Here is a 72,089-nt window from a genome sequence, read left to right as displayed (position 1 = left end):
AACCATTTGACTGTGGGTAGTATGGTGTGCTATGACGATGTAGAATGTGAAGCTCTTCACAAACTTCTGTGAGCAAGCCTTTCCTAAACCCTGGACCATTATCAGAAACAATCTCCAAAGGTGTGCCAAATCTGCAACAAATGTGAGTGTACACAAACTTGCTAATTGTCCTCTCATTCACTCTTGCCACACTTTGAGCTTCCACCCACCTAGTCATATAGTCTACAGCCACTAGAATGTAGAGTTTACCATTTTTTGTCCTAGGCAGAGGACCCATAGCATCAATGCCCCACTTTTCAAAGGGTCCATTTGCAAGCACTATTTGCCTCGGGCCATGCACCAACCTTCTATTTCCATTTATCTGACAATTGTGACAGCTTTTACACCAATGTTGAACATCCACATGCAAGCTTGGCCAAACATACCCCGCAAGCAAAATCTTCTTCATAGTTGATTCTTGGGAAAAATGACCACCACATGCCTCTTCATGCAAACCTTTTAGAATGGCTGGAATTTCCTCGATAGTTGGTACTCTTCTGCACACTTGATCCTTCCCTTTTTGATAGAGGGAGCCTTCTAGGAAGAGATAGAAACTTGCCTTCTTCATGAGTCTCCTCTTCTGAGCCTTCGTGAAGTCTTGTGGAAACTCACCCTCCAAAATGTAGCCGATAATGGGAGCCAATGACTCCAATCCCTGGTATCTCGGTTGCTTGACAGCTGCTGCCACCATGATGACCTGCACTTCTCTCTCAACACATGTAACTGCTTGTTGTGCAAGTAAATCGGCATCTTCATTTTGTTTCCTCGGAATATGATATAGTTGCACTTCTTCAAACTGATTAAACATCTTACGAATGGCATGAACTTTTGTCCTTAAGCTTTCATTCTTGCATGCCCAAATGCCTAAAATCTGTTTAACAATGAGAAGTGCATCTCCCTTTACCATGAGACGTTTTATCCCTTGGCCAATGCACATCTTCAAACCATGAAGTAGTGTGTCGTATTCTGCTTCATTGTTGCTAGTTGAACCTGGTAGATTGACCTTCTCTTTCATGACCACCTCTCCACTTGGGTTGAGCAACACTAGCCCTCCCCCTGCTTTTCCTGTGGCTCGTCGAAAAGCTCCATCAAAGAACAAGGTAAAAGCATTGGGAATACTTTTTGGTGGTGGCAATGGTAGGGTCTTTACTTGAGGCACCTTAATTTCCTTCTCATGTACCCTATAAGTGAGAATCCCTGCCAATTGTGCACGCACACTATCTTCTACCTTGAAAGAGTATTGGAACTCTTGCAACTCCATAATCCACTTTGAGATCCTAGTACTAAGATTCATTTGAGATGACACCCAAGGGAACAAATTTTCTGCAGTGAGAATTACAAAAGGTTTTGGTAGTAAGTAGGATCTAAACTTTCTCACCGCAAACATGAGAGAAAGCATCATGAGTTCTGCTTCTGTGTAGTCTCTCTCCAAAGCATTCATGACCCTACTAGCAAAGTAGATGGGTCGCATCCTTGTACTGTGGGGATCTTGTTGTAGCAACACAGCACCAATTGTTTCCCTTCCAACACTAGAGCTAACAAAGAATGTGTACTCCCAACAAGGAGGCATGAGTGTTGGTAGCTCTGACAAAATGACTTTAATGTTACAAAAATACTCTTCAAGCTCATCAGACCATGCAAATTCTACTTGTTGTGTCAACTTTTGCAAAGGATGAAGCAACTCCGAGGCTAAGTGAATGAAGCGTGACATATACTTCACCTTCTGAATGAAAGAGATGACCTCCTTAAGACTCTTCGGTGATGGGAGCTCAATAAGAGCCTTTGCCTTTGAAGGATCCACCTCAATGCCTTTATAGGAAACCTTGTGACCAAGCAAGATCACTTCATCCTCAGCTATGTGACACTTGTCGGGGTTGAGTTGACCTCCCATGTCATAGAGCTTCTTTAAACCTTCTTCTACCCTTTGTAGATGCAATGATTTTGAGCTATAAATGCAAAAATCATCAATAAAAACCCTAATGGACTTTCCAAAGAATGCTTGAAACACCATGTTCATGAAGCGTTGGAAAGTTGCAGGAGCATTTGTCAGGCCAAATGGCATGACTCTAAAAGCATAACAACCCCAAGGAGTGATAAAGGTTGTTTTCAATTGATCCTCCAATGCGATACCTATTTGAAAGTAACCCGAGTAGCCATCGCACACAGTGTACTTCTCATGACCAGCTACCTCATTTAGTATCTCATCCTGGAATGGGAGGGGAAAGTGATCTCTTTTTGTTGCCTCATTGAGTGGACGATAATCCACACACACCCTCCACTTGCCGTTTTTCTTAGGAGTGACAACAACGGGAGAGACCCACTCTGAATTCTCCACTGGATAAATGAAACCTGCTGCTAGAAGCTTTCTTACCTCCTTGAGTAGAGCCTGCTCCTTAATGACTCCTAGCCTTCGTAGCTTTTGAGCCTTAGGTGTGGCCTCTGGCTTCAACTCAATCTTGTGTTGAACAACATCTACTCCACGCACATCGGTGTAGTCTTTAGCAAAAAGCCTCGGAAATTTCCTTAGCACACATTTGAACTCCTCTCTTTCATCCTTTGTAAGTGTTGTAGACAACATACCTTCTAACATTCCTTCATCTTCCACCTTTTGGTTCTCTTGAGGACCTACCTCCTCCAAGCCTTGACAAGAGGTCTCTTGGTTGCTTGGCTTAAACCTTACCCCCATGACCTCGATGGAAGACTCCTCTTCAGTAATGCTGCCGCTACTTTCTTCTTCTGAAGTGCTATCGGTCCAACCTTCTTCCGTCTCACTTTGAGATGATTCTTCATGGAGCTCCTCTTGGCGTTGCTCCTTCATGTCAAAGACAACCTTCTTATGATTGTCATTCCTGCAAATTAATTTCCCACTCTCCCAATCCTGCAAAGCTCGCATTTCCATTAGCCATGGTCTTCCTAGGATAAATGGATAACCACTTCCCTTGGTCGACATAACATAAAAATCCACCGCTTTCTTAATGCCAAAGGCCTCTACAAAGACATTTTTACAAATGCCTACACACCTAGCCTTGCTATTGTTTGTCATTTTCACTTTGATTTCAGGTGTCTCATGGATGTGCATGCCTAGTCTTTGCATGAGTCCCTCTGTCATGATGCAAATTTGTGCACCCCCATCCACTAGACCTTTCCTAACCAATCTCCCTTTGATGTAACAGTCTAGCACCGGTGTAATGTCCTCATTCATTTCAGCTTATGCAATTTTTACAACAGGCACACTCTCTTTTACCTTTCTCCTAGTGCTAACTGCCCTTGTTAAATCCCTCCTAACTTGTGGACATAATGCAAGAAATTGAGGCCATGAAATATCAAGACCCTTACCTCTCATGTCTTCCAACAAGTTGTACGGAGCCATACCATGTCCAAGAGGGAAGTCTTGGAGGTTGATACGACGTCGAGTCCTCTTGGTTTCCTTGGTTTCCTTTGCCTTCTTGCCTTGTCCATGGTCACTCTGTGATGTGACTCCTTCTTTCTCTTTACCTTTTCGTCGGCCACGCTTAATGCCATTGGCTTCCATGTCAACCTCATTTGAATTTGTCACCTCTACCACATGCACATTTGGATCCGGCAAAGGTGGAACTCCTTCTACCCCTTGTGGAGGTGGTCTTGGTCCATTTGGCCTTTGTAGAAGCCTTGGTTGTTGACCAGCTCCTTCTCCTGCATTCATCACTGGGTAATTCAAGTTAGGTCTCCCTGGCTCTCCACGGGGCCAAGGACAATTCTACATCCCATGTCCAGACTCTCCGCAATTCCAACATTGTAAGACTCTCCTAGGTCGTGGGTCTCGCTCTTCAGACTTCTTTGCTTGTCCCTTTGGACCTACGGCTTGTGCAAGGTGAATTGACAGGCTGCTTAAGGATTCATTTAACTTCTCAATCACTTCAACCGTTACCTCAGGAAGCTCCTTAGATGTTGATGCTTGTGACTTACCTTTGGGTCTAAGACCTTCTATTGGAACCTCCCCCCTTAAGCACTTGAGTTTCCTATATTTCTCAGCAGCCCTAGTTTCAGCTGCATCAAAGGTAGCAGGTGCACCCGCTTCAACTTTTACCTTAAGGTCAGGAAAGAGTCCGGCTATGAACCTCTCCTTCTTTAGAAATTCTGCACCATCACCAGGGTTAGCAACATTTCGTATCCATAGAGCCCAAAGACGTAGGAACTCTTGCTTGTACAAGTAGTAGTCATCTAAGTCTTTTTGCTTATGAGAAACAATGTCTTGCCATAGCTTTTGAGTGTTTTGGGGATCAAAGAAGTATCTCTTGAAATGATTGACAACTTCCATGTAATTCTCTTTAACTTCCTCAGGCAAAGAGTCAAACCAAGTGCTAGCATCTTTCCTAAGGACTACCTCAAACATTTCTACACGTTCTTGATCAGTTACTATCCTCTTGATACGACAAGACATCTTGAAATTTGCCAAAAATAATTCTGCATCCTCTCCAGGCTCTCCAAAGAAAAGAGGATATCCAGACATTTGGCGTTGATTCTCCATTGAATTGATTTCAAAGTGACGCGTTTTGTTTTTTCTTTCTTTAAAAGATCTACACAATAATATTCTCTGAATTGCAATCTATTCTACAACAAAATAAAAATATTCACATCAAATGACCTATGATAATCAATGAGAGGTAGGATGACAGGGTTTGGTGACGCGAGAATTTCTCCTACTCTTTGGGCACCAAACATGAACACCATACGTTGTTGAAAATGGATTTTTCTACTAATTGCAATGTTTATTCTAATGTGTGGAGTGAAATGAAACGGGAAAACCTCTATTCTTGGGCCATTATCCATTGTCTATGCATGACCTTATGCTTAAAACAAAACAAAAATATAGACGTCCAAACTAAGGTCGTACCTAATGAGAGGCAAAATAAAAGGATTTACTGATGCGTTTATCTCTGCCAACCTAAGAGGACCTAAAATTCTACGAATTACACGTTGAAATTGCAACTTAGTACTAACAATTATGTGTACCTTTTGCCTTGCAATGGGAATGAAGGGATCATACAAATTCTCGTGATTCATGCAAGCTACTTGATTATGCTAAAGGTTGAGCCTACACAAAACATACACAAGCCTTTCCTCAGTGGGGACACCAAAATTGAGGCGGTCCGGGGCGGGCAACAAGAGAGGCGACCTCTAAACACCCCTCAAGGCTCCCGTGCTGCTCAATTGGGGCTGGGGCAACCACAAGCACAACACAACAACAAACCCACAGCCAAACCAAAACAAGATAGGGGCACCACCTAGTTATGGTATGCGAACTAGGATGCAAAAGAGATTTTGGCACAACCAAGAAGATGCACCACACAACACACACAAACAACCTCACACCAAGACACACATGAAATGGACCAGAGATAGCTACAGCAAAGGGAAGAGAGAGAGGGAAGGATCTTGCGTAATACCTTATTTGTGACTTGCAAATGGAGATGGTTCGTTATGATGCTATCGTAGAACTTGTATAAAACTCACTCAATGCTTAGTGATTGCTAAACATTGCCAAAACACACACACACTGTCTTAGGGTGTGGGAGACCTCTCACCACAATACCCTCTTACAATGGACACAAAACTGGCAATGAAAAACACACTAAAACACTTTCTAAAATCAAGATCAACCGATAAAAACTCAAAATACACAAGTCACCTTGAATTCACCAAACCGTATTGCACAAATGGAAGGACGAAGATTTGAACGTCGAATCACGCCTTTGAATGCACCAAACCTCAATTTATTGATGATAAAGGAGCATATACAATAGTGGTTTTGAGATTTGTGAAACTCACGCTCTCTCACTTGCAATGTGTAGCTTGAAAGCTTCTCTCACACCAAGAGTGAAGCTCACAAGTGGTTGCTACACCTAAGTCTCTCCTCGCGCATAGAGTGTTGGGGTGCTATGTGAGATGTTGGAGGTTGTTTTACAAGAAGGAGAGGGGCTTATTTATAGGTTGGAGACCCCATATTAAGATTATTGGAAATCCTAATTTACAAGCTAACAAATCAGGATTATGATTTTTTTGAATATCAAAACATTGCGGGCCTTCTTTGTCTGCTTGAGTCATGGGTGTGGGCTCAAAAGAGAGCATTATTGATGGTAGATAAGGTGAAAGTAAGTTTTAAGGAAGGGGAGAGAGAGAGAGAGAGAGAGAGAGAGAGAGAGAGAGAGTTACTATACATGTCTTGAGGTGAGGTGTCTTTTATGGTTAGGTCAATGCTATTTTGTGTTAGTATGTTAGTGGTTAGTGTTAGTAATCACTAGAAAGTTAATGTTACATTTACAATGGGTAGAATGAGGTGGATGGTTGAAGTAAGATGGTTGAATAAAGTGAGAAAATCCTTGTGATGGTGAAGCTTGAAGAAGTTTTGGACTTACTTGTGTAGGTTCTCAAAATGACTATCGACCTTCTTCTTCGTCTTCCCTTCTTTACGCCACCGCCGCCAAGGTTGATTATCGCGATGAAAATGGTAATTCCGTTGATGATATCTCTTGATTTGCAGAGGTTAATCATGGTACACATGCTGAATTTATGTATATATAAGGGGTAAGATGGAATTGTACTTTGGAAGTAATAGAGAGAGGCATAGAGATGGTGTATGTACATGGAGAGCTCATATGAGAGCTATGGGAGTAAGTGGGGAGGTTAATGGTGAAGAAAGTGAGAGAAACCATTGAAGGTGCAGGTTTGAGTGAGGGATTGAGAGAAATGTGTGTGTGTGTGTGTAGAAGTGTGGAAAGAGGTGAGAGAAGACTATGGGCTACTTGTGAAAAAAGTGGGCAGACTGGGGTCCACTCAAAAAATCATAGCTCACCGCTGGTAGCTCCAAAAATCATGAAAAAATTTGAGGTGATTATTCAGAGCGTGGGCTACATTTTCTCTTTTGACCACTGCTCCAAATTCGGAGTGGAGATAGGTGCCAAAATTCTCACCAAAAAGCCTGTTTTTATGCTTGCAAAAGTCTTTTAGTGGACCCCTCCTTTGTTGAATTTGTACAATGCATCCAAGAGTGAGCCCCTCCTTTGTCATATCATAATACAAAGCATCCAAGTTGCCCTTGACACATGCATGGAGGAGGATTATTGGTGAATAAAGAAATATATACATGGTGGGACTAGTGTATGGACTATTCATGGACTTTAGCTCAATGAGCACATGGTGTTAGAATAATGAGTAAAAATAATAATAAAAATATGGAGGAGTTATGGATATGGAAAGATATTGGAATCATATGATATGGTCCCTCTTTGAATTATTTTGGGTGAAAGAGGAAAAGGTATGCAAGTAAATAATATAATAAACTTGACCAATGAGTAGAAATCAATTTTTTGTTTTCACGAGGGTGAGGGTGAAAATGTGGGAGTGATTTGTATAAAGGAAAAATATAAGGTTAGAGTATGTACATATTGGCAAAAAATATACTTATGGTGTAAGAGGATGAAAGAAGGTGTACATATGTTTAATAAAACACACACCTAAGTAGAAATATTTAAATAAAATACCAAAATAATTATAAAAAATCCCTATATTTAGGCCATATATACAATGAAATATTTACACACAAAGAGGCCATAATATACTTTTATTTTTTATTTTTTTTATTTTTTTTGGCTCACCTAGCCCAGTGACTAGCTAGCTGAGGGTTTTTAAGAAGATATGGGAAAAGTCCCGTGACTCACGCACGCCTATGTACAGTGAAATGGTAGGGATAGCCACAGTGTTTGGGTGATTTTGGTAGGGTGAGGTAACTCACTGTTGCAATTACAAATAGCCGAAAAAACGGCTATCAGTGGCAGGTGATCAGAGTAGCTTAGTGTCCATCGAAGAGAGTGTAACTCAGACAAGGCTAGATCCACTAGCACCAATTATTGAGGAGGGTAGTGATATTGACACTTCATCCGATAAATCCTTCTTCACGATGGGTAGTCAATAGCTAGGAGGTTTCACCTATGAAGGACCAATGCCAAGAGGAAGCACCTCCCTAAATCCTTTGAATGATTCCAAATTCACCGTAATCTTCTTAGAAGGAACAAACTCGAGGGGAGCCCTAGTTTATTTTGACTATCAAGGACGCAAGTGTATTTGTATTGAAGAAAAGCCGGTTCAAAGACTGGAGATAATTCGAGTCTATGATGATGGAGATAGATTCCGAGACGAAAAGGGGAACCACTATCTGATAGTTAGTAACCCTGAGGATTACAATAGATATGGAGATAACGTGGCAAAATGAAAAATGGTTTCAGAAACTCAAGAACCGCCACCAAACATGGATCAACCTGGAGCGCTTTTTATGTATGATAAGAAAACAACCAGGGTCTCAACCCATTATGAGAATGTCGGAATTTACAAGCATGAAAGCGAGGGAACAGTCTCCTACTTTCGATGCAAAGAACCCTACCCAAACGAATTAAGCAAAGACAAGGTTCTTTACTTATTCTCTTATGAAATTTCTATGGGGAAGGATATCATTTTTGTTGACAGGTACGGGTGAGAATACAAACGTATTCTCCCAGAGGAGGTAGAAAAGGCAATAGTTCCAGAAGCATCAACATATGCCTCCGATGAAGTGCCAAGAGCCACCTACACCCCTAGCAAGTCGACAAATCCCTTTTCAAAAGATTATGACGCGACCTCACATTCTACCCGACAACAGACGCTCAATAATTAGAACCAACCAGCAACCCAATCATCATTGCAGACATAGGTTCGACAGAGTGCAACATTAGAACAGAACCAAAACCGAGATGGTTATCAAGCCGCACGAGGGCTAAGGGATTTACAAGAACCACCACTCTATTCACCGTATCAAGGCGAGAGTAAGCCAAAAATTCAAGGGTCAACAGAGCCTAGAAGACCACCCATAGAGCGAGTTCGAAGAGATGAACCATCTCTTGCAAGAACCGTTAGAAATTATGGCTTAGGAGCACCATTGGGAGAGGAACCAGCCCACTACTGAAGGCCAGAGGAGGTATATAGATTAGGACGAGGAGATCCAATGATGAGATTTGTAGACCATCGTAGAATTAGACCTTCTCAAGTGCAAAAATGGGTAAACAAGAAATACACGGGAAATAGAGATTATGTAGCAGCCTTTGTGCGTGTAATTAGAGCTGAAGAGGTGTTAGACTTCCCTACCCAATTTGCAGGGTTTGGACTAACCCTAGAGGATGACGCTACTACTTGGTTTGACTCTGTGGAGCGTAGAGACTTTGAGTCTATGGTGGAGGTGTTTGACGAGTTTATTGAGGAATTCTCACAAAGGGAGATAGCTCATAATACAGTCTCACAAATCCATAAATTCAAATAGAAAGACGAAGAATCTGTGCGAAAGGCAGCCCTACGACTAAAAAGATATGTTAAGTTCTGTCATGTGGAAGAACTGTCAAATCAGTCCAGACTTATGCTTATATTTATCCAAGGACTAAGGAATGCAGATCTCCAAAAGGACTTACATATGAAGAGGAGCACGACGTTAAATGAGTTAACTAAGGAGACTCTTTACCTTGTGGACAATTGTGCGGTCTACAAAGAGGGTGAATTCAAGGATCTCGACGATGATTCATCCTCACAACAAAGGGGAAGCAAGTCTTCTAAGACAACACCAAAAGGAGAAGTAGCTGTAAGCCATGAACAACTTGTAAAGGAAGTGCTAAAAAAAATTAACCTGTACGCCAAACCATAGGCTAAACAGCCAAAATGGTGTGCTATTGAACAAAAATGGACAAACCATGGGACGGAGGAATGTTATTATAACAAGGGATATGTGCGACAGAGACCTTATGCTCCCTAAGCTCAGGTAGCATCTCCTCAACTTCCACCGATGCCTAGGTATCAAGCAGGCAACCTACCAGGACCCATAAGTGTAGAAAGACCACAACCAGTGTTGGGGCAGCAACCACCCCTACCAGGATTACAACCAGTTGGCATAATATACACACCAACAATAACCGAACGACAAGAGAAGGCTTTGGTGCCTATGTATGCATATTACGAAGATCCCAATGAACATGCTGCAAATCTTGTCTATTATCCACCGGAAGAACCCTCAACGCCAGAACCATGGAGCATGATAGGAAGTGCAGGACCACCAACAATTGTACAGGCAACAAGAGAAGGAAGACATAGCTTGGATGAACGAATATTGTTGTTCATAGCCAACGGAGGCATGGGTGGGCAAAGACATGCATACCAACAAAGAGGAGCTCAAGGAGCACCTCAACAGCCTAAGGGACCTTGCTACAGGTGTGGTGGAGACCATTGGCTAAGAGATTTTCCTCATGATGAAATCATTAGAGTCAATGCATATTGCACCGAGTGTGGAGTTACTCATTTGATTCCGGATTGCCCTAAGAACCCGAGCAAAGGAGCAAAAACTACCTTGAACATGCTGGAAGCAGTGCCTTCTAGTGGAGGGTCAGAAAATGAGACAATAATACCTATTCAGGCAGTGACACGAGCCCAAGCTCAAAGAATGACGAACGAACCCATAATTGAAGAGCCAAAAACTGATGCCCCAAGTTCAGAAACGAAAAATCAGAGAAGCACTTGGAAAGCTAGAAAGGCGCGCATGAAAGCCAAGAGAGAACGAGAGCAAAAGGCTCTATCCGAGGAGTTAAAACACACAAAGGATATATTAGAGTGGTTAGAGGATCTAGCTAGCCTAAGCTCACACATTGCGGCAACCATAGCACCCAAGAAAATAGCAGAACCCAAAAGTGCAGGATCAGGAGGATCAGTGTTGGCAGAAAAGTTAAATGAGCAGTTAGATGCACTTCTAAAAGCTTACAAAGCCAGACTCAAAAAGAATCAAACCCAAGAGTAAAGATGGATGACTTATCCATATGCTGAAATAGAAAAACAGAGGTTGGAAATGTGTAGAAAGATGATTGAAACAGCTCAATCCTTGATAGAAAACCCGCTTGGTAAACCTGCAAGTTGGCATGAAGTACCAGCTCCAATCCCTATCAAACCAACTTTAGAGAAACAAGTAGAAACGAAAGAAAGACTCACGAATGCCTCTGAGTCTAGGAGAGAACCTATCATAGTGCCAAATACAACAGATGAGGCAAGTGAGGGGTTCCAACCTAAAACATTGGTAGAAATGGGTAAGGACTGTAACGGTCTAGATGACTTGTGGAAGCAAATTCGTGATGCCAACGAAGCTAACAGGGTGAGTTACCACATGAATAGCACGAGGAAAGAGAAAAATGAGATCTTGCCTTCTATTGAAGAATTTGAGGCAAGATCACAAATGAACTTTGATATTCATTCACAAAGGGGAGACCATGGATCAATTAGTTCGGGGCACAGCCAACCAGACTCACTAAAAACTCTACCCTCTTACCTAGGAGAGTATGAAACCAAGTCTGAGGTGAGAGCAATCCCATCTCAAAGACTTGCTTCTAACAAAGTGATAGATTCACAAGGGTTGATTGAGTTATTGTCCACTCCTGTGGCATGCACAATCACATTAGCCGAACTCCTAAGGTTAAAGCCAAACATGTGGACCACAGTTAACAAATGCTTAGAAAAAATTGGAGTGAAAGACCCCACCTCGAAGCTTCAATAAGGGATCAGAGAATTGGACAGGCCTCAACTAAACACTAAGCCAGTACCTTTAAACAAAGTTGGAGAATATTGCGAGGGAGAAGATGGAAACACTACGCTACCAGTAGAATTCCAAGGAGTAGTTTCCAAAGCTATTCTAGACAGTGGAGCAGGAGTCGCTATTGCCACCAAAGAAATCTGAAAAAAATGAGGAAAACCGGCTTTGAGAGCTACGAGAATGAAATTGCAATTAGTAGACGGGTTCATGGAAAAGCTTCTAGGACTCTTAGAAAAAGTAATTGTCACTTCGTGCGGAATCGAGTATGAGCATACATTTGCAATAGTCGATTTCGACAAAAAGAACAATTACGAGATCATCTTGGGAAGACCATTCATGCAACAATTAAAGATGGTCCAGGATTGGGGTTACGACCACATATACCTCAAACATAGCGAGACTACAACCAAAATTTACTTAAAAGACCATAGTCACAAAGATGTGAACCAAACACCTGTGGAAGAGTTTGATTCAGCTACACTAGTAGGGTCCGAACTCCCAGCATAGTTAGGGCAACTGAAAGAGCTATGGATGTGCGGAGCTTCACATTGTGGGAGCTTAAAAAGAGAGGAATGCGTCTTAAAAAGAGCGATTGAGGACAAGGATTATATTCCGGAACCTTTTTCTGAAGATTCCTTGGAACCTTTGGAATGGGAACACAACTAGAAACATTGGATGTTTGTACCATTACAGATAGTCCAACGACAATAAGGATGGTTATGATGTGCTACCCTATTACATGGTAAGTATTATACCAGGAGGAGATGAGATTGTAGAACCACCAGAACAAGAAGAGTTTTATGACTCCTCTGAGCATCTGGAGGTAAATAACGATGCAAATATTGAGTGTTCAAACAACTCAAGCGAGCGTGGGGAGAAAACAAAGAATATCAAGTTTTATGATTTTGCCCATCAACACCCTAGATGCTAGGAACGCTAGAGGAGAAAACGAGCAGAAAAGAAAATGAGAGAACCTGATGCCCAGGATAAAAGATAAAACTCACTATCTAAAGCAAAAGATTGTGTAAAAGATCAAATATCAGGAAGATTCTCGAGAGTGCGAAGGGAAGGAACGCAAGAGAGAATAAAACAAGTACGGAAAACTAAAACGGAAACAAAATCACAAAAATCACAAAACAAAACAAGAAACAAAAAAAGACCCAGAGTGGACCAAATTGGAGCGTAAAAAGAAATACCAAGAACTAAAACGGTCTTTACGAAAGGTATGGACTACTGAGGGAGAAAGTGAGGGTAAGGAGGAGTCAGAAAAAGGAATTATAAATGTACCATCACACTATCAAAAATTCACAATCCAGGACAGAAAAATCATAATGACACCACCAGTCAGGGAAAGAACAAATCAGGAATCTTACGATGGGTCGATGTGCGCTCCTTGCCGCACTGTCGAAGCAAGGGACTTGCCAATACACCGTATGCGAGCCACAAACGGCTCCAAGCACACAACAAGCCTAAACTAGCAAGCTCAAGAAAACAAAGGGTGTGTCACTCACCGCTCTACGCTCGCCTTCGTGGTGGATTCCTCGCCGCGATGAAGAAGAAGCTGCAGTCGTGCCGTTCTCAACCGCTTCGCCGCCGTCGTGCCTTCGTAATGCTCGATCGCACACACACTCTCCCTCTCTCTCTCTCTCTCACACACACACACACAAGGAGGTGAAGAAGAAGAAGATGGAGATGGAGCAAGAGCACTCTTCAATTGCACAAATGAGAGAATGAGTAAAAATTAGGTTTAGTTGGCTTTTATAGGAGCTCACCCCATTCACACTTGGGCGCCCATGCTTAACCAACTAATCCCTTGAATGTCCAAGTTAAAGTGCGCCTCTCATCGGCAATCACTCTACCTTTCCCTATTGGACCGACAAGCCCGGTACCTGACTCTAAATAATACAACGTTTATAGATCATAGGGTGTCCGTGTACCGTGAGGGTTAACAGTCGAAAAATGCAAAACGGATAGACCTCGCTGAACCAGGTGAAAAGCCTTAGCCGGTCTATATCGCAACTGATTTAGAGCCTGATGAAGGAGAACGGATAACACAGCTTCTCAAGAAGTATAAAGATGTGTTTGCATGGTCCTACAAAGACCTCAAAGGAGTTGATCCATCGATATGCCAACATACAATTCCTTTGAAATCAGATGCCAAACCTAGCAAACAGCGTCCTTATACATATAATGACACATTTGCTAAACGAATCAAAGAAGAGATTGATAAGCTGATGGATGCTGAATCCATCTATGAAATCGAACATACAGATTGGGTGTCACCCATTGTGGTAGTCCCCAAAAAGAACGAAAAGCTGCGAGTGTGTGTGAACCTCAAAAAGGTAAATGCAGCCACCATAAGGAATAATTATCCCTTGCCGATCGCAGAACATGTACTTGAGAGGGTGGCCGAAAAACGGGCTTATTCCTTTCTAGGTGGATTTTCAGGGTATAACTAATTGGCAATTGCAATAGAGGATCAACACAAAACAACGTTTGCCACAGAATGGAAAATTTATGCGTATCGAGTTATGCCTTTTGGATTAACTAATGCCCCAGCTACCTTTCAAAGGTTAATGACGCACGCGTTCAAAGAATACCTGAGATATTCTTAGAAATATACATGGATGATCTTTGTGTACACTCTCTTCTACGAGATGAACATATTGACCATTTACAAAGGGTATTTGAGAAGCGCAGAACATATCGAGTCTGTCTTAACCCAGAAAAGTGCATTTTTATGGTTAGGCAAGGCCGCATCTTAGGACACATTGTCTCAAGAACTGGCATAACCACTGACCTAGATAAAATCAAAGTCATAGTAGACCTGCCCATGCCTACTAATGCGAAGTAGGCATGGGCACATTGTCTCAAGAACTGGCATAACCACTGACCTAAATAAAATCAAAGTCATAGTAGACCTACCCATGCCTACTAATGCTAAGTAGGCATTGTCTCAAGAACTGGCATAACCACTGACCTAGATAAAATCAAAGTCATAGTAGACCTGCCCATGCCTACTAATGCGAAACAATGCAATCCTTCATGGGACACTGCAGATATCATCGAAGATTCATATATATGTATGCAGTCATCGCACAACTTCTGTATCGTTCGTTAGTCAGTTTCGACTAGACTGAGGAGTGTGAAACTTCATTCCAAAAGCTAAAGAAAAACCTTGTATCAACACCTGTACTTAAAGCACCAGACTGGGAAAAGATATTCTATGTTCACATTGATGCTTCTGAATATGAAATTGGGAGTATTCTGGCTCAACCTGGAGACGGAACAATGGATTTTCCAGTTTATTATGCAAGCCGACAGTTAAACAGTGCAGAAAAGAACTACACAACCACTGAAAGAGAGGGGTTAGGAATGATTTATGCTGTAAAGAAATTTCGGCATTATTTGCTCGCAAACAAATTTGTGTTCCTCACAGATCATCAAGCTCTTTTGTATCTGGTGAATAAACCATGCAATATCAGGAGAATTGTACGCTGGTTTATTATATTGCTAGAGTTTGATTTCGAAGTGGTAGTCAAAAAGGGTAAAACTCATCTACGGACAGATCATCTTTCAAGGCTGCATAACGGGGAAGCTCCTGAAGGAGTAGATGATGACATACCTGATGCGTATCTTTTCAATATTGAAATGATACCCAAATGGTCTCAGGAAATTTTTAGCATTCTTTCCTTTGGAGGTAGATTTGATGACAAGGAAGACGGACCCAAACAACAAACAATTCGGCAAACAAAAAACTTCCAGTTGATTGTAGGAGGGTTGTATAATCTAGGATCGAACCAAATTCTACGATTATATATAAATCCGGAGGAATTCGGGTGTTATCTTGAAGAAGCACACGTCCAGGATTGTGCATTTCATTGTTCAACAATAAAAACACACCAGAGATTGAAATAATTGGGGGTTTACTGGCCAACTATGTATACTGACACACATGCTTATGTTAACAATTGTACTATATATAGTGCCAAACGACCACTGGATCACGCAACATTGTTTCAGGTAAACATTGCACCTGCATGGAGTCAATATATCATTGATTTCTTAACTACAAGGACGTTTCCTGAAAACATCCCAAGAGCACGGAAAAGGGCTATAGAGCTGGAGGCTCGAGACTATAATTTAATTGGGAACCTACTCTATAAGAGAGGAAAGGACAATCAACTTAATTTGTGCAAGTGAAATTGAATACCTGCTGATTCTAGAACACGCACATGGTGGAATAAGTGGAGGCCATTTTTCAGGCGATAAAACAACAAAAATTATCTTAACAGTAGGAATATGGTGGCCTACATTGCATATGGATACTGAAGAGTTTGTAAAGCGTTGTGACGTATGTCAGCGCACCAAGGTGCCGATAAAGAGAGATGAGATGCCATTACGGCCAATGATGGGAGCAAGGACATTTGTAAAATGGCGCATTGATTTTGTGGGGCCTATTTCACCCCCTGCATATCGCACCCATACCCAATATATCATTGTGGCTACGCACTATCTCACAAAATGGGCGGAAGCCAAGGCAACACAAAAAGCAGATGCACGAACCACTGCACAATTTCTATATGAGAATGTCTTTGTACAATACGGTTTACCAATAGAAATTGTCAATGATCGAGGAACACATTTTCTTAATGAAGTGATTGAATATCTGCTAGAGGAATTCATAGTCATACATAGAAAATCTGCTCCATATCATCCACAGGCAAATGGACAAGGCCACAAATAAAACACTATGCACGGTTCTCACTAAAATTGTATCAGAGTCAAGAACGGATTGGGATCAACAGCTAGAGTCAACACTATAGGCATACAGGGTAGCTTACAAAACATCAATAGGAACAATGCCATACAACATGGTGTTTGGCCTAAATGCTATATTACCCATAGAGTTTTTAATTCCAACTCTACGAGTAGCGCAACGCTTAGAATGGACAGGGCATGAGCTCTCTTCAAGAATAGATGATCTTGAAAAGCTAGATGAACTTCGCTTACGAGCTGTAGCTTCGATCTATGCTAAAAAGAGAAGACAAAAATAGTTTTTTGACAAGCATGTGCGTACGAAGGAGATCAAAACAGGTGATTATGTACTTGTTTATACCTTGAAGCAACATGCCAAGAAACTTAAAAAGCGAGGGATGGGACCCTTTGTGATTCGTGACCTATCACAAAGCGGAGCTGTCAAGCTTGCTACATTAGCAGGAGAAGAAATGCGAAATTGGATTAGCGGGTGTCAATTAAAGAAATATCATTTACCACTAACACAGGATATGCTTCAACAAATACATCAAGAAAAACAATGGATGAAGGAGAAACAGAGGGTACGCGACGAGGTCCAAACAGAAGCAAAAGAACGCATTTAAAAAAGAAGGCTTCTACGACAACAACAATGTAGATCACCGTTGCGAATAAATGCTATTCGATTAACGAATTTTGATGAAAACACAGTGGAGCCAATAATTGCAGTCAAACTGGGTAGCAATCAAGTTGAATCGACGACATTGCTTGATTCTGGAGCTCAAGCAAATTTGATCTCTTACAGATTATACAAACAGCTCAAGCTCAAAGGTCAACTACATCCTACTCCACAAGTGCTGGAAAGTATTACATCACATTCGCTAAAAACAGTGGGGTGGATTATATTGCATGTACAAATACATCAATATATTTACCCACACAAGTTTTATGTGGTTGAGGATGAAAGCATACAACACCCCATGTTGTTGGGACAACCTTGGCAAAAAGAGTATAATGTGCAGATAGATTGGAATGCGGACGCAGTCAAAATTCAGCATGCACAAGAACAACAGGTGATAGCCTTTGCTCAGCAACCCAGGAAGAATCAGCTGCCAGCAATGCGATCATTGGACAAAGAACCAAAGGATGGGTGCCACTCAAGAACAACATGGCGAACAAACAAGGAACTGCCAACCATGTTCACTACAAATAGAAAACCAAACAGACCGCAGTGCCAAGATCAAGGTTAGCAACACGCAACAAACAAGTATGGGTGCGGAAGGATAGAGATGACATGGCAGACAAACAACAATACAACAGAAGCAGTCAACCGAAGCAAACAGTTCAATCAAAAACCAAGGAAATAAAACAAATATGGATCCCAAAGAAAATGCTCAGCAACAACTTAAATATGACTCGCATTTGGATCCCGAAACCGAAGCAACAGGAACTCCCTTCAGTACAAGAAACATCGGAAGGCACACAAACCCAACATAAGAAACTGGCCAACCAATTTATGTGGATGTCAATCAGCAACAAAACACTAACAACCGCGGAAGTAGCAATAAACCTACAAAAACCCACAAAGCAAAGCTACAAATGGAAAGCAAAAGAGACAAGGTCTACGGCCAATTCCGCCACGAAATTTCTCTCCAAGGAGACGACTGTGGCCATATCGACAGTAGCGGCAAACCACGTGACTTTTGCAAGACAAACGATCAAACAAAGAGCGGTAGTGTTACAATTGTTACTTGCAAAGAAAATCTGCCGACCAAATCAACAACAAACAAAAAAGCTCGACGACGAATGCCAATAAGCATATTGCTTATACCTTCCTCTTGCACAACATTAATTTTTCCATGCATTGATCGAGTATGCATCATATAGGGCCACATTACATGGCCAAGCATTAGCATGATTTTTCACCCATGCACGGGACATGCTCCGAGGCGATACCTTGTCGTCCGGGAGGACTTCGACTAGGCGGGGGGGAGGCATTCTCAAATGCGGACCCCATGGCAAAAAGAGCAAAAAAGGTCATGTTTTTCAACTATTTTAAGGGTTGTCGTTTGATTGCGAAATTTTCTGGACTAATCCAAGTACATATTCCCTTATACAGCATGAATAGACAAGTATAGGGGGCCAAACGCCAAATCAAGCCCCTAGGTCACTATGTATATAAGTAAAAATAGCTATTTTCGGGCAAAATATTGGTAAAACGGAGAAATCCGACTATAAAAATTGCATGTGAGTGTATATAGTGTTTTGCGGTGATATTTTTGATTTATTATGATTTTTGGGGATTTTTTGGGTTTAATTTGCTATTTTCCTTTTAATTTTACTAATTTTCGACAGAAAAAATTTAAAAATACAAAAAGCAGGTGAAAAACGGTCGTAATGAAAAACAAAAAATATGAGGATGATCAGTGACCATAGGACAACCTATGGTACAGTGGGGGTGCAATTATGTGAATGAAGCGAAAAGCGTGTTTTGACGAGATTTTGACCGAAACGTCAAATTTCTCGTAAACTGGGCAAATAGAGTCCAAATCAAGAAATTTTTGAGCTTAAACCGGATCTCGCAAGAAGTTGGGAGCACATGTCAAATTTCATGAAAAGTGATTCGGGGACCCCCATTATAAGAAATTTTCACTTCATTTTAAGCTCATTTCTACTATTGACTTTTGAGAGAGAGCTTCTGCCACCTAGAGCGAACGGGACTTCCAATAGCTCCTATGACGCGCACGACAACCCGACAGGCTCCAGACATGAGAGGTAAGCTCACCACCTTGAGCTTTTCGCGCATGTTTGTCGTTTTGTCGCGAAAGCTAGCGTAGGGTTCACACAGAAAGCGAGCAGTAGAGACCTACAAGTAGAAGTGACCACCTAACGGCTAACCGAAAAGCAATGACATTTCATCGGCGGCCTACCCTAGCATAAGAGACCACTTTTGGATGACCAAAGGTAGTAGAAAACCATCGGAAAAAATCCTAATTCCTAGAGCCCCGCAAGAGGCCACCAAATGGGAAATCGACGGAAAGACGCCCAAATGCTACCAAAACTCATGGGTAGGAGCATCTCAACATGCTCGACAAGTCTTTATAGCCACATGACCATACGGTGACCCGAAGCGGCACTAAACTTCAGAAACGGCATCAAACACACAAAGCGTCAAATAGCTCTCGCAGTCAAACCGCATGTTCGTTTGCCACCAAACTTCACGAGCGGCTTTCCTGGACCATCAACAACCAAGTCCTATGGTGGTAGACCACCACAAGTCATCAAAGACATGAAAACGCAACCACGGGTGCTTCTAGAGCGACAATTTGCCAAATGGAGCTCCGGTGAAGCCAAAGTCGACAAAAACCATATGGCAAGGATCCACAAGGGATCGGGAAGCTATGGAGACCAACATCAAGAAATTTCATCGTCGAAAAGCACTCTAAAAGTCAGAAAACGGCTCGGAGGCTCTGAAATCCACACAGGAAGTTTCTTTCTATCAATTTGACTTTTTTGTTGAAATAATGCTTAAAAGGGACTCAGGGGAACTCAGGGCAGGCACCAATAGAACCTCCAAGGAAAATTTCATTAGAAGACATCCTACGCAAGGCCATTGCTGGGCACCAACCCCAACATCTCTCATCACACAAAGCTTGTGAATAGCCTGTACATGCTAACCACCAAGTTTCATCACATTTGGACAAAAATTGACCTCATATGCACCAAAAAATGCAAAGTCAGGGCATAGAGGCAATAAGGGGCCATAAACCTACCAAAACTTGTCCAAATCACATGAAACTTGCACAATACCTTCATGAGCACATTGCCAAGCTATCTGTGTGTTCATATGTAAAAAATGATGAAATAGACATCCTACGCGTAGGATGTCTAAATGACATTTTTGGCCCCCAGCTTGCATTTTTCAGTTCCAGATCTCTTTATTACCCCTTCATGAGCTCATATATCAAGTTTCAAGCCATTCCCATCACATTTGGCCCCCAACACATCCAAGATGCAATTTTTGAGCCCAAAAACACTACACAGTCTTACCAACACTAATTCTTGTCCAAATCAAAATCCAAGAGCAAGGCCATGTTCCACATGCCAAGAGCTACCCACAGAACAAATCTCAAGCAATTTTGATGAAAAAGACATCCTATGCGTAGGATGTCTCCAGCATGATTTTGACCTACTGTGCAAGAAATGACCTCATGGGAGCCATTACCATGGTGCAAGAAGCTCATATATCAAATTTCAACCCATTTGAATATCATTTGCCACCTGTCGGGGACATCCTACCAAATTGTGAGCCTAAAGCCTGAATCTGTCCAAAAATGCAGCTTTTGATGCCCAAACCCAATTCCAATCATATAGCCATGTTGCATAGGCCAAGAGCCACCAGCCTGCCAAGTTTCACCAAAAACTGATGAAATAACCATAGGACGCGTAGAATGTCTAAATGATAAATTTTAGCTAGAAAGCCACTGTGAGCATATGCAGGGTTTCCCAAGTTCCTTTTAAGTTTTATTTTCAATTTTCAAATCATTTGGATAGTTAGAACTCAGTTTCTCAACTGATATGGAAAAAACGCTAACTTCATACTACTGAGTGCAACAGGATCTATGGCAGCCGCAAAATCACCGGCAAAGAAGAAGAGGATGACAATAAAAGACTACTTGGAAGAAGTAGAGGCCATTTGTCATCCCAGAAGGAACTCTGAAGCCAACCAGCACGTGGATTCAGGAGGATTTGCTAGAGTCAAATGATCCGAAGATCTACCAAGGCGTGTTCAAAGATACTGAAGGAAATGCAATAGAGCTACCCATGCTACCTCGGGAGATCAATGAGTTTGTCAGAAGCAAGATGGCAGAGTACCTGGAGAAGATAGATCTCCATAACTATTTTGAAGCTGTGCCGGCAAGAATCGACATCAAAAGAGTGTGGGAATTCGTAACTACAATCAAAGAAGATGGAGTGGCCAGAGTCACTGATCTGCAGGGCAAGCCAGATACTATGATTGTAATCACACAGAGAGTGGTGGCATCAGCACTAGACCTCTCCAACAAAGGGGATAGTGTAACCAAAAGAAGAGATGAAGTCAAGGTATACTCTGAAAAGAAGAGCAACTACACCTTTGAAGATATAGCAAACCCTAAAGTGGCGGTCATGAGCTAGCTCTACAACCAGTACTTCCATATGTGTACAAAGCGGCCACAGAAGTACTTTATGCTCCCTGGAGCCATTGCTACCACCTTCACCTGGGAAATGCAGAAGAGCAAGCCAAAGATGATCAATTATGCGGCTTATATCCATGACAACCTGGTAAAGATGGGCAACAAGAATCCCACTTACATTGTGCCAGGTGAACTGATAACAAAAGTGGTTTATGGGGCATTGCACGCCACGGGAAGATGGCCTGACCCTCCATCACAGAATGACTGGCTAAGGCTCAAAGAAGATAAAGAAGAGGAACCACCCAAAGCACCCAAGGTAGCAACACGTTTGAAGCGTCGGTTAGAGACCGTGCAAGAGACGCAGCCAGAGTTGAAGAAGGGAAATAAAGAAACTGTACAAGTTCCGATCAAAGAGACAAAATCATAGAAAGCGGCACGGCTAGAGCGGCTAATGGAAAGCTTCAAAGCTGAAAGAGCCCTCAAGGGAGATTTGAGCGAGCTATGGAAGCCATCATTAGAGGCCATGTTGGGGTCATCCCGAAGGCTGCACAGAGATAGGTTTGGTGATTACATCAAAAATTTTGAGATCCTGGATGCTACAACAGAAAACATCCCTAACATCCCATTTACAGAAGAAGAAGTGGATGAAGTACGACGGCAATTGCTAAAAGAGCAGGAAGGCCAGGAAAGAGAGCCGAAGACCAAGGCGGACCAGGACTTTAAGAAGAAGCCAGCAACTCCACCATCAAGCAGGGAGTCCAGCCCCCCATCATCACCACCTTCTCGTAGCCCTCCACAAACTCAACAAAAGGAGGAGGTAGATACATCTAATGAACAAGAAGATTCAAAGCAAGAAGAGACCAAAGGGGAAGAGCAGAAAGAAGAAACAAAGCCCAAAGATGAGCAGCCAGAGCCAGAGGAAATAAGGTTTAACACATTTCTTGATCTACTAGTTGCGGGGTATTCACGAGAAGAGGCAGCTACAGTGGCCTTTGAGTTAGCAAGCACACAGCCCAAGGAACAGAAGCAGAGCCTGTGGTTAGTGGAACTGAAAGAGATGGCCACTGATACAGTGGACCTACAGCCACCCACCAATGACTGGGACGTGGTGATGCACAAGCTAACCGGGCTCAAGGCAACATCATTAGCCAAGGAAAGTGAGATCGACAATCTCAAGCCAATGAAGTTCTGATCAAATCTGAAGTAGACACACTACAAAAACAGAGCCAAGAGCAGATAGAGAAACAAGCAGAGCTGCAAGCCAGTCTGGCCACGGTATTGCAAAGATGCCAGGAGATGGAACGAGAAAATCAGGCAGCAGCTCAAAGAGTGCAAGGAGCTGAAGAAGAATACAGAAAACTCAGCAAGTCATTGACAAATGCTGAGAGGGAAAGGGACAACCTAACCCTACAACTTGCTGAAGAATCCAAGGAAGTGGAAACACTGAGAAATGCCAAGGAAAAGGCAGAGTTAGAGAATGAGGCGAGCCAGGATGAGGTAACAGAGCTTAAAGACCAGATGAAAGTCAAAGATCAAACCATCCAACGGCTACGGGCATCTCCTGCCAGAGTCAGAGCTGCTAGCTCAACTCACACCACTTCAGAGACGAAGCTTTATGAAGAACAAATGAAGGAGCTCCAAAAGGAGTTAACCCTGGAGAAGCGGCAAAGACTGATGTTGGCTGAGGGCTCAGTGGTTATGCAAAACCGCATGGAAGAAGAAAATGCAGCCATGAAGAATGAGCTAGAAGCCATCAAGAGAAAGCTCGAGGAGGCGGAAAAGATAAACGCAGATCTAAACGACCTCCTTGTGAATATGGGAGAACAAGCTGAAGCAGAAAAAAAGACATTTCAGAAGCAAATAGAAGAGCTGAGAGGCCAGCAGCAAACAGAAGAGCAGTTTAGCACCAGGCCATCAGCCATGGAGGGAATAGACATGGAGAATGTGGCAGATCCATCGGACACCACCATGCAAGAGGAAATCCTTGTAGGACCCTCACAAGAGCCACAAGATCTGACACAAGAAGAAGAAGAGAAGCTGCAAAAGGCAATAGAAGCAGCAGTGAGAGAAACCGCCAAAGAAGCCTTGGAATAGGAGCAGAGGGTCTTTAAATTAGTGACTATTCAGAAGATAGATGCCAGCAACCTTCAGCGTGAATGGCTACAGCCCTCTCTCCCATATCCTCTACTGAAATATGAAGCTGCCACAATCAACAAGCGGATGAGAGAGGAGCCAACAGTGCCAATGTACAAAGCAGACATCTCCAAGCCTGAAGGGGTAAAGTTGATAGTCGACTCTCAACCTAGGTGGAGAAAGGCATGGCTGACAAAGTATCCACAGTATCTAATCCATCTGGTAGAGGCACCTAAATTCATAAGAGATAACCTAAGTTTCTGCCCTCTACCAAGGATGCGAACGTGGAAGGCCCATGAGCTATTGCAAAGAAGCCAACCTACTTGGCTAAATTACTCGAAGCTGCTAGGCTCGAAGGCAGGCGAGAGAATAAGTGAGCAATACATGGTGAAAACCCTAAAGAGCGCCATCAAATTGTTCACTGGCTCGCCTGACCTATCTTGCATTATGATGAGAAAGATTTGCAAAACACTTTTGGCAGTCTTCGAGACATTCAAACTAAGCCAGGCGACATACAATATCTTCTTCTTTCAAGATACATACAAATGTGCATACGATCTGTCTGGTCAGCCTTCCCACGAGGTGACACATGCATTGTATCAAAGGATCATGTTTTTGCCATCCTATCACCTCCAGGCCTTTGAAGAAACTTTCTACACCGGCTTCTTCACAATCAGCACAGATATATTCGGCCCGATGCTACTAGCTCAACATGCAAGATATGAGTCACTGCTCAAGATAAGAGAAAGCCTACGATGAAGAACTAGCTCAACAGCCATGTCGGAGACGACATGAACAAGGAGGGGGGGAGTGTTAGAAGCTAGACACACCCTACGGAAAATGACTGCTCAGTGGATTATTATTTTTTGTAATTATTCATTTATTGAGAAAACCCGACATTTCACCTTTGTAAATATTGGTGCTTACAAAAGTTTCCAAATTGTATCCCAGTTTTGACATTTAGATTGAGTAGATGGTTAAATTGGAACATTAGGGTTTGAGATTGTAAGGTATTTATACCACTTTTTAACCTTAATAAAAAACCTTTGTCATTTTTAAAAAGTTTTGAAGTCTGTGAGTGAGCGTACTGTGTACGAGAGAGAGTGAGAGCTTCCTCTTGACACTACGCGCGCACCGGTGGTCGGAATCGAGTGCGGAAAAGTGCAGCGTGTTGCCCCCGACGAGAGCTACGCGTCAATACCTACATTGCACGCTTACGGTCTGGTTTTGCGAGCTCGACCTACGAGCTTTATCTGGTGATTCGGTGAGCATACGTTGTCCGTTTTTGCATTGCAACATATCCACATGTTCGCATTGAGTAGAGCTACACATTAAGCACTTTAGTTTTCGGAAACGACGACCTGCAAATTTCGGCCAGACATCCTTCGTGATTTTGCACCTGGTGGTTTGGATTGGGATTTTGGTTCATACACCTTAGGGAGAGCTACCTATTGGTGTTAGTAGGGTCTCCTTAAAGTTCTGTGGTGTTTCGAGACTGTTTGATGGGTATTCGGCTCTAGAAAGTGTTGTAGGAAATCTCCTCTTATGCACTCTTGAAGGCTGTAGCTTAGACATTGGGTAGAGACCTCTGTAGGAATTAGTCGAGAGTCGGTCGAGTGTAGATTGACACCCTATGCTTGCTTCCACGCGCCTGCGGTTCGAGCTTCATCCTTTGCTGACAAATCTTGTTAGGTGAGTTCTCGTTGTGCTGGCGTCCGTCGCTGCATATCCCGCCAACAATGTGCAACTCTAACTTGGCAAGACAGCATTGGCACTATCAGATGTCCGTTGAGGCAAAATTTCATCTAGCTTGACCCCTCACCATACAGGTGGAAGCTGGCAAATACCAATAAAATATTCACTTGAACCCAAAAGGGATAGGAGCATCCAAGAAGCTAGAGCTACAATGAGATCAAAGAAACTATTGGTAACCTCAAGGCAGATAAATACTTAAATTACTGGCATTAACATTGATCTCTGTCTGTAGATGTTTGCAGATGATACTAATGCTCTGCTAAATGCTGATCTAGACTTGGTTGACTCCTTTGTGAATTGTCTCACCACATTCTTGCTTGCAAATGGATCACAAATTAATCACCACAAAACAGCTTTGAAGCATCAAATGGACATGTACCTACCTCAGTGGCTACTACACGTTGCAAGGTGATACCACATGGGCAAATTTTCAGACTTTTGGGTAATCCTATGGGGTTTAAGATTTCCATGGCTCAGACGTGGGAGTGGGTGTTGGACAAGTTTAGAAGAGAAGTCTTTATGTGGCAGGCTTTTCAACCTTCTCTTTCTTCAAGAACTTTTGTACTTGATCATTACTTACTGCCTACACTAATTTATTTCTTGTCTTGTTGCAAGCCTACTAAGGTACATCTAAATCAAGTGATCTCTCTATCTAGGAGACTCCTGTGGGGAGGATGAAAGGGCTTTCATAAAATCCCAAAAGTGACATGGAGCATTTGTTGTATGCACAAAACAAGAGGAGGACTAGGTGCTTTAATTGATCTGGAACATATGTTTGTGAAACTTGCAAGCAAATGGATAGCCAAAGCTGTCTCCAACACTCAATTTTGGGCTTGTTTACTGAAAAGAGATGTCCATAAATTCTACTTGTATAAGGCATGGTGAAACCTAAACTTATGCGAACTAACCACTTAGAAGATTAAACGTGCTAGCAGCTAGCTAACAGTGTCCATGTGGAGGTCATGGTGTGAGGTGCAAGAAGGCTTACACCTTCCTCAATCTATTGTCTTGTCTAACCTATTTCTTTTGTAGGGTGCATCTAGATAGGATGGATCCCAAAAATTTGGTAGAATCTTGTCCATCAAAGCACATAAATGCTATAAGGGAGGAATCTGAACATGGAAAGATCTCCAATCAAATGGTTTCGGGATGACTGTTAATCAACTTTCTAACTTTTATAATTTATCTGTTGGCTGCATATCTGAACTTGTGTGCAAAATTGAAGATATAAAGTCTTGCCTAAGGTAGAAGGCTGTTATCCACAGCAAGCAATTGACTCTTCAAGACTATGCTTGGAAGGCTTATTATAGCTTCTGTAATCTACCAAGCTTTGATGAAGCTCTCAAGAAAAGACTAAACAGATAATGGGAACTCAACATAAACTCTAAGTAATGGATCTATAGATTCAAATGTGTCTAGATTCTTCCCCCTCCAATCAAACACAATTTTCTGGCCTGGCTCATATTGCACTAAGGGGTTTGGACAGCTCAAAAAGCATTCAAGTTCAAGACATGAGATGGAAAATGCATAAGGTGCAAAGAAGATGAAGATATTGAGCATATCTTCATGGACTACCCACACAATCTCAAGAAATTGCTCTTCCTTCAGGCTGTTGCCAAGTAACTCACTCTCAACAGTTTATAGCCAAAGAGATTCTGTTAGGAGAATGTATCAAACAGGATATTCCATAAAATACTTATGGTAGGTGAAAATTCCATAGGATTGCTTTATATTCATGGTAACATGTCTCTTCTTCCTGCATGACAAGGGCCAAATCCTCTAGGAAAAGGTATACCCTTGTATGTTTGCAGAAGGTACATCTTAGGATCCCGTGATACAAGCACTTCTTAGTAATCACATGTACCATAGTATGCCCTACAACTACAACGGGTGCTTGTTAGGGGAGGTAAGCAAGGTATTGCATTCATATCTATGCATGATACTCATGCCTGAGCCAAGTCTCAGTACAGTTTGTGTTATGTATGTATCAATGCATGTACCACATGCATGGCATGCTGGTGGCTTGCAAGATGCAAGTACAAGCCACCTTGGAGTATTGGATACATCTTGTATCTATTTACTCATGTAACGAGCAAGGCTTGTTTAACATGCAATTAGGCTATGAGCCATGTTTTTTATGAGGAGGCAAGCTATGAGTTTCTTTCTTGTAACTTTACTTGTTTCACTTTAGTGTTGGGTTTCAAGAGCAGTTACGCAAGTTATGCACAAGGTTGCAAGTGTTGTGTACATATAGTTGTTATCATCACATGCATGGCATGTCTATCATCTTGACAGATGGATGGCAGTAATTCTGATTGAATGGATGAATCTATACACAATCACGTATCTTTTATTCTGGATTGGCATTTATTTTGCCAAAGTTTTTACTAGAGTCATTATCCTGCTTTTTATGGCATTTATGTTGCCTCATATATTTCAATGACTCATTTAAGATTGAGTCTTTTTATCCATTATCTTGAGCTTTGGATCATCAGTTTATTTTGGCATTTATTTTGCCACAATTATTTGACTCTTCAATGGTTATATGCCAAGCGTCTTCTCACCCATGACGATTTAGTTACGTCAATTATTTTATGGTTATACTTTGTACATACGAGGTAAAAGCTTTTTCAATCCCACACCTAAGTGAACAAGTGCTCAACACTGACTTCAAGAACTCAAGTGTATAAGAGAAGCTCACAATCTTCTAGCACACCAAGATGGTTGCTTTAGTTGTAAGGGATTCACATAATTCTCTTGTATATGCGGTGATCATCTCTTCATTGGCTTCAATGAACAAACGTTGCTCACCTGTCACCTTCCAGGGAAGGATAATCATCACTAAGCTACCAAATTCATGGAATTTGGAGGGGCAAAAGTTGTCCATGTTAGAAAATTCACCAGATTCCAATGTCGAGTGAGTAAGTTCTGCAAACTCTACGTGCTAGACAAGTGTGCATATATTCAGTATGAGATACGACCTCACCAATTCCATGCCTCTTGTGCATAGTAAGCTTTCAATAGTCATCCAATTGGAAATCAAGTGTGCATCTAAGTGGACTAAGTTGTCTTGCTTGGAGCATGGAACTTAAGAATTTCCAAGGAACTTAAGAGGTTCCAAGAAACTTAAGAAGTCCGTTGTGTGGACAGGTTTATGAGGATCCTCTCACTCATGTCGCTGAGTGCATATGAGTCCTTCACACACAAGTACTTTATGGTACTTGATGGCATGCGAGGAATATGTAGTTCTCTGGGCCTATAACACTGGTGCCTATTTTGTAATCATGTGTTGTGATAAAGTCCCTAGGTGCTGGTCAATCCGTTCCAAAATGACCACTATAGCACTTGTATTTGGATCAGTTTTCGTGGCAAAAAATGGTCCAAATACATAGACTTGTTAAGGTAACAAGAAGACACAACTTTAAACGGTGGTTGTGATTATACTTTTGTTTTCTATAGGGTAGGATTGGTTTTTGTTGATGCATGCACACTAGGTGTATGGGCCCTAGTGATTAACAACTTCTTGTCCAAGGCGGCATGAGATTACATCAGTTTTTTGTTTTGGGTTGTTTCCAGGATATCCCAACCCTAAATATGTTAAGAGCTCACAGTATAAGTTATGTTACGAAGTTATGTTAAGAAGATATGCAACGAGCATAACCTACGAAGGTGCTAAGGTGCAGAAACAAGAAGATATGCTAAGTAGCAAATTTCCTTGATATAATTATCAAGACTCAAAACTTTTGAGATGGTTGCTAGTATATCGCCTCCTTATTCATCTATGAATGAGAACTTAGTCTTTTTCACCTTAGTTTTTGAGGACGAAAACTCTTCCAAAAGGGGAGAGTAGTGTCAGGACAAGGGTCCTACGGTGGCTAGGAGGGACAAGGGTCCTAGGGCAAGGCCCTGCCACAAGTCAAGCATGCAGTCTAGGGGTCTCTATTGCCAAGGGCTAGGGCAAGGGCCTATATATAGAGAGTGACTGGGTGGAGATTAGTATGCTAGACTCCCTATGTTCTTATAGGAATACCCCTAAAACCATGTAAATCCTAAAAGGGATAGCACCTTCTAGAAGGGCTAAAGGGGAGACTACATAAGAGCTGCCTAGCATCACTTGAGATAACACAATCTCTCATCTTTCATCCCTCTCCACATGTAGCCTCTTAAGAGCCAATGCACTCCTCTTCTCATTAATCAAGCCATCTAATTATGATTAGCTCTCTTTCTCTCTTCTAATCTTGTGCTACTTACATCTGCATCACTAATCAAAGTGATTAACCATGAATGCCTCTATAATCTACCCTCCATAATCTCATCAAATCTTTGTGACAAAAGTCTCATTGTAGTCTCGTTGGCTTAGCATTAGGCTCAAGGGGTAGCATATGTTGACATATCTCTAGGTCCACCCCCTTAAGATCTTTGTGAGACCAAGCAAAAACATCCCTATACTCCTTGAGCGTATTGCTAGGTGTCAACTTTATTCAATGCTTATACTAAATTAAAGATTACTGATAATGTAACTTTTTTCTCTTCCAATACAACTCTCTTGTGCTTATGGTAAAAACATAATAATAGTAATAAAGTATTAAGGCTACCAAGATAAAAATAGATATTTTTGGTAGGAGCAAGACCTTAGTATTATGTTCTCTATTTTGGTGCACGACTTTAATGGGATAGGTGACTCATGGGTCAACCAAATCAAAAAATACATATGAGTGAGAAAAAAGATATGTGGAAAATGGGCATAGAGTTACATAATACTAAGGTCTTTTAGGGGTTTAAAAAATACACAAATTAAGGATGATCTTTTAGTGTGGTCAGGGCCTAAAATTGACAGGTATTTTTCCTGTCAAGGGCCATTTTGCCTATCAAAACAAGCCCAAAAAAGAAAAATGTTTCAATTGACATGCTAGAATGTATGAAGCTCTTGTCATTTTTCATGAACATATATACATATATGTATGTTATCTATGTAAAAATTTGTGTTTCTTCTATGTATGTATGTATACATATTGCTTAAGAGAGTCTTCACACGATGAGTTATGAAACTCCCATACACCAAATTTAGGGGCTTTCCTAACAAATAGCTTGAGTTGCACAATATTGTAAACTTTTGCAAATATGTAAAAGTAAGAAGAGTTTGGAATAGTTTCATTCTTTTTTAAGTGACAACCCCAAGGTTCACCGTTCTCATTGCAGGCTGCATGTTTAAGTTTTTGGTGAAAATTTCCACCTCCACTCATGCGTGGGAAGGCAAAATGAATTGTTTCAAACTCTTGCGAAACTCACCCTCCTCATTGCAGGCTGCATGTTTAAGTTTCTGGTGAAACTTTCCATCTCCACTCATGCATGGGAAGGCAAATTTGAATTCTTTCAAACTCTTGCAAAACTCACCATGTAAAGAGCCTCTTATACAAAGCATTTGAAAGGGGACTTAGAAAAGTAGATGTCAAAAGAAAAATTTACTATTAACCTGCCAATTATAGGTACTGAGTGTGATCCCTCCACTTTTGAGATATTTTTGCAAGGGTGGATCCTCTTCTTTAAGTGCCACGGGGTCCCAAAGCATGGGATCAATGGTCCCAATTGAAAGGTGGGATGGCGATCGATCTGGATCGTTGATCGATTAAAATCTAAACTCGGGATCCTGAGTTTAGATTTCGAAAAACTAATCTCGGGAGGTCAGCCTAATCTTAGGACACCTCGCTTTCCCAGCCAGGTTTTGAACCCTCGTCATCAGCTTGGGGGACACACGCCTTGATCAACATGCTCGCGTGCGCGTCGTTGAAATAGATGTGATTTCACATCTATTTGAAGGTAAACTCGAGATCTCCACATTAAAACTAAACTCGCGATCCTAAACTCGGGATCCCGAGTTTAGTTTTTATGGACCCCACGATAAAAACTAAACTCGGGATCCCGAGTTTAGTTTTAACCCGTTGACGGCCGAGATTTGCGCGCGCCTTTGATTTTGCACAAGAGCCATTGATCCCATGCTTTGGGACCCCGTGGCACTTAAAGGTGAGAAGGATGCTTTGGGACCCTGTGGCACTTAAAGGTGAGAAGGATGGATAGACAATTGGACATCAACAAAAACTACAAAATAGTACATAGTAAGACACATTGACAATATGACACGTATTGTGTACAACAACTACGTGCACAGTAATTATTACTTGACAGCAGATGGGTGAATTTGTCATCCATCCATATTATCAGCCTTGTGAAATGGTTGTATCTTCTCTCTTCTTCCATATGCGCTTTTGGACCTGCATTCACTTTTCTCTTTTTCTGAATCCTCCATTATTACTTGACAGCAGATGGGTGAATTTGTCATCCATCCATATTATCAGCCTTGTGAAATGGTTGTATCTTCTCTCTTCTTCCATATGCACTTTTGGACCTGCATTCACTTTTCTCTTTTTCTGAATCCTCTTCATGACCTTATGTAGGCCATAGTAAAATTTTCACCTTGTTCTAAAAACACTCCTCTTCATGACCTTATGTAGGCCATAGTAAAATTTTCATCTTGTTCTAAAAACACTCATCTTTATAAGCTAGCATTGCCACATAAAAAACTCACTAATAACTAATAAAGATCGATATTAAGTACTTGATGAGCACTCAACGTTTTTTGTTGAGCTGATACTTCCATTTCTCTACTTGTAGGGGTCATCCACGAGAGTATGGACTCACCATCTTTTTGAGCCAACACTAATAGAGAAATTCTTGACTATTTAAGAAGACAATCATAAGCACCTGCATAGGCGTTTTGCACTTGCAACAACTAGCAATATGTTCACCAAAACCTACGTAAATTAGGAATCTTCAAAAAAACCCCAAATCTTAAGGAAAGTTTTGGAGTATTAGCCAATTTTGCTTCAAATTTAGAGGAATTTAGCATGTTAGTCTTTAAAAAATACTCTAAAAGATTATTTTTGAGTGTGATCAAGGCTCAAAATTGACAGGTATTTTTCCTATCAAGTGCCATTTTGCCTGTCAAAACAAGTGCTTGTCAATTGACATGCCAAAATGTATGAAGCTCCTGTCTTTTTTCATAAACATACTTACGCATATGTATGTTGTCTATGTAAAGATTTGTGTCTCGTCTATGTATCAAAGTATACATACTGCCTTGAAGAGTCGTCACACGGTGAGTTATGAAACTCCCGTACACCAAACTTTGGGGGTTTCTTGACAAAAAGTTGGAGTTGCACAGTTTCGTAAAATTTTCCAAAATTGCAAAAGTTAAGAGAGTTTGGAATAGTTTTATTTTTTTAAAGTGACAACCTGTTATACAAAGCATGTGCATCGTGAAAGCCTAAAGGGGACTTGGAAAAGTAGCTGTAAAAAAGAAAATTTTACGAATAATCAATCCTCTGCTTTTGAGATCTTTTCTGATGGTCACGAGGGTGGACAATGAGATTCTCATGCATTTGTAGCACGTAGCATAGGCCCCACGGGCACCACCCATGTGCTCTATGTACCATATGCGCTCAGTGGCACGTGGGACTTGGCTCTTAGTAGACATATGGAAACTCTTAGTCATTCATCAGTCAATCAAAATCTCTCTCTCTCTCTCTCTCTCTCTCTCTCTCTCTCTCTGTGCCTGCATGATGCTGAAATATATAATGGTAATGAAGTCCTTTGAATTTCGCATTCGGGATGCTGCTAATCTCCCGTGAATAAGGTTAGTCGAGGCCGCTCAGATGGTATCTTTAATTACGACAGTCAAGCTGTACTCAAGTGCCACTCTGCATTGAGGTTGATTCATAATGCAATTGATAAAACCTTTGGAATGCAGGTGCTAAAATAACATCCGCAATTTGATCGACAGCTAGCTGCTGCCTTCGATCAACCAGCTAGTACTGTTGCAGATCACCATCAATTTGGTTTGTCAAATCATGGGGAATACCAGTAAGTCCTGGCTACTGTCTTCTTGAGCAAGGCTTGATTGAAATGTACGAGATACAAATCACCAAGCAACACACTAGAACGTATCATAATTAGTACTCCTGTCAGTAAATCAAGCACAATCTAGCTGTAGCTACACGACTTAATGTATAAATCTACTGAGCGTTCGATGTAATTGTACAGGAAGAGTATATAAGCAGAGGAATCAACAGATTATATTATTAACATGTTATGTAAACGGTTTGGGCAGTTAGCAATGTCGACTATGCGGAGGTCTACAGAAATGCGAATTACAACATTGGAAGGACGGTGCCAGTGTGCTCGGAGGTGGTGACGGTGGCACGCATGTTCTTGCAATATATGGACCTGCACCTATCAGTGCTGCAGCAACCTGAGGTGGTGAAGGAGATGTACGTGTTTGCAGACGTGCTAGAGCTCTTCCACCTAACGGACGAGAACCCCACACTTCCTTTTACCGACGCATTATCCTCACCTGATCTGCACGGTTATGTCCTATACCGTAAAATGACTTTGAGGGACAGCAGATCACCTGCATCACGACGTGAATATGGCTGGCCGACTACTCTCCCCGTTCGCATTCCATGGCTGAAGTCGTCGACATCCAGCACAGCGTCGACCAGCGGCACTGATTCAATAGTCGAACTCACTATTAGTCAGGACCAGAAATTAGCACTAGCTGAACAAGCCACATCTCGTGCGACTATAACCGTGGAAATAGCTGATGGACCGTATAGTATTGACCTGAGCCAGATCAATACCAGGTCCGGTATGCTGTCAGCCTTGGAGGCCAATGTGCTCATGGCCGAGCTCATTCTAAGCTACATGAGCCATGCTCCTGACACCGTCGTGCAAGCAACCTTGCATCTCCAATGGCTTGACAAGCTACTAGATGATGTAAGTAGAAGTATAACACCTGTAGTTTCCCACTTATATGACTCTTTTCTGTGTGCTTTTTTTTTCTAGAACCAGTAGCAGATAGATTATTTGAGGAAAGAGACAAAAGGTTTACATCGTGTGTAGCTGGTGGGCTTTGCTTTGGGATGGCTCAAAGATTAGTTATAGATGCACCCCATTTTGTAAATATTCCTGTACGCTTTGATTGCAAATTAGCTAGCCAAGGATTGACTACATGAACAGTATGCCATCCAGTATACTTATGGTTGAAAATTTGCTTGCCGCAGGCATTGAAGGGCCCAAATAATACTACTGGCGATGCGGCCCTGGATGTACAAGTGCGCAACCTCTCCTTCCAAATTAAATTTCTGTTGAACAGGCCAGTTGGTGCTGGACTGATAGTGCCGCGCTTGCAATATGCTACCTACAGTAACCTTGTCGGTACAATGGCACGGATTGCCGAGAATTACGACAACGAATTCAAGCAGCTGGATCTCTTCATTCAGCAGAATGAGGTAATACTAATTATAATCAACCCCAGCTGGTGATCCCTCCCTAATTAAAATTTCATTGAGTAGATGGAGGACAAACTGACTACTTCACTGACATATGCATACATTATATATATATATATATATATATATATATATATATATATATATATATATATATATATATATATAACAGCTAATTTATAACAATTTGTGGTTTCTCCTTTGTATGTGAAGCGCAGGTCCTTGGTACTTACCTGCTTGAGCAGAACAAGGCTTTTGCGGAGAAGGAGAAGGCAATGGAGGTTTTTCATTCGGAGCTCCGACAGGTGAAGAAGGACGATTTGAAACGGGCTTTCGCCAAGCTGGAACAGCTCCAAGTTGATATGATACACATGAACGAGGAAATGGAGCAAGCACAGAGAGACATGGAGGCAGGTATAATGAAGTAGTAGTCTAGCACAGCTAGGACAAGTTTGTACATTTTTCCAATCGGCCTCTCCTTCTGCTTTTTCTGGGCTTTTTGAATAGCTGTTTTGATCACTTGGCACTTGCTCATTATAAGCTGCATCCAAATCCTCCGGCTGACAACTAGCTAATTACGACTTCTTAATGCTTAAAATGTTAACATTGTGTTGCAGGTTTAATACAGTATAGAAACCGACAGGTTGCTCGGGCTGTGTTTTCGGTGCTAAGGGCCGTCTTCTCCGTGGCGACGGCTTTCTTCACCGGTGGTGCAACTGCGGGACCAGCGGTGGCGGGGGCAGCGAGTGCGGTACAAGCTGTGTCGGATGTTGTAAGTGGGCTGCAGAGAGTGGTGGCAACACTGGAGAAGTTGGTTGGAGCGGTAGAATTCTTGGTGGCGATGAGGGAGCTGCTGGAGGCTGTGGAGAACATTCAACAAGCGACGCCGGAGGTGGAGCCAGGAATGCCAGATCTGCCATCAGAGGCGGAGTGGGCGATTTTCGAGAACGAGGTGGAGGAGGTGGCAGCGGGGATGCCGGAGGAGGTGTCGGAGGCGCTGACATGGAAGACCAAGTGCAAGAACATGGCGGCGCTGGGGCGGGAGATGATCAATCTTACCACCACCGTAGTGGAGCTGCAGCACGACATCAAGGTGCATGACATGCTGCGGGAGATAGCCCACTACCAGGCCCAGCGCTTCGAGGCGATCCAGCCGGCAGACCTCCGCAACTACCAAGAACTGGCGACAGAGCTGGACATGAGGACGACACGAATGCTGCTGGGGCTCTTGGAGGTTCTGTCGCTGCAGAACGCGGCGCTCCGCTACCAATACCTGCTGCCGCCCAGTGCCGTGTCCATGGACAGCATCAACAGAATCACCATGTCCTCTGTGTGGACGCTACTTCTGCAGCTGGACTCTGCGGCTGTCATCGGCCTGGCTGACCTCGGCTTTGCCACCGACCGTGAGGTGACATACATGGTGAAGGGCATACCGGTGGCAATTCTGCTGGATGGTGAAGATTGGGACATCCCCATTAAGCCCGAAGATTTCCCCCATTGGAGCCGCGTGCGGATCTCACACCTTGAGATGAAGTTTGTCAAGCCGATGAGCGGCACAGAAGAAGAGGCCTCCGGCGCCGGCGTACTGCATCAGCCGCGCACTGACACGGGCAAGGTGTATATGATTCTCCGAGGCGAGCAGCTGTTGGCGGATCGCAAACGGGGCGAGCTATTGAGATACGAAGCAGCTGTGCCGGTGGAGTACCAGTACGCGTACCGCCTGGAGACGGGCGAGACTACAGAGTGCAATCGCCCATCTGAAGAGTTTGGGCGTAGGCTATTCATGCAGATGACGCCCTTCACTCGCTGGAAGCTTCGTCTTCCCCGCACTGCAAGCGAGAACCAAGGCTTGGCGTTCCCAACAGCTTCTGCCCCGGATGCAACTACCCAGATTGCCATTCATTTCCATGTCAGTGCCATCAGGGCTCTCATCTAGCTGTATATTATTGTGAAGCCATATATACCTAGTAATTTAACTCTATATCCTACCCACCCGCTAATAATCTACGTATTACCTTCCCTATCATGCCTATCCACTTGTACATACATCAACCCTTCGCAGTGCTATTGTAAGTACTTAATGGCATGCTCTTCAAGTTCTTGAGTTGATTTAGTCACCGGAAGTTTAAGACAAGTTCACGTCAAGAAAGAAGAGATTAGAAGTTGTTTTTTCAATCGTAGGAATGTTCTCATTCAATCAAGTTTTAAAAATTCAAGCCCAAAGGTTTCCTCCACATATCTCATGCTAAGAAAAATATACATCATAGAAAAAATAATCATATGATAGGAAAAATTTTAGATGATGGAAAACTTAAATGAAACCTCAAAGGTAGAAAAAAAAGATTTGTATAGTAGTGTGAGCAGTTTTCTATTATAAGAAAATACAATGGAGTTATTATTAAGATCTTTCAAATGATTAGAAAGAACATTTTGCTACAATATAATTGTCATATTAACATGATAATAAAACCACCTTTTCAATGATATTAATGGATTTCAGTAGAAAACTGTACCTTATTATTTTAAAAGAAATACATCCAATCAATATATTATTTTGTAAATTAGTTGCTATTTACTATTTATATTAACTTTTTAGCTAGTAGAAAAGCAAAGCTCTCTCTCTCTCTCTCTCTCTCTCTCTCTCTCTCTCTCTCTCTCTCTCTTGCGCGACCTGCTTCAGCGTGAGGTGCTGTGCTTCAGCGCCTGCAGCGAGGACGAGGACCTATTCTGTGCTTCAGCCCATGCAGCGCGACCTGCTCTACCCTTACGTTGGAAGCCAGCCAGCGTGAGTTCACTCTCTCTCTCTCACGCTCTCTCTCTCTCTTTCTCTCTCGGGACCTGCTCTGCCAGCGTGAGGACCTGCGGAGCGACCTGCTTCAGCGTGAGGTGCTTCAGCCCTGCAGCGCGACCTGCTGTGCCAGCGTGAGGTGCTTCACCACCTGCAGCGCGACCTGCTCAGTCAGCGTGAGGCGCTGCTGTGACTCGCACGCCCACAGGTACATACAGCATCCCCACCCCCACCCCCTCCCCCTTCAGCCCGCAGGTACATACACCCGGCAGATTTCAAAACCTAGGCATTTTTCAGATTTCTGAATTTTCAAAATCAAAATCTTGCGCAAAGGAGACCTTTGAGCCAATCACTTGCAACATGAGGTGGATGAGCCAGAACTACGACACTTTGATTTTGTTTTGATTTGAAACAAATTTGATGATCATAGATACATCGCTACCAGGAGCAGCTTCCGGTTTCGTTTCAGGCGACGCTATCATGCAGAATTTGAGAACTTCAGGCTAGACAGAGCTAGTAGAAGCACAGTGGGAACAAGTACAAAGCAGTCCAAGTCTAAGGGCCATTGTAGAGGAGATGGAAAGAGAGGGACCTGTACAGGATTGAGGTATATGGATGATCCAGAGGTCTTAAGTAGGCTAGGAAATTCTCTTGGGTTTCCATTTCCAGAAGGATCGACCATTGATCATGAAATTAGTCAAGCAACACCAAGTGTGAGGTTTCCAGGTGAAGATACTGGAGAGGAGGTCGAGGAAGGATTGGCTCTTCACCATGCAGCAAGTACAGGAGATGCAAAGGACCCTGCACAGGACACGGAAGCCGTCAATGTCTCACCTGCTTGCAAGTCACGAGCAAAGGCAACCTTCATGTTCACGAACAAGCGGATGGCGCAAATGGAGAGGGAAATGAAGGAGTGAAAAACAGAGATGGAAGGATGGTGGAAGGAGAAGGCCAACCTCCTTCAGATGGTCTTCAATGAAGGCGCACAATGGAAGAAGGAGAAAGAGAGCCTTAACGTAGAAATACAGACACTCAAAGAAGAAGTCTCAGCCCTCAAACAGGAGAACCCAAACGGCAAGATATGGACACTTAAAAATGAAGTGTCAGCCCTTAAACAGGAGCTTGCTGATAGAGTAAGCAGTGGGTTAGAGGAGGGCGAATTTCAGCCCTCGGTAATAGATGAAATCAAGGAAAAGGTAAGGATGATCATAGAGGAAGAGAAACTGAGTGTGGCAAAGACATCTTCATGGGCGGAGATGATAACAAGGACACAGAAAAAGGCGGATGAGGCCGAAAAATGGATTGAGGTCGCCAAGAAAGGGAAAGGTCAAGAAACTCCTTGTACACCGACGCTTATCAACATGACCCTCGAAGAGGAACAAAGAAGACGAATGCGAGCACTGCATGTGAGAGTGACCAGTCTCAAGGACATAAACAACGTGGAGAAAGAGGTCACAAGCCTTACATCAATGATGGGGATGGAGAAGCCTTTGCACACAAAGGCATGGAGGGTAGGTAAGAAAAGTGATGGCACGAGAGAGTCTTCAAAGGGGAGAGCTCTCATACTATGCTTCCCCTCGTTGGAAGATAAGAAGGAATTCTTGAGGAAGAGGCCTACTCTCAAAAAGACAGGTATTTTCCTCGGTGATGATTTGACTCTCTCACAGCTCGCACATATGAGAGAGGTAATGCCAGAGATTACAGCGGCAAGGGAGAAGGGAAAGATAGCCTTCTACAGAGATGGACGGGTGGTGATTTTAGAGCGGCGCACTGCATGACGGTGAGAGACCTATGGGACCACATTGAAGATGGCTACCTAGAATTGTAATGGGTCTATGAGGTTGGACGTGGATGCATTTGAGGACAGTTTCAAAGACAAGGATATTGTATTCTTCTCAAAGACTCGTCAGGCCCCTGGACAGGTGATGCCACATGTGTTGGGATACAGATGGGAGACAGCTCACAGGTCAAATGCGAGATCTGAACATGGGAGTAGAGGTTCACGAGGAGTAGCAGTGCTATTCAGAGAGGAAATACAACCATTAATACATATTGTATTAATGCTAGATATATGTGGGTGAGACTGAGAGCTGACACAGATCGATTCCTATATATTGCCGTATGTTACTTTCCTCCCGGTACATCAGTGTATGCTGCATCCAGAGGGCAGTCGCCTTTCTCTATACTAGATGATGACATATGGGAGTTTTCTAGGGATGGTGATATCATTCTCCTAGGGGACTTCAATGCCCGAACGGGCAACTCGCAGACAGTCTTCTACGACACTTCAGATGAGATGCTTAGAGAGCTGGATGTGTGTGAGTTGGGACTTGACAAATGCTCAGATGACAGAGAGCAGACAGAGTATGGGAGATACCTCATGGAAATGACGACTACACATGGATTAGCCATACTTAATGGCTTACAACGATTTCCTGGAGCAGCCAGTTTCACATGCTTTCCTCACAGACATGGGGCTAGTACAGTGGATTATGTTATGACACAACCGAGCTTTGTCCCTTGCATTCAGGATTTCACAGTGGGAGCCAGGCCAGTGGGCATAGCAGTAGATCATGCTCTCTTGACACTGTCTGTTAAATTTCAGTATAGTATAACCCAGACATCAGGAGGCAGGTCACACACCCGCTATACATTTACACCAGAGACTGATTTTGTTTATATAGAAGAGATCTGGGATCGTCTATTGGAAGGCACAACTGGCACAAATGGTACAGGCCTCTTAGTGGAGGAGTGCACCACTCTACTGACTAAGACACTACATGCGGCTACATCAGTGGCATACCCACACACTCAGTCGGGCAAGAGACGACATTCTGGGAGCATGCCCCAGAATAGTTGGTATGATGAGGAATGCAAAGAGATGAGAGCCCAGCTTCAGAGGGATCTTCTTTTAGGAGTCATCACTTACAGACAGTCTCGGATTGCTTTCCGATGCCTTGTGCGACGGAAGAAGCGAGCTTACCTAGCTCAGATGGAGCGAGACTTATATCAGATGTTCTTGAGTAGGGACTCAGGAGAGGCATGGTGCCTCTCCCAGTGATTAACTTCACCTGATGTGTGGGGCCAATATGCGACATCATTATAAACGGTTCCTGGACAGGAACCCCTTCCAGACCCTACCAAGCCTTGCCCAGCTACGAGCACTTTCTTTACACCTGAGATGGTACAAAGGGCCATCGACAGGATGAGGACCAGGAAGGCATATGATCATGACGGTCTAGTAGCGGAGCACTTTATACATGCCAGGGATATGCTGATGGAGGTTCTCGCAGTGTTGTTCAATTGTGCCATGTGTGAGGGATTACCTGAGACTTGGAGGTTGTCTAATATTGTGCCCATCTTCAAGGCGGGTGACCCTACAGAGCCTGGGAACTACCGCACTATTATGGTTGGACACACATCGGCACGGTTGTATGCATCTATTCTGGAGCAACCCTTGAGTAATTGGGCAGAGGGCGAGGGGGTACGAGCAAAGGGTCAGGCCAGCTTCAGGAGGGGTTTCTCCACTCTTGATCATATTCTGACACTCAGGGCCATCATTGAGGAGGGCTGTGCACATGGGAGACGGCTCTATTGCAGCTTTGTGGATTTTCGCAAAGCATTTGACATGGTACCAAGAGCTCGATTGATGCGCAGACTACAGGAGATGGGGGTGCCCATAGAGGTGATTTGGGGGATTATGGCTCTGTACAGATCAGTGATGGGACAGGTACGCACTCCGGAAGGGGCATCTTATTTAGTTCACTCTACTATTGGAGCAAAACAGGGCTGCCCATTGTCTCCTACTCTATTTGGTATGTATGTTGATGAGGTATCTGATTACATTGACAGAGAGGGTGACAAGGGCGCCCAACTGGCAGGGACGTCGATCCCATTGTTGCTATATGCTGATGATATTGTGTTGATATCTGACTCACCAGAAGGTATGCAACGACATTAGGATGCACTACGCAGTTTTGCAAAGGATAGTGGATTGTGTGTAAACCTAGGTAAAACAAAGGTTATGGTGTTTAACACCACGCCGGAATGGGTCAGGAGATCAATACCTACTTTCAAATATGGTCAGGAGATTGTGGAGTATACAGATGCATACACTTACCTGGGGGTAGTCTTTACCGGGCCGAGATTTTCTTTGAGAAGAGCAGCAGCGACTAGACTAACTAGAGCTGGTGCGGCTCTGGGAGGAATGGAGAGGATGTGTTCGCAGGTTCAATTCCAGGAACCTAGGACAAAGTTATGGCTCTTTGATACTTTGGTTACCTCTACTATGTTATATGGGGTGCAGGTTTGGGGACCTTCTGTAGGCCAGGATGGTTGGAGGCGTATGGAGAAGCCCCCGGTATCTATGATTTCTCGGCTAATTAGACCAAGGCTTCCGTACCGCATGATATCATTCGAGCGGAATTAGCTGCCCCCCCTATGGAGATTGAGGCCCTTACTAGATCAGTCTCCTTTGTACACAGTCTGTGGGATACTACCAAAGACAGATATGCCAGGGTGGCTCTAGAGTCCTCCAGACAATTAGCTCTTAATGGGGATACATCATGTTGGTATGCACAGATGGCATCATGGTTTCAGACACATGGTTTCACCATGGACAGGTTGCCTCCTTTTCAATACTCTCTACAAGCACCCTTGAGGTCTCTGACACGGGTAGAGATTAATAGACTCATTCGTCAAGATCTGATCCAGCTGGACACGAGGAGGACATGGATAGAGCCGATACAAGAGTTGGGCACAAAGATGGCTTTCTACAGAGAACATCTTCTCCACCTCACGGGGGATGGGTTTGTGATTCGACCTAGCTATATGAACACGCATCTTTCTCATGGTTTGCGTTGTGCCATTGGCCAGATATGCACGTCCTCACATCAGCTCAAGATTGAGACTGGCAGATTCAGAGGGACATGAACAGATAGCAGGATATGCCGCTTATGCCATCTAGAGCCAGAGACAGAGGGACATTACATATGTCATTGCATAATGTACTATGAGATACGAGGCCGTTTTCATTGTTTATTCAGAGAAGGTTTTGGGCCTCTATCTAGGGTCATGAGTTATGAGGACCAGAGATGTCTTGGGCTATATCTACTTGAGTTACACAGGCATAGAGAAACTTTACTGAGGAGAGCTAAAGAGAGACAACCCCAGAGACAAATCACAGATTTCTTTACACTAGATATTGTACACCCAGAAGAACAGATAGAGGAGCAGCCAACAGTGGAGAGGTCTGCCCGCACTACTGGCATTCTCATAGACCGAGCATTGGAGCTAGGGAGATCTAGACGACCCCGATGGAGAAGAGGAGCTACACAGTTTTGAAGGAGGCTTCAGCAAAGGATTCGAGCCATACTTTTTCGTCGTCCAGAGTGCAGATGAAGATGGATCTCTATGAAGATGGATCTCCACTTCCCTCCCATATTGTATACACATTGTACTGCTTAGTTCACACATTTCACGCCTTTCACCTGTCAGCTTAGTTTAGGTTTCCGCAGTATTTATATTTTGTTATCCTAGATTAATTTATTTTGTTAATTTGACTTTGTATCAGCATTGTAACTTTCTGGTCTCATAGGTCACTTTGGCCTTTTGAAGACGTTAATATAACATTTCATTTCATTTCTCTCTCTCTCTCTCTCTCTCTCTCTCTCTCTCTCTCTCTCTCTCTCTCTCTCTCTCTCTTTTTCTCTCTCTCTCTCGTAAAGCCATATTTGTTTGCACAAGGCTACGTTAAACTTCATTAATTAGTAAGAAAGACATTGTAAAATACAAAAGCCAAGTTCAGGCCTTGAAATTCCATCCTAATCTCGAAGAAGTCTAGATGTTTTTACCTAGACTTGAATATTATGCAAATGATTTTCTCCACCATGAAATCCCACACATTGAAACTGACTATATAAATTGTGAAGAGGTTCTCTTTGTGTTAGCTTGGCAAGCTTACATTGTATGTGATGCAAACTTTCTTTTTCTCTTTCTTTTGGTGAAAGCTTACCCATATATTCTTATTTATAGATTCTGAAGATAAAATCAATATTATGCAATTATATTATCAAAGCTAAACAAGAAGATGAAGGGTGCAAAGTCAACATTTTACCTCTCAAGTAAAGTATAGAAAGACATAATAAAAGGCATCTACTTGAACGCCATCTAGTTTGAGGCCCATATAAGCATAAATTTTATATTTTTAGGTTGGATTCAACTACGACATATCTCACAAATAATAGAACATTAAATTTAGGTGACAGCGCTTACAAGGTTAGAGTTCAAAAACAAACACTTCTTGTTTTCCATATCACCATTCATTTGAGCCTCCTACAATTTTCATTTGAGAGTTCCGGCATAAGCACTCATCCAAAATGTTAAACAAGAACTTTTCACCTACTTTCTAACTTACACTATCAAACTCAGTACATTTATTGGCTTCTTGTGATTGTCCACAAACAAATCCATCTTGCTTCTTCTTGAAAGCCTTTTGAGTACAAAGTGTAACTTCTTTGGCAAATGAACTCTCCCTATCAATCTATCAAGAAACAAGCGAAAGACTAAATTAGTCCCAAATTGTTTTTGGCACTCAAAACAAATTTCCATGGATGATCATGTAAGTTACCAAGTGATAGTCGTCAACTAGTTTTTCAACTAGGTTGTTTGAACACCCATATCAGTATTTGTAAGTTTTTGACATATGAACCTCCTCAACTGTGTCAGTATCAATGTTGTCTTCATCAGATGCCATGAACGTTACAATTTCTATTCTAGATGTTACACTCATTTTGCCATAGAAACTCTCACAATCTGCAAAAAGGAAAGACTTGAAGAAATACTTACTAAAACAACTAGTGTGGCTTGATTGTGAATGGATGTTATCGAGTATTGGCGTGGTTTTTTGAATATCATTTAGGAAGTAAATATTCCAAAAAACAATAAAAATGCTCTTCTTAAAAACAAAATTGACTAACCGGAGCTGTTGTTAGAACATATGTACATTTTGATATACATCTAAAGCGATATGCATCAAAGGGCTTTCAAATATTCAATCCTCGGGAAAAACCTCATACCCTTTATTTTTCTTCTTCCGTTGACTCTTACATAGCAATTTCGGCTATGGATGTAGAATCCTGACGCCTTTGAGTACCTAGTAGGCATAGTTGGCTTCGGATTCGCTGACCTGCAAAACCCGGGTAGAAAAAAATTGTGATTTTTTCGAGGGTGCAGATTGGAAATCTAAAACCATGGGATGTTTTGACTATCACTCCTTTCCAAATGAATCTATAACCAATGGATGCTGTTCACCTTCACTATGGTAGACGTATATGAATAACTCCTTCACGGGGGTCCATTCTTTTGGATCTACGTTCTCGTGAAGGTAATAGGTCTACCCTTCAAGTCTGACCCCGCAATATAACCCCACATAGGGATTACCCACATTCACTCTCAAAACCTGGTTTATGGATGATAACTCGGCTCTGGCATCATGCTCTAAGGGCAATCTGCTACCCTGAACTCAACTTTCTCCTTTCTCCCAATAATGCCCAATCTATCTACCATGTCATGGTTGGTTACCTTGATAAAGGCAATCCCGACCTCATCTATGTATTGGTCCACGTTATCGGCTGCATATACTCTATCAAGACCTTTTGCAGCTCCTAATATCTCTTGGACACAATACTGTCCCTGTTGATCTACATATATACGCGCTCCTTGAGCATTCGTGTATTAATATTGTAATGGAACGAGTGGAATGCCCGGCACTCCTTTTGAAGTCCCAATCATCTCACTCCCGCTTCTCAAACTCATACTAGAAACACGCTCAACCATGATCTCAGGAAATGATATTTCAGATGAGGAATCTGAAGACACCTCTTCCCGAATAATCGGAAGAAAATTAAGGTCAGCCTGGTTTACGCTCTCCTTTGTGGATACTCTACTGGCTTGGTCTCTATCAGATCTAGCACTGGACTGATAAAATGCTCTTGATCTCAAAAACATTCACAACTTACTACTCACCTGGATATCTGTAAAGATCTCCCTTGTGAAACTTGACTCGAACTTTCACTATCAGCTCCGATCTAGACAAGTCGCAAACTCTCACAATTCATTTAGCGTTTTCAGGGTCCAGTGACAAATTTTACAAAATAAAGCATGTAACAAGCATCTAAACTTTATTTACAAGCTCAATTACTCCTAAAACACTGCTGGACAATCCTCTGTCAAAAACTTAGCTTCAATTTCTGTCCTACTTTTTGACAATCTCAGCTGGCAAATGTCTTCTAGAGGCTACTAGAACCTCACTCACCAAATTTCATTGAAAATAAACCACCAAATCAATAAGAGAGAAAAAAAAAATTGATTTTTTCTTGACTTTTGCATTTTGACCTCTTTTTCACTTTTTGACTTTACGAGTGACTTTGTACACGCTTTTTATGACATCCTGCAAATTTCATCCAAAGAACAATAAAAACAATAAAAACCATATTAGCTGGAAGGGTTTTTCCTTTCTTTGCGTTCTACTTACCATCTTTTGTTGCTTCAAGACATTCACTCTACCAATGCCCATCTTTTGTGTAAAATGTACATTTCTTTGGGCAAGGAATCAACTTTTCCCATTTGCGCTTTTCGCCAATGCAACCAAAATGATGATCGTCACCTCAATAAAAGGGCCCATTGGAGAATGACATTGTGAGTATTGGTAAGGTGATTGCTCGCATTGTAGGGTTGCACAGAGGGGTTGGGTATTGTTGTTGCTAAAATCTTCGCTCACTTTAGGTCCTTCAGGAACCTTACTCGGGTAGAAGTTTGACACAGGTGTACCCATGATTGTAAATATATTTAGGTCAATCATATAAGTGGACTATTACTCCTTTCCAAATGAATTTACAACCAACGGATGCTGTTCACCTTCACTATGGGAGACGTATACAAATAACTCCTTCACAGGGATCCATTCTTTTGGATCTACGTTCTCGTGAAGGTAATAGGTCTCCCCTTCAGGTCTGACAAAGCAATATAACCCCACATTGGGATTATCCACATTCACTCTCAAAACCTGGTTTATGGACAATAACTCGGCTCTGGCATCATGCTCTAAGGGCAATATAGCTACCCTAAACTCAACTTTCTCCTTTGTCCCAATAATTCCCAATCTATCTACCATGTCATGGTTGGTTACTTTGATAAAGACAATCCCGACCTCATCTACGTATCGGTCCAAGTTATCAGCTGCATATACTCTATCAGGACTTTTTGCAGCTCCTAATATCTCTTGGACACAATACTGTCCCTGTTGATCTACATATATACGCGCTCCTTGAGCATTCATTCGTGTATTAATATTGTAATGGAACGAGTGGAATGCCTGGCACTCCTTTTGAAGTCCCAATCATCTCACTCCCGCTCCTCAAACTCATACTAGAAACACGCTCAACCATGATCTCAGGAAATGATATTTCAGATGAGGAATCTGAAGACACCTCTTCCCGAATAACCGGAAGAAAATTAAGGTCAGCTTGGTTTACGCTCTCCTATGTGGATACCCTACTGGCTTGGTCTCTACCAGATCTAGCACTGGATTGATAAAATGCTCTTGATCTAAAAAACATTCACAACTTACTACTCACCTGGATATCTGTAAAGATCTCCCTTGTGAAACTTGACTCGAACTTTCACTATCAGCTCCAATCTATACAAGTCGCAAACTCTCACAATTCATTTAGCGTTTTCAGGGTCCAGTGACAAATTTTACAAAATAAAGCATGTAACAAGCATCTAGACTTTATTTACAAGCTCAATTACTCCTGAAACACTTGCTGGACAATCCTCTGTCAAAAACTTTTGCAAAAATAAAAAAATTTGTAGAGCAAGAAAAAATTCACAATTTTTTCCTAGCTCTAATTTATGGCCTACTTTTTAACAATCTCACCTGGCAAATGTCTTCTATAGGCTACTAGAATCTCACCCACCAAATTTCAATGAAAATAATCACCAAATCAATAAGAGAGAAAACAATTGTGAATTTTCTTGACCTTTGGATTTTGACCTCTTTTTCACTTTTTGACTTTACGAGTGACTTTGTACACTCTTTTTATGACATCCTCCAAATTTCATCCAAAAATGACAACTCCTTTGGGTAGTAGGGAAAAAATCGCGATTTTTTCCTAGACCTCAGGCATTTGATAATTTTTTCTAAGTTTTCGTTTCACCCAAGTTTTGGACCTCCTTTAGGTCTTGTTTGTGCAAAAGTTTCCCTATTTTTGAAAGTCAACATCAATATCAATAAATCACCTAAGGAAATTTGCAAGGGTGCTTGAAGCAATGCATCCCAAATATTAGGGCTAACCACTCTAGGTTGTTCTGTACTAGGAAAATCTAGGTCTCTATGTATAACTTGTAGTGCTTATGGAGTAGCATTTTGTTGGAAGATGTGACCGGCTATGAGATCTATCCTAGGAGATATAGGATTTTTTCCCTTGTAAAAACATTTATTTGGGGCTTCAGCTTCCAACTTGTATATTTGTGAGTTAAGCCAGTAGTTTTTGAGGAATTCCCATGTACATCTGAGACTCTTAGTTGGGTATAGAAGGCAATTTTTGTAAGTTTGTAAGGAGACCCTTATCCTTTTGAAGTGAATAGAGAGAGCAGGTTCTACTTTGTGTCATGCTTTCAAGCTTGAGGGGAACCCACCCACCAAGTTTGAGCTCATTCCGAGGAGTTTAGCCAACCTTCCTTGCTTCTTGATCCACCATGTTCACATGATGAGTTGTACTTCTTTCATTTTTGTTTCTTCGTGACGTGCAAAGGGGAGGGGCTCATCATCCTTCATTGGGTTTTCTTGCATAGTTGGCAAGCCCTTAGACGACTTGTCGACTCCCAATTCCTGTTTGTTTTTTGTTGTTTCAATAGGTTCAACCATCATAGGGTTTTCTTTATTTATTGGCAAGCCCATTGGTTGACCTTCATGTGGTACATGTATTGCTTCCATGTTGAATCCTACGGCTTCCCTTGCCTCCTCTTCTGTAGATCTTGTCGCTATCAGGTCTTTGTAGGCGTCTACAGGATCTATTACATCTGTTGGTTGAGGTTTAGGGGCCTCCTCAATATTTGGCTTCTCTTCTATGTCCATATCCTTTGCTAATTGGGACATAAAGGATGTTGTCTAGAGCAAGTCGAGGGTTGTGAATAGTGTGGTCTGCCAGGCTGGCAACCAATTTTGTTGTCTTCTTTGCCACCTGTTCGCATATCTCTGGTGGCAATTTCATTGGATCTGGCAGATCCTCCTCCATCTTCTCCTTGCCCTTCTCTTCCATCGAGGTTTCATTGGTAGATTGTTGGTGGTACAACCTCCACTTTGTCCTTCTCTCCTTTGACATTTCACGGCTTCCTACCTCCAATGTGGTTTGCACTCTCGTACTTGCTGATTCTAATCCAATGGGTGTAATAATCCTTGGCTTGGAGGAGTTCCTACCTTTTTCTTGATCTTCTATCTGACCATTTCTGCTAGGTTTCTCTCTCTCTCTCTCTCTCTCTCTCTCTCTCTCTCTCTCTCTCTCTCTCTCTCTTCCTTTTCCTTCCGTTCTTGCTCCCTCTTTCTTTGTTGAGCCTTTCTTGCCTTTTGTTTCCTCTCTTCTTCTACTTTCACCTTAGCTTCTCTCTGATCTATTCGTTGCTCTAGGGCCGTCTGAAACCGGCCCGTAGGGCGGGGCGGTAGGCGTTGGCTTTCACCTGAAATTCTTTACTTAAAACACACACGCAGAGCACTTTGCAAAGGAGACCTGTAACGGGAATTAACACTTGATCACACACACGGCTCGGAAGCTAGAATGCTCCGAGCAGACGCCGACAACCTGTAGGCCCCAAAATTGACGCCCCTTCCGGTATTTCTTTATTCTTTAGGAGGGTAAATTACAAGGTAAGGTCCTGGGAATCCTTCACGTGTATCCACCTAGATACCATTTGATTTGGCCAAATTTCGGCAGCATAACAGCCCCAAAACTTGCGCGAAACCAATTCTCCTGCTGGAACTCACTTTCACTGGCGTATACCCTCTGATTCCTGCCCAAAAACAGTAAATTCAGCACGCTGTATTTACTGGTTTTTGCCCTGTTTTCAGCCCCAAACAGTCCCCTAACTGTCCTCTACCAATGGGGCACGATTCCCAATGGTCCTGGCGTCCGTATAGCTGAAAAACAGTGAATTTACAGCGCATACACAGCACTGATTTTGCACCTGTACGGTGAGGTTATGACCCTCACCAGTGCCTGCTTTGGAGCAGCAGTTAGCTACCCCTGTTCCTGCTCAAAGAGGCTCTTGCCTCAGCACAAAAGCATGAACCCACACAACTGTACATCAGTCAAATGAGTAGCCCTCCTGTGGGGCATCACATAACTGCACGTAGGGGAGAGAGAGAGCAGTGTGTAGTGTGCAGGGCATCACTCCTAGCACCACACTGTACATGAGAGGGAAAGGAAGCACTCCATAGCTCTTAACCTGTGACAAAAGCTAAAATGAGGCCTCTCCCAGCATAAAAATCAGCGCCCATTTTTCTGCAAGAGGAAAGTTCACGAAAATGTGACACTTGGCGCATTTTCAAGCATTTTCCCGTTTCAGGTTCGCCGCTTAAAAATATCCCAACCGACGCGTCAGTTGACTTCGCGGCAGAGTTATAAAGTGTTCCCCTAGTCATACCGAAGGTAATGATGCGAACACATTTCGCGGCCCAAAATAGCAGTTCCCTAAATTTTAGGAGATGCTTCCGTTGGGCTCCCACTGGTCTTTTGACCATCTATGAGGGACCGCATCCAAAAATGCAATGTGGCCCAACTGTCGGATACTTTTTGTTGGTAGTCCCACCTTGACTTTACGCCTTAATTGAGTTCACTTCCTAGTATCCACCAACTTGCTAAGTGTGACGGGGGGACCTATATGATCTTGCTCTGAGCCTAGACATCCTCTTACCATACGAATTCCAGTGCCGACCACTTCCCGTCTGCGGGTGAATCTACCGTTCACATTGGCCATACAATGTCCGACCGTTTGCTACTTCAAAAAGAGGGTCTTAAACAAATAAAATAAACCCCATTGGAAAGAAACCAACAACCAAGGTTAGCAGTTGCCACATCTCTGTGACATGGTTAATAACTGCCACGTCCTCGTGACACCGTCCTCGGCCTCCTCGCTTGTGCTCCTTCCTCTTGGCGCTGCAGCTCTACATCGCTTGGGTCACTTTCAAGACCTTTTCTTAAGAGCTGGTAGCTCCTTCTTCACGCAGATATTCCACCAAAAGTCCTTTTCGTCCTTGTCCGCCTACAAGTGGTTGCAGCTGTTGCCCCTTTGGTCTTGTACTTGGGGTTGGTGCAAATCACTTCTGACCAATCGTCAGAAGTTGGTGCATCCTTTAATAATTTCCCTTTCCCCATTGAGGTGGGCCGCCAACTTTGTGAGCACTTCTGCTCCTGCCAAAAGTGGAATATAAGTTATTGCTTCTCCTATTGCTTTCTTTCTGGGTCAATGGAGCATACTCTCATGATAGACACCATTTTGTGCAAGGTGGTTGCCAAATTCCTATTTGGTCTAGTGTAGCGTGTTTGGCGACAACAGTGAAAATATTGGTGCATGACGCGCATCAGATGGGCAATTCTCTTCTCTTTTATAGAATCAAATGTTGGGAGCTTTATGGTGCTGATCTCCTCATCTGAATACCCTTGGAGATTCATTGGCTCTCCCCTTGTCAGCTTCGTGACGTTGGCGATATTATCGGGGGTGATCACAATCAGCCTCTTTTTTCCTTGTGCTATTGTAACTGTAGCCGTTGTGCTTGCAGGGTTGGCCTTCTTTAGGGTCATCAAGAGCTCGCAAGCCTTCTTGTAATCAGAGTGTACGATAGGTTAGGCCAGAAATTCTTCAAGGTCAAGGTGAGCTATGGCCCTGTCTACTTGATCTAGGCCATATGCGATGGTGTTAAAATCTTTTGGCATCTGTGGTGCTTCCCACTGTTTCTCACTCTCATTCTTCCAAGTGGTGGTGAAAATGCGTTGTCCTCGGGCCATCTGTATTCCTTCATCCACAAAGCAGGCCTTTGCACCAATGATATTTTCCATATCTGGCTAGAAACTAGGAATGTCATCCAAGTTAAAGATGGTACGGATGCATCTTCTTTGGAGTGTTTGACCCTCCATATTCAAAGATTTCATCGTGATTAGTGCCAATTTTTACGGCTTCCAGTTAAACTTGTTGGACTTTATCCTCCTTGGACTAAAATCTTAGTAAGTTAGTGTGGGAATGTCAGTTTTGGGCAATAAAGGTAGTTTTGGGATTCTTGTGTGATGAGCTTTGCAAAGGTACCAGACAGTCTTGGAACTTGGCAAGTTGGCAGCAACTATAGTTGGTGCCACAGTGTCATACTATGAATGTTTTCCATATCTGGTATATTCATGACGTGTTGAGCTCACTTATGCCTTGTTTTCATCATTTGGATCACTAAATCTCCAATTTTTGCACAAAAAGTATTTCAGACTCCTGTTTGACACTAACTTTGAGGTCCTCTTTCCAACACATTCTTCTTTCATCTACTTTGAGCACAATTCTAGAGTCTACATTCCAAGTGGGTTCTCTCTACTATCCACATGCCTAGGTGATTTCACTTTTGCATGCATGATCTAATTGGGTGTCAGCAATCGCGGTTGGTGACACAGTGACACAATTGAGTGCTTTTCCTCTTTCTTTGTTCCCCTTAATCTGTACATCATTCTGACAAGGTGTATTACCATCCATTTTTCTTGCTTGTCCCTGACTTTATTTTTGACCTTGTCCGAAAGGCGTTTGGCATACTATATCCTGCTTATGGTCATCCTGTGAGTTTTAAGCTTCTCCAATGGCTTCCTTAGGTCTCCTATGAGCTTGGGGTGAGTTGCTTGGTCATCTTTCACCTATGGATTAGCCATTTTCCAAGTTGCCATCAAAAAACACTCAGAAACGCGTTTTTGGGCTTAGTTTAAAATCTGCTGGGACTTTTGCATTGGTTTTTTGACCATGCGGCTTTTAAGAGTTATGGTGAGCTTATGGTATCAAAATTTTTGACTTTGGCACATGCTTTACCCAATTTTGACCATTTTTGCCCTAGATTCAATAAATTTGTCAGTATTTGTCCATGGATGATCCAAATGAGGTGGGGACACACCTCCTGGGGCCTGTGGTTGACTTGTGAAAGCACCTTGGATCCTATTTTTGGTGAAATCCTCCTTGTGGCACCAACCGCGGTTGGTGCCTCTCGTAAGTTTTTATGGAAATTGTCATGGCGGCCTGGTTGTCCTTGGTGTGTGGGACCCCCGGTACCTTTACTCTCATTTTGAACCTATAGTTTTGCTATGAGAGTGAATTTTGGTTCATTCCTAAATATCCATTGTTTTGGGCCACTTTTGACATCCAAATGGGGTGTCCATGCAGGTTTGGGCCCTGTCACAAAGTGATGACGTGGCGGACAACAAAAACCCTAATTTCTGCCAGAAACCCTAAAATTCCTGCAAACCCTAATTTTTGCAGAAACCCTAATTTCCGGAAATCGCAGAGGCTAAAAAAAAAAGAAAAAAAATTTTGAAATGATGAGCGACGCGAATTTTGCTTTTTTTTTATATAAAAAAAGAAAAGACTCTCTAAAGAGAGAGAGAGGACTACTGCTTTTGATTTCAAGCTTTTGGGGCTCTGTTTTTGGGCATCCCTTGTAACCTTTAAATTAGTGGTGAGGGCCTCACTTCTCAGAGCATCTGGACGCAGAGTCTGAGAGTGAAACCGTAACCGCTCTCTTGTACTTTGATGATTGATTAATACAAAAAGAAATACCGAAAGGGGCGCCAGTCTTTGGGGCCAATATCTCTAGGCACGGAACTCCGCCGGGCCAGTGCAAATCTATTGTGATCTGTGAATTGTTTTGAAGTGGTTATTTGGTGCTGTCGCGGTTGATTCTTGACTTGGAGTGTCCAAGTCTGTTACAGTGGTATCAGAGCACTGCCGATTTCTCTTCTACGGGAAATCCGATCCCCGAAAATTTTTTTCCGCGGCACCTATGGCTTCAGGCAATGATCAGTCGACTCCCTCTGCATCTGGAGATGCGGGATGGGATCACAACGAAGATTCAGAAAGAGAGTATGGCCAGCCTCGGCCTACTCAAGCGGAGCAAAGAGAGATGACGCGTCATCAATTGATCGGCGGTGCAACAAAGATGATGCTCAATTTTGCCAAGGACCCGAAGATGGCAAAATATATGAACCAGACCTCTTTGGAAGAGGTATAGATGGAGTGGCAGAGAACCACAACACCACTCCCGAAACCCGCTCTCAAGAAACCTTCTACCTCCAAGAAAATATACGGAGAAGGAACTGGAGAACGTGGTTGATGCACGGATTGCTCAGCTTTTTGACGCGCAAAAGAAAGCCAAAAAGCACGGCAAAAAGCAGAAGAAAAGCACTGACTTTCCAGGTTATTTGGGTCGTCAGTCGACTTTTGACAAGGCAAAGAAACAGAAGAAGTGTGTTCGATTTGAAGGAGTACCCAGTTCTTCTTCTTCTTCGTCTTCTTCTGATAGTTCTTCTAGCTCCTCGGATTCGAGCGAATAAGACAGAAAAGGTAAAAAGCGAAGCAAGAAACAAAGCTTCGGAAAGTAGAAAGAAAAAAGAGCAACCAAGAGAAAAATGTTGCACGACCCAAGCTTACTCCTGAGGAGAGAGCTCGCTTCATCAGAGAAGGGAAGTGCTTTGGATGAGGGGAACATGGACATATCTCCGCGAAGTGCCCTAATAAGGCACAGAAAGAACAGAATGATTAAGACGACGACAGGTCTGAGAGTTCGAGAGCAGCTGAGGAATGTGGCAGAAAAGGCAGATAGAAAAGCAGAACTGGTACCACATGGCGTGGGACCTGCACCGAATCTAATGAATGAAAGTACAACCTTTGCCGCTTTTGGGGCAAAGTGAAGGATCAGGAAGCTCTATTGAAGGAGCCAAGGCCAACTTCTTTTCACTTGGAATTGGCGGCTCGATTTGGAATTACGCCCAACAGACTGATGCCACAGGCGGTGGTAGTTCGACTGGCACCCGGATGGGATGTTTCCATTACACCGAGCATTGGCAAACTTTGTTTGCAATGATAGGGGTGTTCAGGGCACGCGAGTGACGTTCTACTCAGGATCCCTTGGTATCACAAGAACTACGCCGTGGTTGACTACCGGGCCGAGAAACGACTTTGATAAATGAAGGGCTTAGAGATTGTACTTGATTTTCTTACTCATTCTTTTGGGAGAACTGAACGCTGGATAAAGGTTGAATATGTTTTGACCTGATCAAAAGAACGCCAAGATTTTTCTCCACACTCATGCCGATTGCTTTTCAGAGGGCCTGAAGATCAAACCATTGATCTGATACCTGGAAGCACGCCACCGAATCGGCCACCTTATCCTGTGAGCCGAGTACAGAATGAAAAGATTATGAACCAAGTGAAAGACCTCTTGGAAAAGGGTCTTGTCCAACCTAGTACTTCACTGTATTGCTCTCCAATGTTGTTGGTTTTGAAGAAAGACGGATCTTGGAGAATGTGCATCGGTTATAGAGCTCTCAACAAAATCACCATCAAGAACAGATTTCCGATTCCTAGCATCGATGATATACTTGACAGGTTACAGGAATCCTCGTGCTTTAGCAGGATTGACTTGAAGAGTGGATATCATCAGATCGGGATAGCGCCAGGAGATGTCTACAAGACAGCTTTTCGAAAGACTTTTGGGTTATTTGAGCTTTTGGTGATGCCTTTTGGCTTAACCAATGCTCCTGCGACATTTAACCGGATGATGGACAGGATTTTTCGAGAGTACAGGCTATTTGTTGGCACTTTCTTTGACGACATCATTGTTTTCTCCAAGAATGAGGCAGAACACAGAGATCATCTGCTTCAAGTCTTTCAGGCATTACGAGATCACACGTTAGTGATTAATGCAAAGAAAAGTGAAATTTTCCTACCAGAGATACACTTTTTGGGATACATTGTGTCAGCACAGCAGGAGTGCAAATGGACCCGGCCAAGATAGAGACTATCCGTGATTGGCCCAATTTGAGGAATGTCCATGAAGTTAGAAGCTTCTTGGGACTGTGTTTGTACTACAGGCGGTTCATACGAAAGTTTGCAGAGGTTGCTTCCCCTTTGCATACCTTGACACAGAAAGGAGTACCTTTTTCGTGGGGACCCACAGAGGTGACTGCCTTTCGGACATTGAAAGAGAAATTGACTACGGGACCTATTTTGACTTTGCCGGACTTGCAGAAGTCATTTGAAGTATATTGTGATACTTGTGGTCGTAGTCTGGGTGCGGTCTTGATGCAAGAAGGCCATGTCATAGCTTACGAGAGCCGTTTGTTCTCTAGGCCGGAGATGATAGCACAGATCTATGAGAAAGAGCTTTTGGCGGTTATCCATGCTCTTACTCAGTGGCGGCATTACCTACTCGGAGCGGATTTTACTGTCTTTACAGACCATCAGAGTTTGCGCTACTTCTTGTCACAGAAGCATCTTTCGGAAAAGCAGATGCGGTGGGCGAACATCTTGTCACAGTTCCACTTCCAGATTGTCCATGTGCAGGGACAGAAGAATGTGGTGGCAGATGCTTTGTCTCGGAAACCGTTGGTTCTGGCTGTTTCCGCGATACATCATAGGAGCTTCGAGGATATGGTCGATCAGTATGTCACAGATACAGATTTTGCAAATATTTTCACACGGATACGGGATGGGGAGACAGTAGCTGGATACTCGCTTCGGGAAGGCTACTTGATGAAAAAGACTATGTTGTGCGTTACACGGCCGTTGAGGGAAAAGGTTATGACTGAATGCCACTGTCCACCTTTTACGGGTCACCGCGGCACTGCTACCACCATGAAGGGGGTAGAGAGATACTTCTTTGGGCCGAGACTCAAAAAGGATGTGGAAGAGTTTGTGCGCAGTTGCTTGGTATGCCAGAAGGTCAAGTTTGACAGGCATAAGGCACAGGGATTGTTACAGCCTTTACCCATACCCACCCACCCCTGGGAAAGTATTGCAATGGATTTCATTTTTGATCTCCCGAGAACACAAAAAGATCACGATGATTTTCCGATTACATGGCACGTCTAAGACGATTGTCTCCGACAGAGACCCCAGATTTCTGAGTTTGTTTTGGAAGGCAATTTGGGAGAACATTGGCACGTAGTTGCAGTTCTCGTCATCATTCCACTTGCAGACTGACGGGCAATTTGAGATTGCCAATTCAATGATTTTAGATTTAGTAAAGTCTTGTATCTCAGATCAAAAGACTCAATGGGAAAAGAACTTACCTTTGGTGGAATTTGCCTACAATAACACGATACACTCTTCGACGGGGAAGACGCCATGTGAGATTGTTGAAAGTGCTGCGAAGGTTCCATGCTTCCTGAGCACGAAAGATTAGATATTTGAAGCGGATGAATATTCGCGAGATTTAGATACGGCTTTTGCCAAGGTTCGCGAGACTTTGCAGAAGTCTCAAGAACGACAGAAAAAGGCAGCGGATCGCCATCGTCGCGACTTGAAATTGAAGGAGGATGATTGGGTGCTCTTACTTTTAAGAAGGCACGCCTATGAAAGAAAAAGGGAAAGGAGAGGCTTTTTCCAAAGCTTAGTATGTGATACTACGGACCTTTCCAGATTACTGAAAAGATAAATAATGTCTCCTTCCGATTGAACCTACCAGATACATGGAGGATTCACAATGCATTGCATGTGAGTCTCTTGAAACCTGTTAAGGGTGATGTGTCTGATGATGGGGAGCTTGATGAGCAACCCGCAGGGGAAGAAAACGAGGAGACCCTTGTTCTTGAAAAGATTTTGGCATATACGGATACGAAGAAAGGTAAAGTCCGAAGGCGGTTCTTAGTTAAATTCAAGAACTTTCCTACATTTGATGCGAAGTGGATGGAGGAGGAGGACCTATAACCGGCCCGTACAACGTAGAGGGCGGTACTATTTCAATTACCTGTTAACTTTACACAGAGCACTGAGAAGGGAAGAGAACACAGTTGCGTCCAGCGACTAGAATGTCACTGCGCACACGAGACCGACACCCTGTAGGCCCCAAAGACTGGCGCCCCTTTCGGTATTTCTTTATTCAAATTAAGGTAGACGATCCGACCACTTAGCACAAGCTTTCACAAAGCTGTCCAAACCTGGCGAGGGCTGAAAACGCAGGTTTTCGACCGGATTTCGACAGCATAACGGCACAAAAACCCCTGTAGGTCAAAAACACTTGTCTAGGACGGATTCCCTCGATATCTGGAAGCTTTCTGGTGAGCTGTCACAGAAATTCAGCGGGCTGTAATTCTCTGTTTTTCACTGCCGGGAGCCCAAAAGCCTGTACACGCATCCCGAGGCTCTCACGAGGCTCCCCCGATGTTCCCTTGCAGTTTAGGTGCGAAACCCTAAACCTGCAGAAAAACACAGCAGGCTGTAATTCCCTGTTTCGGATGGTTTTTAGCGGAGCGAACACGCCTACGCGTGTCCCAAGGGCTCCCGCACGCAATGGGACAGTTCCCCTGTGAATTGGACGAGTTTTCACGCGAGAAAACTCTCCAAACTCGCAATCTTTCGTGATGGAACTATGCGTACCTGTGGGGGATTAGCAATTAGCTAATCCGGTTCCTGTTCAGAAGGCTCTTGCCTTGGCAAACGCGCATAAACGCCCAGAACTGTACATAGGTCAAATGAGAAGCCCACTAGTGGGGCATAACATACTGTACGTAGGGGAGAAAGAGAGCAGTATGTAGCGTGCGGGCATCACTCCCGTCACCATACTGTGCATAGAGGGCAAGGTAAGCATTCCATAGCTTCTATACCTGCTACAATCCACCTGAGGCTGAAAATGGCGCCCCCTTTGTTGATATGCAGCTCGTTTTTGCCTCCCAGAGTGGCAGAATCGCTCACAGGCTGACACGTCGCCCAGTTTCCAAGTTTGGGCTTTCCCTGCTAAAAATATCTCAACTGGTGCGTCAGTTGACTTGGCAGCAGAGCAATAAAATGTTCCCCTTGTCATTCCAAAGCTAATGACGCAAACACATTTTCTGGTCAAAAATAGCAGTTCCCTAAATTTTAGGAGATGCTTCCACGGTGTCCCTATCGGTCTCCTGACCATCATTGAAGACTACCATTTGACCACCATCTACAATGTGGGTTAATTTACTGGCCCCTTTCAACTTATAAAGTTGCAGTGACTTGAGGAGTGGCCCAACTTCCAGTTTGGCGCACACGAGCTTCCATACTCATCAGAATTCAGTGCTAACTGCCCAGGCAGTCCCTGTCTGACCGACCTAGATCCCCGATGTGAGAAACCCATTTGGCTGCAGCCGTTTCACACTGGGCATGCAATGTCCACTTGCACCTTTTCAAGGCTTTTGGGACAAACAAGTAAAAATAAAATAAATATATCTAATACTTATTTACGGAAGGCAACAGGAAAAATACACCTCCTGGTGACACACCCCACCCTTGAAATACTGCAAGCGACCTCGCTTGCATGCCAATAATACATGCAGATATCTCCTGATATCACATATATTCTATGATGGGAAATCCAAGATATACATGCTTCCGGAAATGTAGCGTTGGACGATTAAACAATCCCACCAACCTGGCTACGACACATATATCAAGCATAGAAGTCTTCTAGTGTACTCTTGAGCACAAACTTCTCTAGCTAAATTCTGTATGGAAAGAGTAGATACAATTGCTTAACTACTCTCTTGAGCATCATGAACCATGCTCTTGCCTTGCTCCAAAAAGGCTGCATCAAGTCACTATGGGTTCCATTTGAAAGGCTTCAAGATACAATTGCAATAGCTGAGGTGAATCAAGCAATTCAGACTCTTCTATCCATTTGGCATCTAATGATGAATAGTTCTTGAACTTCACCAAATAGCGTCTTGCAACTTTTCCTCTAACCTTTCTTTCTTTATGTGCCAATATCTGTTCAGGAACAAGGATTTCATCCAATTCTTCCACTTCGGGTTGTTCCTCATCAAGCATATTCTCTGGCACATCACCAACAAAGAGCCTTAGAAGGCTGACATGAAAAGCATTATGTATTTTCCACCCTTCTGGTAGCTTTAACCTGTAAGCTACATCGCTGATCTTTTCTGAAATCTGAAAAGGACCATAATATCGCATATTGAGCTTAGGAAACAAGCGTTCCTTACCTTTCCTTTTCCTTAACCTGGCCTTTTCAAAGCGCAAAAGTACCCAATCACCAAGTGAAAATACAAATTCACGACGGTGACGATCAGCAGCTTTCTTTTGCTTAGCCTGAGTCTTCTCAAGAGCAATCTTTATCTTCCTGTATGTTTCATCCATATCTTGCACATACTTGTCTGCCTCAAATATCTTGTTCTTAGTCTGCAAAATGGGTGGGACTTTCTTTCCTCCTTCCACTATCTCAAATGGTGCCTTACCTGTTGATGTATGCACAGTGTTATTGTAAGCATATTCAACCAATGGGAGATGGTGTTCCCAAGTTGCCTTGTGCTCTGAGACATAACATTTGAGTAGGTCCAAGATAGTAGAATTTGCCTCTTCTGACTGTCCATCAGTTTGCGCATGAAACGAAGAAGAGAACTTGAGCGTAGTGCCCATGTTCTCAAACAATGCCTTCCAGAAAAGACTCGTCATACGTGGATCCCTGTCACTGACAATTGACTGAGGCATCCCATGATATTTAAAGATATTGCTCATGAATATCTTGACCATGTGTTCTGGCTTTATCTTCTTCCTAACAGGAATGAAATGGGCCTGCTTACTGAACCTACAAATGATAGTCCAAATCCCATCATTTCCTGTTTGTGTCCTTGGAAGATCAAAGATAAAGTCCATTGCTATACTTTCCCATGGCCTATCAAGGATCGGCAATGGCTGCAACAATCCCGGTTGCTTTTGTCTGTCAAATTTGACTTTTTGGCATACTAAGCATGATCTTACAAATGTGTCAACATCTTGACGCAAAGCTGGCCAATAGAAGAATGCCTCAACCCCTTTCACTGTCGCATCAATTCCACGATGCCCAGCATAAGGTGGAGCATGACTTTCCATCAAAATCTTTGGCCGTAACTGTTTAGTAACGCATAACTTTCCATGCATCATGAGAAAGTCATTCTTAAGCATATAGTGCTCATGCATCATAACTTTCCATGCATCATGAGAAAGTCATTCTTAAGCATATAGTGCTCATGATGTTGCCCATCAACAAGCTGGTCATAGATCCTTGCAAAATCTGAATCTTCAGCATATTGTGTCTTCATTTCGTCTAGTTCACAATGGTACGGAATTGACACTGCTGAAATTTGGGGCTTTCGTGACAACGCATCAGCCACCACGATCTTTTTCCCTTGCACATGCACAATCTGAAAATGGAACATTGACAAGATGTTTGCCCATCACATGTGCTTCTCAGACAACTTCGTCTGTGTAAGAAAATATCGCAAGGTTTGATGATCCGTTTGGACAACAAAATCAGCCCCTAGCAAATAGTGTTTCCAACTAGTGAGAGCATGAATTACTGCCAGCAATTCTTTCTCATAGACTTGCAAGTTCCTTTCAGTCTTCAAAAGAATTCTGCTCTCATATGCGACTACTCGGCCATTTTGCATTAAAACTGCACCAAGACTATGGCCACACGCATCACATTGAACCACAAAAGGTTTAGAAAGATCTGGTAAAATAATTACCGGATCTGAAGTCAGCTTCTCTTTCAAGTGTTTGAACGCTAAAATTTCCTTGGCTGTCCACTTGAAAGTAACTCCTTTTCCTTGCAGTGCATGGAGTGGAGAAGCAATCTCAGCAAAATTTCGGATGAACCTCCTATAATAGGAACATAAGCCTAGAAAGCTTCGAAAGTCATGTACGGACTTCAAGTTTGGCCATGACCTAATTGCTTCCACTTTAGCGGGATCCATGCGTACCCCATCCTTTGAAACAATGTGCCCAAGGAAGTGAATTTCTTGCAAAAAGAACTCACTTTTCTTCGCATTGATGAGTAGCCTATTCTTGCGTAGCTCATTGAAAACTGCGGTCAAGTGATCCCTATGCTCCTCTTCAGACTTTGAGTAGACAATCATGTCATCAAAGAAGGTACCCACGAAGTTTCTATGTGGTCTAAAAATTTTGTCCATCATTCTATTAAATGTGGCAGGAGCATTTGTGAGACCAAATGGCATGACAAGAAACTCATAGAGACCAAATGTTGTCCTGAACGCAGTCTTATGGACATCTTCTGGTCTAATGCGTATCTAATGATACCCGCTCTTTAGGTCTATTCTTGTAAACAATGATGCTCCCTCAAGCCGATCAAGAATGTCATCTATCCTCGGTATGGGGAACCTGTTCTTGATAGTGTTCTTATTCAAGGCGCGATAGTCAATGCACATGCGCCATGAACCATCCTTCTTCTACACTAAGAGTACAGGCGAACAAAAAGGGGATGAACTGGGCTGAATCAGCCCCTTCTCTAAAAGCTCGTTGACCTGACCCATAATCTCTTTTTGCTGGGCTGCACTAACCCTGTATGGTGGTCTCTTCGGTGGACTAGAACCTGGCACAAGATCTATAGTATGATCCTCAGGTCTCTCAGGAGGTAACTCCCCTGGCAAAGAGTCCGAAAAACAATCACGGAAACCACTCAAAAAAGTTGACCTGTCTTTATCTAAGGTAGACAAATTAGATACAACTTGAGGTACTTCTTTTGCAAAGATCAAGTACGCAGAAAGATGATTCTTTATTACAGATGAAATAGCAGAAGCAGAAACAACTGGAACAGACTCGCCTTTAAGCTTTACATCAAGGACATGAGTCTTTCCTCTATGTACAAGGGTAATCTTTTTGTTGTAAGTATCCACCATAGCATGCAACCTGTAACACCATGGGATACCCAATAACACATCACAGCCCTCAAGCGGCATAATATGAAATTCTTCCGCATCCACATAGCTCTGAATGTGCAGACGAAGCTTTCCCAGAATGGGAGTAACAGGCTCTGAATGTCCTGGGCATGCCAAACCTGCTTCGCCTGTCATACCCATCTCCTCTGCACGAATGCCCAACTTTGATGCCAATTCTGGTGATATGAAATTTGCACGGGCTCCTGGATCAAAGAAAACCAGCACTGCCTGGTCTCTAACTTTGCCCCAAGCTCTGCACAGCTCCGTGGCATCTGTGTTTGGCTGATCTCCAACCAAATCTGGAACAAGTCCTACACTCGGCTTTGGCTTCTTCCCTTTATGGTCTGACTTGTCATCCTTATCCTGTGACTTCTTCTGTGGGCATTCATTTGCAAAATGTCCTTCCTGTTCACAAATGTAGCATTTCTTGGCCTCTCTAAGAGCTTTCCGTTCTTCAAAAGTTTTGCCAGAAAAATGCCTCTTTTGTCCTTGTCCTCGTCCCAAAGAAGACTTAGACTGCTTCTTGGACGTATCACCTTCTTCAGTGGAGGGCTTCTTTGTGGGAGGCTCAGAAGGCTTTGCTGCAACATTGCCCTTGGCTGAAAACTGTTTGCCCTGGGACCCTTTCTTGTGGCTATTAAATCCATCGGAATCTCCCTTCGACAGATTGCTGGCCACTCTTGCATTCTCTATCAACTGAAACATATTCATGACAGTAGTCTTTGTGCAGTAGTCCCTGATTTTCTTGGGCAATCCGCAACACTACTTCTCAATTTGTTCTAACAAAGGCACAAACCTATAAGAGGTGACTGGCAACAGTGCGGCCCAAAACTGTTTATTGTACTCTTCCAAATTCGCACACTGTTTAGCATTCAACTCGTGCCATTCTGACATCACATCCACTTCAAAAGTGTTTGTCAACCATGCAGGCGCAAAAAGCTGTTTGAATTGGACCCACGTTGTTGGGGCTTGACCTTGGTTCAACAATGCGGTCCACCATTGAAGCGCATTCCCTTTCAAGAAAGTGGCAGCCTTACGTATCTTTGAAGATTCCGTGAAGTTGCCTCCAGCATAAGCTGCATCAAACTGTTGTATGAAGGTCAAAGCCTTTAATTGGTCCTCAATTCCTCTGAAAGTTTCAAACTTCACTCCCTGCCCACCTTCCTTGTAATCCTTAGGCTGATTCAAAGGAGCCACATTATCATAAACAGGTGCCTGTAACAGTGGTGCTCCATGAGTGTTCATTCCACTACTCGCATCAATTGTTTTCCCTGTCATATCTGTATTTTGTACGTATGGCTGCGAAAAAGCAGCCATACCAAATTGTGTTCTAGGCACTCGAAACTGGCCATAGGCACCCTGAAAACCAGGTTGGACACCCATGTTTGCGTACATAGGGTTACCCATGCCTGTTTGCATTGTCCCGAACACATTCCCTGGCATATAACCTGTGGAAGGTCCAGCCATAGCTTGAAACACTGAACCACCTCCAAAATAACCAGGATAAGTATTAGGTAATGGAAGGGTCTGACGCATAGCCTGTTCATTGCTCCCTTGACCATTCATAAACGGTTCCTGTCCAGCTAAAGCAAGTTGCTTTGGATCATTGGACACCGCTAGTTGCTCAACCACATGGGCTTTCCCTCGAGCATCATGAGTCCTCTGCGCATTGGAAATCTCCTTTTTCTGCAACGGCTCAGTCATGCCCTGTGTAGGAGGCTGAAAACCCTGTGTCGGAGCCTGTAAGAATTCTTGCATCCTTGGGTTGTTAGCCAACTGCTGAAACATGTCCATGCAGCAACGCAGTTGAGTTCTAAACAACCTGTCCTCTTCTTGAAGAGTTGAAGGAATTTTCTCTGTGCCATGTGAGGAAGATCCCTCTTCAGGTACTTGGTCTCTCTTCTCTGCCATATCGACAAGCTCTGTGTTGCTTTCACCCACAACAATCTACGCTGCACTTTTTGAAGAAAAAGTGACTATCCCGTCGATGGAACCATATAACCGGCCCGTACAACGTAGAGGGCGGTACTATTTCAATTACCTGTTAACTTTACACAGAGCACTGAGAAGGGAAGAGAACACAGTTGCGTCCAGCGACTAGAATGTCACTGCGCACACGAGACCGACACCCTGTAGGCCCCAAAGACTCGCGCCCCTTTAGGTATTTCTTTATTCAAATTAAGGTAGACGATCCGACCACTTAGCACAAGCTTTCACAAAGCTGTCCAAACCTGGCGAGGGCTGAAAACGCAGGTTTTCGACCGGATTTCGATAGCATAAAGGCGCAAAAACCCCTGTAGGTCAAAAACACCTGTCTAGGACGGATTCCCTCGATATCTGGAAGCTTTCTGGTGAGCTGTCACAGAAATTCAGCGGGCTGTAATTCTCTGTTTTTCACTGCCGGGAGCCCAAAAGCCTGTACACGCATCCCACGGCTCTCACGAGGCTCCCCCGATGTTCCCTTGCAGTTTAGGTGCGAAACCCTAAACCTGCAGAAAAACACAGCAGGCTGTAATTCCCTGTTTCGGATGGTTTTTAGCGGAGCGAACACGCCTACGCGTGTCCCAAGGGCTCCCGCACGCAATGGGACAGTTCCCCTGTGAATTGGACGAGTTTTCACGCGAGAAAACTCTACAAACTCGCAATCTTTCGTGATGGAACTGTGCGTACCAGTGGGGGATTAGCAATTAGCTAATCCGGTTCCTGTTCAGAAGGCTCTTGCCTTGGCAAACGCGCATAAACCCCCAGAACTGTACATAGGTCAAATGAGAAGCCCACTAGTGGGGCATAACATACTGTACGTAGGGGAGAAAGAGAGCAGTATGTAGCGTGCGGGGCATCACTCCCGTCACCATACTGTGCATAGAGGGCAAGGTAAGCATTCCATAGCTTCTGTACCTGCTACAATCCACCTGAGGCTGAAAATGGCGCCCCCTTTGTTGATATACAGCTCGTTTTTGCCTCCCAGAGCGGCAGAATCGCTCACAGGCTGACACGTTGCCCAGTTTCCGAGTTTGGGCTTTCCCTGCTAAAAATATCTCAACTGGTGCGTCAGTTGACTTGGCAGCAGAGCAATAAAATGTTCCCCTTGTCATTCCAAAGCTAATGACGCAAACACATTTTCTGGTCAAAAATAGCAGTTCCCTAAATTTTAGGAGATGCTTCCATGGCGTCCCTATCGGTCTCCTGACCATCATTGAAGACTACCATTTGACCACCATCTACAATGTGGGTTAATTTACTGGCCCCTTTCAACTTATAAAGTTGCAGTGACTTGACGAGTGGCCCAAATTCCAGTTTGGCGCACACGAGCTTCCATACTCATCAGAATTCAGTGCTAACTGGCCCAGGCAGTCCCTGTCGGACCGACCTAGATCCCCGATGTGAGAAACCCATTTGGCTGCAGCCGTTTCACACTGGCCATGCAATGTCCACTTGCACCTTTTCAAGGGTTTTGGGACAAACAAGTAAAAATAAAATAAATATATCTAATACTTATTTACGGAAGGCAGCAGGAAAAATACACCTCCTGGTGGTAGGACCTAGCAGATACTCCTCAGATTGTGAAACTTTACCTCGATGTTTTGGTTTAGCATAGTCTACTCCAAACGGAACCCAGAATTCAGCTTGGCCGGGATCTGGTGCAGTGGGATGCACAAGAGGGGAGTCACTCCGCTCCCTTGTCAACAGATGCCTTGATTTTGATACTAAAGTCACTGATGTCTCTTTGAGCTTCAGGGATACTGAGAGCTGATAGTATTCTGCTGGATGACTTTATGAAATGGAATTCCTGATAATGATACTGATTTGTTATTGACTTCTTGTGAGTGCAGGAACTGATAGACGAAATGACTGCAGCATTTTGGTCTAATTGATCTCGAATAGACATGGTTGCAATAGGGGTTAGTCAATCGGACATCGATGAGGTCCCGATTGGACCTAGATGTGATTGCTAGCTACATTGCCGATATATCATGGTCTAAGATCCGAATGAATGTTGAATGTCATGTGATGTCTTGTGATGTCTGGTGATGTCGTGTGATGTGACTGTCGATTTTGTACATGTCCTAGATGTGTGTTCCTAGTACGTAGGTACTAACAGTCAGTGTCTGCTAAGACGGTTTATGGCTTTTGTCGGTTTTGCAGGCGTAATCGCGGTCGATTACAATGCTTTCAAGAGGGGGGTATGTCACAAAGTGATGACGTGGCGGACAGCAGAAACCCTAATTTCTGCCAGAAACCCTAAAATTCCTGCAAACCCTAATTTTTGCAAAAACCCTAATTTCCGGAAATCGCGGAGGCTAATTAAAAAAAAATAAAAAATGAAATGATGAGCGACGCGAATTTTGCTTTTTTTTATATAAAAAAAGAAAAGACTCTCTAAAGAGAGAGAGAGAGGACTACTGCTTTTGATTTCAAGCTTTTGGGGCTCTGCTTTTGGGCATCCCTTGTAACCTTTAAATTAGTGGTGAGGGCCTCACTTCTCAGAGCATCTGGACGCAGAGTCTGAGAGTGAAACCCTAGCCACTCTTGTACTTTGATTTGATTAATATAAAAAGAAATACCGAAAGGGGCGCCAGTCTTTGGGGTCAATATCTCTAGGCACGGAACTCCGCCGGGCCAGTGCAAATCTATTGTGATCTGTGAATTGTTTTGAAGTGGTTATTTGGTGCTGTCGCGGTTGATTCTTGACTTGGAGTGTCCAAGTCTGTTACAGGCCCCTTGTGGCATGGTAAACCTGTTGGCTTGCCCTGTCTTCCAAAAATGCCTAGGTGGCACTAACCGTGGTTGGTGGCACCTGTGGGTTTTTCCACTTGTTTGGCATCTGCTTGACCCCTCGCACCTGTAGAGTGTTCCTAGGCTGTGCTCTTTATCATTTGAAGTTGTGGTCTTAGTCTAGGAGTCAAGTTTCTATTGTGCGTGCCTACTTTGTGTTCTCTCCTTGTGCAAGGCGTGTTAGTGATTTAATGAGACGTATGTGTTGAACTCACCAACTCATACTGCTCGCACAATGGTGCTCCGTGTCACACACAGGGAAGCTTCGAATGCAAGTTGCTCTAGGCGGTAGCACTCTCTCTCCACAGGGCGCTAATAGAAATAACTAGAAATCCCCCCTATGTTAATATAATTGCATAGTGCTCTCGGAACTCCATCTTGGATTTTGAAGCCATTGTTCCTAAAACAGATCCTAGACTCCCTACGGATCTTCAATTTTTGGGTTTAGACCTCTGATGCTCCAAATATGGCCGAACGACCGTTCGGGCCGTCGTCGAATTTAAGTCAAAATTTGACATTCTCCAATTGACTCCAAACTTTTTCTGGGAGTTCCTCCTTTGGCATTCCATCGTTTGGCTCAAAAAACTTTTTTGCTTCTTTTGATTTTTATGGCGATTTTTACAAGAAAATACAAAAAGGTACTTAAACTAAGAGTTCCTTCTTTGGCATTCATCGTTTGGCTCCAAAAGCTTTTTTGCCTATTTTGATTTTTATGGCTATTTTTACAAGAAAAATGTACTTTAAAAATCCAAAAATATCCAAATATTAGCAAAGTTAAACCGAAAAAAATCCAAAAATAAAGATAAATAAATCAAACAATAGAGAAATCATCCCACAGCTATACACAATCTTGCTTGGTCATAAATGGTCTATTTTTTGTCATTTTTAGGTGGTTTTTGACCATTTAAAGTACTTATTTAAAACAAGACATGGATAATTATGATATATAGATAGGTATGGGGGTAAGTGATCCTGATTTTGACTTGATCCCTTCCTTAAGCTCATACGGGCATTACTTTTTAGCTTTATCAAGATGAAAAATCAATCAAGCGCATCTTTAAAGTGAAAACATTGCCCGTTTTTCTTCTCAATGCTAGGGTTCGCATGAAATGCCTCCTCCCTCCCATGAGGGAGTCCTCCTACATGATTGGTTATCACCTGTGCAGTGCATGGGTGAAAAGGATGTGCGTAAATGCAAGGCCTTGTAATGTTACCCTATGCATGCATTTGCAGAATATGCATGGAAGAATCATGTTGTGCTTATGGGGATTTGCTCGCGAGGCTTCCTAGTCTAATTATGGCAATGGTCGAGTAAGCAACCGTTCATCTTGTAATTTTCTTTGAAGCTCGTGCGCCCTCAACTTGATGGAAGGTTGTAAAAACACGTCAAGGGCTTGGTAGACTGTTTGGGTCTTTTTTGGAAACCATGTCTGCTTGGTTATTGGAGGTTTTGGACTACATAGTTCTGCTCGGTTGGCCCTAAATTGGTCTTAGATATCCATATGCACTCTTGATGTTCTTGTGTTGTGGCCAACTGCTTTGGTATCTGAATTTTCTTGCTTGATCTTGGTGGTGCAGGCTGTCATGGAACCATTTTTTGTTATTTTTTGGTTACTAAAGGTGTATGCTTGGTCTGCGGTGGTACCCAAATATAGTCATTGCCTCTCTGTGCTTGGATTATCTGTTTTGGCACCTACAACTCCTGTATTTTTGGGTTTTGAGTCTTCTTCTCTATCTTTCTTTGTTGGCCATTTGATGTCCGAGGGTAATTTGGCTGGTAATTTGGCTGGTAGAATTTTGGTTTTTGAGGGGAGGTTTGCTTTTGGGATCCATGCTTCGCATGCGTTTGGTCTATCTTTTGGTAGCCATGTTTGCCTTGTGGCCTTTCTTTCCTGTAATTCCTTGTGTGGCTTTTGCTTGTTGTGGGGCTTTGTGGTGATCTTGGAGGTGGAAACATCCACCCTGGGTATTTTTGGTACCCAAATAGTTGTCTCTCTGAATGCATAGGCTGTTTCCCCTTGTCTTTTTTGTTCACCGCGATAGTTGTTGTCAGCTACTGGTATTGATTGAGAAAGTGCGTTTTCCCTTTTATCTTATTTTCTTGTATCTGGTTTATGGCTCTCTTATTTTTGTAGTGACATTGGCATCTAGGTTTTTGATTCGGAAAATCATAAAATCATTCATTGTCCTTGGTTTCCTCTACACCACTCGGTTTTTCAAGGCACTCATCGTCTGCATCATCTTGTGGTTTTATGTGCTTTAACATATTGTAAAAGGCCTCCTCAGCCTCCTCTTCCTCTTGGGTCCTTGCTCTAGCTTGCTGGGTAGGATAGGATCCTCTCAGAATCTCCAACCACACTCAACATATAGTAGGGTACCACATCGTAGTCTTCTGGATCACAAAAATTTGTAGTGGGGCAGTCTCCTATTGCGCATACGTCAAGAGTGGCTAAAACATGTTCCCATTCTAGTGGTTCTAAGGCATCCTTAGGAAACGGTTCTAGAATGTAGTCTGTGTCCTCTATGGCCCTTTCCAAGATGCACTCTTCTCGTTTTACGCTTCCACACTCTGATGCTCCGCACATCTACAACTCCTCAGGTTGGCCTAAGCATGCTGGAATTCCTAAATTTGCTATGATTGTAACTGAATCAAAATCCTCAACAGGAGTCCTTGTGACAACTCTGTAGCTGTGGTTTTTCAAGTTGATGCACGTGGTAGTCTCCATGTGGCATAGGTAGATGTAACCCTAACCCCAATCTTGGAATACCCATTGTTGCCTGATTAGACACGAGTGATCTGCTTTTGCCATAAAAGTGATAGGATGGCGGTGGTGGTCATACTCTTGGCCTTGTCATGGCTAGATGTCCACCTTTGTTGTAGCTCCGTTTTGGTGCTTCTTCTTGGTGTAACCATGAGCACAAGACTGTGGTCCTGCTTCCTCGACATGTATGTGGGTTGGTTGCCCTATTACGCTTGTCATTATTTTCCTTTCTAGCTGTTGCATAACAGCATCTAAGCCTCTCCAAAGGGTTCGTATTTCTACTAGGGGTTGGTCTCGAATTATGCCTTACATAGGGAGCACTTTCAGGTGCCCCTCGGCTAATCGTTCTCTCGGCTTCTTTAGGATCTCGAGGTTGAAGAAGCACCAAAACGGAGCTACAACAAAGGTGGACATCTAGCCATGAGCACAAGACTGTGGTCCTACTTCCTCAACATGTATGTGGGTTGGTTGCCCTATTACGCTTGTCATTATTTTCCTTTCTAGCTGTTGCATAACAGCATCTAAGCCTCTCCAAAGGGTTCGTATTTCTACTAGGGGTTGGTCTCGAATTATGCCTTACATCGGGAGCACTTTCAGGTGCCCCTCGGCTAATCGTTCTCTCGGCTTCTTTAGGATCTCGAGGTTTGTACTCACATCCATACTTATTGACATAAACAATGTTGCTTCCTTGGGCCATGTCATACAAAAATAAGTAAAATACCTTCTCAATAGTCAACTCACTTGGATAGGGTTCTAAGCAATGAAAGTAGGTCTTAGCTCTACCCTCTGCATGCTCATAAATCCCTTCGCTTGAAATCTTCTTTACCTTCTTGTCGTAGACACATATGCCGTTGGGAAGATTCACCTGATGAGGCATGTTGCCTTGCTCCATGATCGTCTTGCCGCGTGCAACATTATCACAGAATCTATTGTAGTTTTTGGGTCTTCGACTATCAGGTAAGGAGTCCCTTCTTTATCACGGAACCTGTTGCCATCATCATAGAATTGGACAATCTCCAGGTCTCTGGCTGGCTTTTCTTTAATGCACATGCACCTACGTCCCCTAACATCCACATAAATAAGGGCTTCGTGTGCGTTAGACCCTTCGACAAAGATGGTGGTGTACCGCCATGCCTGATATATGCTTTGAGAGGTACTACCTCCTCGGCCATGATAGGTTGGAATTTTCTTGCACGTTGGTCAACCATAACGTAGAGTGATCGGTCGGAAGAGGTGTTTGTCTCACTGCCCTCTTCGAGGATGGGTGCAAGGGGATCTATCTCTGCCTGATTGACACTCTCCTCTGTAGATACTAAGCTGACTTGGTCACCTCCTATTCTAACCTCCCTTGGTAGAAATCTACCTGACCTCAAATACAATAATTGCTAACCATGTGCGTTTCAAACCCAACCTCGTACCTGGCAGGTCTGCTCGAGGTCGGTCTCCTTGTCGCCTTGTTTTGAATGCGTCGGAAATTTTGACTCTCAGCTTCGTAAGCACACTTCTTGCAAAAATTAGCCAAGTTTGAGCAAATTCCTTTGGACAAAAATTCACAAATTTTTGTAAAAATCTAGGTCAAAAATTTGCAAAGGCAAAAAATATTTCAAACAGTGATAACTTGAGATCCTGGTGTCCGTTTGACTAAAGCAAGGTATCCCTGGAACTTTCTCAAGGTGTACTAGGCAATGGAATTGATCCAGTCAAGTTTTGGGCAAAGTGGCAGTGACCCTTGTTGGTACCACCTACCTCTATTTAGACCTTGGTCAGTTTTTGGTGACTCCCCTTAGTCTCATGAATATAATGATACCTGCTTTGAAGTGTTTTAACCCCTTCTTTGGCAGTTTTGTTAATGGAAGGTTTGAAAAACGATCATTTGAAGATGGTTGCTACGAGTTCTCTCCGTCGTTCCCAGCATGTGGTGCATCAATTAGGTGGCCATGGTGATGCCTACGCGTGGCTC

At 43.1% G+C, this 72,089-nt stretch overlaps 2 protein-coding genes across 3 annotated transcripts; one reads left to right on the top strand and one right to left on the bottom strand.

Annotated features, from left to right (window-relative positions):
* The first annotated feature begins 33,022 nt into the window (after nucleotides 1-33,022).
* On the top strand, nucleotides 33,023-36,927 carry LOC147442058 (uncharacterized). Its single transcript, XM_086528385.1, has 6 exons — nucleotides 33,023-33,169; nucleotides 33,284-33,396; nucleotides 33,644-34,308; nucleotides 34,596-34,823; nucleotides 35,042-35,237; nucleotides 35,441-36,927. Exons 2-6 carry the CDS (start codon nucleotides 33,384-33,386, stop codon nucleotides 36,757-36,759), a joined length of 2,421 nt encoding a protein of 806 aa, XP_086384511.1. The 5' UTR covers nucleotides 33,023-33,169; nucleotides 33,284-33,383; the 3' UTR covers nucleotides 36,760-36,927.
* A 6,939-nt stretch (nucleotides 36,928-43,866) lies between these two features.
* On the bottom strand, nucleotides 43,867-71,671 carry LOC147442057 (uncharacterized). 2 transcript variants are annotated; one of them, XM_086528384.1, is made up of 7 exons: nucleotides 48,855-48,995; nucleotides 47,247-47,308; nucleotides 45,637-45,698; nucleotides 44,765-44,797; nucleotides 44,240-44,268; nucleotides 44,027-44,152; nucleotides 43,867-43,944 (listed from the first exon to the last, which is right to left on the bottom strand). In XM_086528384.1, exons 1-7 carry the CDS (start codon nucleotides 48,993-48,995, stop codon nucleotides 43,867-43,869), a joined length of 531 nt encoding a protein of 176 aa, XP_086384510.1. The 2 variants fall into 2 exon arrangements, 1 of the variants encoding a protein (XP_086384510.1); XR_015190168.1 differs by lacking the exons at nucleotides 43,867-43,944; nucleotides 45,637-45,698; nucleotides 47,247-47,308; nucleotides 48,855-48,995 and adding an exon at nucleotides 71,548-71,671 and having other exon boundaries at nucleotides 44,015-44,152; nucleotides 44,240-44,328; nucleotides 44,688-44,797.
* Between the last annotated feature and the right edge of the window lie 418 nt (nucleotides 71,672-72,089).

Source organism: Adiantum capillus-veneris, chromosome 14 (assembly GCF_014529385.1).
Source record: "Adiantum capillus-veneris isolate H3 chromosome 14, ASM1452938v2, whole genome shotgun sequence".
In the NCBI taxonomy this organism is placed as follows: Eukaryota; Viridiplantae; Streptophyta; class Polypodiopsida; order Polypodiales; family Pteridaceae; genus Adiantum; species Adiantum capillus-veneris.
This window is presented reverse-complemented; position numbering and strand designations above follow the sequence as displayed.

Coding starts and splice junctions, on each gene's coding strand:
- LOC147442058 (XM_086528385.1), top strand. Junction 34,824..35,041: donor TCTTCATTCAGCAGAATGAG/GTAATACTAATT, acceptor TGTGAAGCGCAG/GTCCTTGGTACTTACCTGCT. Junction 35,238..35,440: donor ACAGAGAGACATGGAGGCAG/GTATAATGAAGT, acceptor ATTGTGTTGCAG/GTTTAATACAGTATAGAAAC.
- LOC147442057 (XM_086528384.1), bottom strand. CDS start 48,995: ATGTCAAAGGAGAGAAGGACAAAGTGGAGGTTGTACCACCAACAATCT. Junction 47,309..48,854: donor CACCAGAGATATGCGAACAG/GTGGCAAAGAAG, acceptor CGACTTGTATAG/ATTGGAGCTGATAGTGAAAG. Junction 44,153..44,239: donor TAGTTGACGACTATCACTTG/GTAACTTACATG, acceptor GTTTCTTGATAG/ATTGATAGGGAGAGTTCATT.